The sequence below is a fragment of the Quercus robur genome, chromosome 4 (assembly GCF_932294415.1).
Source record: "Quercus robur chromosome 4, dhQueRobu3.1, whole genome shotgun sequence".
NCBI lineage: Eukaryota > Viridiplantae > Streptophyta > Magnoliopsida > Fagales > Fagaceae > Quercus > Quercus robur.
In genome coordinates this window covers 58017669-58082758 of record NC_065537.1, presented here as the reverse complement: position 1 = coordinate 58082758, position 65090 = coordinate 58017669, and the positions used below count along the sequence as shown (strand labels likewise).

At 34.3% G+C, this 65090-nt stretch overlaps 1 protein-coding gene and 2 pseudogenes across 4 annotated transcripts; 2 read left to right on the top strand and 1 right to left on the bottom strand.

Annotated features, from left to right (window-relative positions):
* The first annotated feature begins 34625 nt into the window (after nt 1–34625).
* On the top strand, nt 34626–38849 carry LOC126722248 (putative F-box protein At1g65770; annotated as a pseudogene).
* Nucleotides 38850–59521: 20672 nt separating this feature from the next.
* LOC126723123 (uncharacterized) lies at nt 59522–62351 on the bottom strand. Of its 4 annotated transcripts, XM_050426408.1 has the most exons (5): nt 61345–61711; nt 61195–61226; nt 60848–60959; nt 60511–60645; nt 59522–60312 (listed from the first exon to the last, which is right to left on the bottom strand). In XM_050426408.1, exons 4-5 carry the CDS (start codon nt 60560–60562, stop codon nt 59543–59545), a joined length of 822 nt encoding a protein of 273 aa, XP_050282365.1. In that variant the 5' UTR covers nt 60563–60645; nt 60848–60959; nt 61195–61226; nt 61345–61711; the 3' UTR covers nt 59522–59542. The 4 variants fall into 4 exon arrangements, 3 of the variants coding, with proteins under 3 accessions (XP_050282365.1, XP_050282366.1, XP_050282364.1); XR_007654171.1 differs by having other exon boundaries at nt 61195–62351; XM_050426409.1 differs by lacking the exon at nt 61195–61226.
* A 436-nt stretch (nt 62352–62787) lies between these two features.
* On the top strand, nt 62788–64191 carry LOC126722247 (hydroquinone glucosyltransferase-like; annotated as a pseudogene).
* Nucleotides 64192–65090: the final 899 nt, after the last annotated feature.

The window sequence follows — 65090 nt, the reverse complement described above, 5'->3', positions numbered from 1 at the left end:
CTTCATCAGCATCATCTCTTGGAATTTGAGGGACACCAATAGTTAGTTCAGGGATATGAGCTTTGCTTCGGATGATGGTTTGCTCACTAATAAGATCTTCCCTTTGCATTACTTGAAGTCCACTTGGAATCTTCACCCTTGCCCTTAAAATAAGTGACATGACAAGTTTTGGTAATGGTAGAGTTAGCTTGATTTCCTTTTTGTGATACTTTTGATGAAGAGATGATAAATGTGACCACAGATGTCGATCTCCTTGTGAGTGAAGAGATCAAATAGGAATATGGTCCTCGGTCCTGACAAGTTTTTCATCGGGTAGAGGTTGAAGATCATGATGTAGGCCAAAGCTCACATTTTTGGGGTGAACGTAATGGTGTCCAAGGCCTTCTTCTTAAGTTTTCCATCAAGGATTTCCATGAGGGGTTCTAGTTTCTCCCTTCTCTCATCATAATGTAGAGATGTGTCTGGAGTCGTCGGTTGAATCTCCAAAACATCTTACATTGATTCCCTTGTGACTGAGAACTCTCTCCCCTTTAGCCAATAGTTGATGTGATCACCTTCCACAATGGCATTTGCAAAGAATTCTTGAATGATATCTTCAAAAACATCGCCCATCGGATTAAGCAACTTCGTCCATGTCCTTTCTTTGAACACATCAGGAATGAAGGTACCCTTTAGGGAATCTAAGTCCACAGTCCTTTCTGGAATGATTGGGGCCTGTTTGTAGTAATCATTAAAGGTCATATGAGCATCATCATTTCGGAACGTATCCGAGGAGGTGCGGGGACACTTTGAAGGCTTCTTTGTGGTCTTTTTCTTAATAGGAGACATTTGCAAAACAGACACGAACACAAAGAAACAAAGACATACAAACAAGAAAACAAACTTGATTAGATAAAATTTAGTCCACAAAAAAAAAAAACAAAAGTCCTAAAAAGAACATAAAAGCAAGCAAACAAAGTCACAAGATCATGTTTTAAGTGCTAAAAGTCTAATAGGGCTTACCTAGCATGAGTAAATTGCAAAACATGTCAAGTGATCAAGTGTGTGTATCAAGTGTGCATGTGGTGTGCATGTGAGATACATAAGCAATGCATGACAAGGCACTCATGGGGAAAAATGTGTGAAACACACAACTAATGTTTAAAGCATGTTAAGAATGTAAAAACATGGAAATCCCCAAAATTTGGTACTCATTAGAGTCCAAAACAACGAGAAAATGTCATTTGGGCATTTGATCAAACACTTAGAATGCATACTATAGGATTGAATTTGATCAACCATTTTGTTGGCTTTATACCGTGCCAATTTGCTTGTAATTCAGTATTTAAAAACCCTGTATTTAGGTGGGAATCATGTAAGGGCAGTGTGTGAGAGAGTGTGAAGAAAAACTCAAAAATGTGCACTCAGCAAGGCTTCATGGTTGGTTCGTGACTGGCAAGTCGCCAAAGGAGGCACACGTGTGAAGCATGCAGAGGAGCTGAAGAGTCACACCAGCTAGAGCACTACAGGACAAAACTTCCAGTCTGGCCAGGCAATTAGCTTGCGACTCAGACTCGCGACTCAGTCAAGTCAAGAGGTCAAGTTGCCAAACCACTCTGTTTGGGAAAAAATGACCTTTCACATTCCAAACACACACCAATATAAATACCCCTTATACCCACGTATTGTAGAGAGCTTCCAGAGAGAATTTTGAGTGAGAAACCTAGATAAAAACAAAATTGACTCATCCACAATCTTCATCATTTGATTCTCCAAATTCCTCGACTCTCACCCTCTCCATTGTCACATCCTTGAGAGGTACATTTAGCCAAACCCTTTTCTCACCATACCCATATCTGCGAGAAGGTTATTTGGTGCTTGGGAAGCAGTTAGGAAGGGTTGGAGCAAGAAGCTTGGAGGGCTTAGGTACACTAGGTATATTAGGCTTGGAGGGTCTTTTGCTGTTCATGTATCCCAACTTCATTCTCTAGTAGATTATTGACCACTTTGAGGGCGGTGGAGAGGTTTTACGCCGAGGACTTCGGTTTCCTTTTCGATAATACATCGCTGTGTTGTCTTTGCATTTGCATCTCTTCCCTTAATCTTTGCCATTTAATTTCTACTGTGGTAGTGATTTTATTTGGTTTGGATTGTTTTATCAATTCTGTTTTAGCTTATTTTCATATTCCGCACATACATTGTTTGATAATAAGCTTGAATTGGTAATTGGTAATTTGGGGGCCTAAACGTTCAAGGTGTTTTACACAGTATTTGAACATTCAATTGGTATCAGAGCGGGTGCACTTGCTATGGTTTAATTACCTTTGTGCGATCCTTAAACCCGTTTAAGATGGACTGGTCTCAATCTTTAAATGATCCACCATATTTTGATGGAAGCAATTACGCCTTTTGGAAAGTCCGGATAAGGGCATTCTTGTGTTCAATTGATGAAAGTGTATGGCATGCGGTTGATGTTGGATGGACTAGGCCGGAGGCTGCCAAATCCATATGGGATAAGGCAGCTCTCGTGGCGGCTAATGCAAATAGCAAAGCACTAAATGCTATTTTTTTGTGGTGTATCTCCAAATGAGTTCCACTGGATATCTCACGTCGCAATTTCCAAAGAGGCATGGCAAATATTGGAGACCATGTATGAAGGAACAAAGAAGGTGAAAGACACTAAGTTGTAGATACTGACCACTCGGTTTGAAGAGCTGAAAATGAGTGAAGACGAGTCATTCGACTCATTCTATGGCAGGCTGAATGAAGTGGTTATTGGCAAGTTCAACTTGGGTGAGAAAATGGAGGACTCAAAGCTAGTGAGGAAAATCCTTCAATCATTGCCGAAGAGCTTCCGTGCAAAGGTCACAACAATTGAAGAGAGCAAGGATCTTGATGATATCAAAGTTCAAGAACTAATTGGCTCACTTCAAACTTATGAGCAGTCTTTGCCGTCACAAAGGAAGAGCAAATCCCTTGCTCTTAAGACAATCAATGAGAGGATAAATGCTCACGACTCATCAGATGAGGATGTTGTCAATAAAGATGTGGCAAATCTTGTGAAGAATTTCCAAAAGTTCTTAAAGTTCAAGAAAAATGGAAAGTTTGCTAAGAAGGGAAAATTCCCAAATTTCGGAAAGGAGAAAAAGGATTTTAAGAGGAAAGATGGGAAGGACTCTCAATCCTCTCAAGGAGTCACTTGCTTTGAGTGCAACAGACAAGGACATCACAAGAAAGTGTGTCCCAATTATTTGAGAGTGAAGTGCAAAGTGTATGCCACCACTCTTAGTGACAGTGATTCCTCTAATTCAGATTCAGATGAAAGCAATGATGGAGAGGGAAACTTCTCTGCATTCATGACCATTGCTCCTATGGAATCTTCAGATGATTTGGGTGCGCTAGTGAAAGAGCTTGGTGAGCACACTGAATTGGAGTCAATTGGGATAGTTGAGGAATCTGATGATGAGGAAGATGAAGGAACAACAGGATTGTAAGAGACCTACAATTCCCTCCTGGGGAAGACCGGTGAATATGCAAAAATGGCTAAGGCAGCCATTAAAAAGATGAAGAGGGCAGAGGAGGATTATAGAAGTCTTCTCGTGTGATATAAGGAGGCCAAATATGAAATAGAGATGTTGAATGGAGAGCTAACCAAAGCCTACTAAAAGATAAAATTCCTTGAGCTTGAGGTGGTTCAAGCCAATGCTAAAGTAGAGCGAGTTTCCTCCAAGAAGCTTGATGAAGTACTTTCTCATTAAAAACCTTTCTCCGATAGAATCAGATTGGGATATATTAAAGAAAGTAGTTCGGCTGCCAATATATCCAAGGAAATAAAGTTAGTGAAAGCCAAATAACTGATGGTAGCTGCATGAATGCTGAGAAAGTGAAGCCGAAGAGGAAGAGAAATGTGACTGACCAACGGTTTATGACTAAGCCTCCTAACCAATCAGTGGTCAAACCTAAGGGTAAAGGGAAATCATTCCCAAAGTCACAAAGAGGTCCAAGAACCCAACACTTCTACCATTACTGTGGAATTCAAGATCACACTAGACCAAATTGTCACAAGCTTAAAGCATTGAAGAATTCAAGTGCTCAAAGGTCGAGAGGACCAAAACATGGCAAAGGGAATTGGACTGCTGAATAATCAAAAGGTCAAGAGGTGATCCCAAAGTGAGGGATGTGATGAAGATGATTGATGCATTCACCATCTATTTGGCAAGCTTCAGCAGAAGGTTTGAAAGCCACAACACTCGTACCCAATCCTAGAGGGATATCACCCCAAACGCACGTGACGTGTGGGTGAAGAAGGGTACTCATGCATAAGCATTACAACATGTCCATGCATTAATACTTCCTATGTTTTGTGACTTTGCTTGGTTGTGTGCTTTTTGTTGTGATGCTAGCTTGATTTGAAAATTTATGTTTGTTTGTTTGCATTTGTTATAAATGTTTTCACATTGTTGCTTTTGATCAATCTTTTCTTACCTTTGTGTCAAAAATCCAAAAACACATAAAAAGTAGAAAATCCAAAAAGTTTGATCGACATTATTGTGTATTGTCACAATCATATTTTGCCTTGTACCTTTGTACTAATGGCTTTATGCATTTATGAGCGTAGCTTGTTTTTCATGCACTCATATCATTGTGGGAAAAATCTTGACATCTATGTGACTGTTGTAAATCGATCTTCAAACTTGTCATGAATGATTAGTCAATGGTTTTGTTGATCTTGAAACTTGCATAGACTTGTGCCTATATATCTTCCCACTTTTTTTTTTTTTTTTTTTTTTTTGCTTAAAGAGCTCAACAAATGTAAATCTCAAAATGAAAAGAGATAATGAGCGGCAAAAGCCATCACACATACTAGTATTTGATTAGGAAAAAGGGAAAGCAACTTTTATGGAAATGTATGATACCCAAAAAGCCAAAGGCTTGCTCATCAAATTAAAATATTAAAAATTTCTGGCATCAATCTCAAAATGAGATGTATTGATTCAAAAAAAATCATATGTTATGATGTGAATGGAGCCAAATGAAAAGCTTCAATATTATGTAATTAAGTTTATGTGGGAGGTCATATATGCATATTTCTATAATTGAGATTGATCACTTTTCCTCGTGCTAATTATGTATGATTTGGTTGAATTGATCATTGAAGCTTCACATTAGACTAAGGACTATCTCATCTTTGGTACCCACACGCATCACACATGTCTATGTTCAATGAATGCCATATTCATTTGTGTAATTGCACTTGATTAAATGTGTTTCACATACTTAATTTTTGTTGATCAAACAAAAAAAGATTTTTAAGTGTTTTAATTTTTTTTTGGAAAGTTTTTTTTTTTTTTTGGAAAAATATCAAAAATATCAAAAAACTGTGTTGCCCTATTCTGGCGACTTGATTGTGAGTCAATCTAGTCGCATGCCCCTAGTTGCGAGCTTACACAGAAGGTTTCGCGACTCACTAGCGGGTCAATGTCCCAGTCGCAAAATAGACTTAGAAAATTTTCCAAAAATCTAAGTTTTTAGAGTTCTCGTGACTCGATTTGGCGACTTGCTCACGAGTGAAAGCTTCAATCGCAAAGGTTACTAAGAAAGTTTGGCGACTCCCGTCACGACTTACTCGCGGGTGAAACTTCCAGTCATGAAAAACACTTAGAAAATTTTTCAAAATTTTGTCTCTAAGGTGTTTGGTGACTTGTCCTGGCGACTTGTTCATGACTCGGTTCAGTTGCAAAAAACGCGTGTTTTGCGCTTTAAAGACAGTTTTTAAAACTTTTTAGTTTTCCCTTGAACATTTTTTACTGTTCATTGTCTTGTTCGTTCAACTCTCTCACACACTCACTGTGTTTCACTCAAAAATCCAACATTTTTCATCATCTTCTCAACTTCAATATTCAAGAAAAGGTATGGGCTATCTTATTTTGTCTAAGTAGTTCATGATTATAGCCTTGATTTCCTGGATTTTTGAGTTGTTATTGAGTTTTGCGATATGTGTGTTCAAACATGGGTTGGGTTATTTTTGTTGAGTTTGCTTGAATGGGTTTTGTTGGTTTTGATAAAATGACGCTTGATATGCTTGTTCTCATGTTTGATTTTCATTCTTGAGTATGATTATTGTTTTGACTTTTGTTGTGCATATCATACCCATTGTAAAATGTTCTGTAGACATTTGCTTGAGTTTTTAGGATTTTTGTGAGATGGATTGATTGTGGATTGTCTTTGATATACACTAATTGCCTATTGCGTATCTGCTTATGTCGTTTACATTTTGCCATAGGTTGTCCATTAATGTTTTGAACTCACACCCACAGAGTGTTTTGTTTAAAAATTTTATGTTTACACCCTATTGTGTTATGTGTTTTCTCTTGTCCAGTTGATTTTGAAATGAGTTGTAGACTGAATCTTTGGTTTAACTCTTTGCTCTTTTAAGTGCTACTAACTTGATACTAATTTGTAGTGTTATCATATGTGTGCTCTGTTTTTGTGGTCTTTGCTGCTATGGTTTTACAGATGTCTCCTACAAAGAAGATGACCACTGCAAAGAAGGATGACAAGAGGATGCAAATGGACAATACAAAGTTCAAGTCTACCAACCATTTTGAGAGATACACTCAGTTCTACTTGAAGGCTCCCATCATCCAAGAAAGATTTGTGGATTTGGTTGATTTGAAGGACACTTTCATTCCCTATTTTTTTCAAGACAGAGGATGGGATAAGCTACTGAGTGATTTGTCTGGGGTATGTGAACCTCTGATCAGAGAATTCTATACTAATTTTGTTTTAAGAGAGGATGAGATCAACTGTTGGATACAAGGACATGAATTCAACATAAATCTGGATGATATTGATGAGGTGTTGGGTTTTGAGGAGTTGGACCATGACTTCACACATTACAAGGACAGAATGCTCTCCATAGAAACTGTCCAATCTCATATTGGTGGAGTAAGAGAGGGGAGATGCCTCAACATTATTGCTTTTCCAGCTAACATGAGATGTCTTATAGTGATCATGATGTTCAACTTGTACCCGGTGAAGAAGATGACCAGCATTAACAATGTTAAAGGCATTCTCCTCATGGAGCTTAAGGAGAACACTTACATTGATATAAATGCTCATATCTTCTCCATTATTGCTGATGAGACAAGAACTACTTCAAGGGCAAAGCTGATTTTCCCTAGTCTACTTATGAGCCTTTTTAGAGCAAAGGGTGTGGAAATCCCTCAAGACATCAGTCTCATGCCTACTCCCTCAACCATTAATACTCTAACCATTACACAGATAAGAGTTCATCTTCCGGGTGATGAAGAGGAGGGTGATCAAGAAGAAGGAGAACCAATGGAGACTGAGATAGAAGCTGAAGGACAACCATCAAGTTCAAGAGGTTGTGGCAAAAGGAGTAGAGCTTCATCATCCTCTACAGTACCTCCAGATGCACTCCAGATCATCCTTGAAAGGATTGATGGACTCCGAGATGTCCAGAATGAGCAATCTGATAGGCTGGGTGCTATCCAAGAGCAAATGAACTTGCTTTTAGCAAAGTTTGACAGTTTTACCACCCAGCAGTAGCCCTTTGGCCATTCTGGTCAAAAATGGGGAGAATTTTGGAGAAGAAGAAGGGGTAGCTCTTGAGGGGGAGCAAGCCAAAAACTTCTTTTAAGCATTTTACTTCATGTTATCTATGGTTTTTGGGTGTTATGTTTTGGATAATTTTTATTATGGGTTTACTAAATACTATGTTATATACCTTGGTTAAATACTTGGTTTAAACTCATGAATATGGTTTTAATACTTTGGTTAAAGCTTTTGAGGTATTTTGGTTCATATATATATAAGATGATATTCAGTATTATGTTTTGTACCCATGCTTTGTAGCCTAGTACTTGTTGTTAAAGGTTATGCATTTTCTTAAAGTACATCACTTTTGTGCCCTTGTTGGATTTTATATCCTTGATGCAATTACTTTGGTTTTTGTATCGGTTGAGTATTGGACATGCAAATGATACTTTGCATTGAGCTTATTAGCTTGCATGTCCGGATGTTCATTCCTTGTGTGAATGAGCATTGTGGTCACTCTTTATAGTGATTGTTCATTTTTGGTCAAGTCATACTTTATTGCTTCATTCATTTTTGCTCGATCGCATTATGCTTGCTCCATATGCATTACAAGTTTTCTGCATACAATGATCATATTGTGTTGTTGTTTATTAGAAGATACTTGTTCTTATGGTTCAAGAGCTTCACAGATTCTAGAGTTAGGTGTGAGTGAGTTTTGTTCAACTATTTCCAACTCATATGTTAAGTCTAGAGTTTATTGCAGGGTTTCATCACGAAATAGCCAAAGGGGGAGATTGTAAGGTTGAATTTAATCAACCATTTTGTTGGCTTTATTCCGTGCCAATTTGCTTGCAATTCAGCATTTAGAAACCCTGTATTTAGGTGGGAACCATGTAAGGGTAGTGTGTGAGAGAGTATGAAGAAAAGCTCAAGAGTGTGCACTCAACAGGGCCTCGCGACTGGATCTCGTAAATGGCTCGCGGCTAGCAAGTCGCCAAAGGAGGCACACGTGTGAAGCATGCAAAGGAGCTGAAGAGTCACGCTAGTTGGAGAACTACAGGACAAAACTTCCAGTCTGGTCAGGCAATTAGCTCGCAACTCAAATTCGCTACTCAGTCAAGTCGCCAGACCACTCTGTTTGGGAAAAACTAACATTTCGCATTCCAAACACAAACCAGTATAAATACCCCATATACCCATGCATTGTAGAGAGCTTCTAGAGAGAATTTTAAGAGAGAAACCCTAGAGAAAAACAAGATTGACTCATCCACAATCTTCATCCTTTGATTCTCCAAATTTCTTTACTCTCACCCTTTCCATTGTTACATCCTTGAAAGGTACATTTTGCCAAACCCTTTTCTCACCATACTCATATTTGTGATAAGATATTTGGTGCTTGGGAAGCAATTAGGAAGGGACCAACTGATATTGGTTGATGTTATGGGTTATAGCGGAATCCGGTAAGCTAGAGAAGACAAAGGTTCAGCGTAACCTCGTTGGAGCAAGAAGCTTGGAGGGCTTAGGTACACTAGATAGATTAGGCTTGGAGGGTCTTCTGCTGTTTATGTATCCCAACTTCATTCTCTAGTGGATTATTTACTGCTTTGAGGGTGGTGGAGAGGTTTTACGCTGAAGACTTTGGTTTCCTCTTTGATAACACATCGTTGTATTGTCTTTGTGTTTGCATCTCTCTTCTCTTAATCTTTACCATTTAATTTCTGTTGTGGTTGTGATTTTATTTGGTTTAGATTGTTTTATCAATTCTGTTTTTAGCTTATTTTCATATTCCGCACATACTTTGTTTGAAAATAAGCATGAATTGGTAATTGGTAATTTGGGGGTCTAAATGTTCAAGGTGTTTTACACACTATTTGAACACTCACATACAAACAACTAACATGTAAAACAATGCATGAACATGTTGAGATCTTGCCTAAATACATGCTAAAAATGCCATTTGGGGCCAACACAAACACATTGGGACACAGCACAATCAAAAAAATTAAAAAATTTTGCAAGAAAATAAGTTTTTCCCAACCCCTTTTAAAAGTAACCCAACCCTAGAAATCCTAGAATCTAAGACTTAATCTCAGGAATCAAGAGTGAAAAAGTGTTAAAACATACCTTAGATGAGTTTTAGGAATGGTTGTTCTTGAGTTTTGGGTGAGATTTGAGTGAAAGAGTGTTTTGGGTTGAGAGAGGTGTGGATGAGGCAAAAGAGAGTGATTTGAAAAACTGTCATTGTTTGGCTTTTAAAAACTGAAAAACCTCTCATTTTGCGGGTAAGCTTCTTGTGAAGTTACTTGCGAAATGGCCTTTGAAGCACGTTGATAGTTTTCGCGGGAAGGTTTTTTCTCGCAAAACAATCGTAAAACTCTCTGTGTAAATTACTGGAAATACTGAAATTGGCTTCCACATTTTCGCGAGTAGGTTCTTACTCGCGACTTACTAGCGAAAATGCCTCTAAAAGAGTTTTTTAACAAAAATAAATAAATAAATAAATGGACTGTTCAGAAAAACTCTAAACACATAAAAAACATAAAAACTTTCAAAAACATATAAAATACTCAAAAATCTTTTTGGGTTTGATCATCAAGCAATTGAGTATACACATTACATTTGAACATGTACAGTCACACAAATGGAATAGGCATTCATTGAACATTAGACTTGTGTGTAGTGTGTGTGGATCAAGTATGAACTAGTCCATTGTCTAGTATGAAGCTTCCATGATCAATTCAATCAAGTCATACACAACTAGTACAAAGTCAAGTGACCTATCTCACTTGTAGAAATGAACATATATGACCCATCACCAATGTGTTTACATTTGATTGAAAGTTTTTCATTTGGCTATCATCTTTCATACTTTTGATCAAATACAACTCAAATTCTTGAGAAACAATGCCATGAACTTTTTGATATATCTTTGATGAATAAGCCTTTTGTTTTGGCATCATACATTTTAATAAAAATTTGCTCTACCTTTTCCTAGTCAAACTAGTTTTCGAAGCAAGGCTTTTTCATCTTTTTCACTTTTCAGAGATAGACATATAAAAAGCTCTTTTGAAAAAGAAAAAAAAAATGTGAGGAGATATATAGGCACAAGTCTATGCATGTATCAAGATTAAGTAAGACCATTGACCAATCATTCATGATAAGCTTGAAGATCTATTTACAACAATCAAACATAGATTTCTAGATATCATATACACTTAAAGAATGCGCATACATAACAAGCTAAGCTCGTAAATGCACTACGCCATTAGTACGAAAGTACTAGGCGAAACTCACATGTGATATACACAACACAAGCAATCAAACTTTTTGATATTTTTCGCTTTTTATGGGTTTTTGAATTTTTCAAAACACTAAAAAACAAATCAAATAAAGTAAGATCAACAAAAACAAGGAAAATAAACAAAGACTTGTAAAAGAAAAATGATAACATGTGAGACCTTTTTAACATGAATGCACTAATAATCAAGTGTAGGTCACACAAGAGATGTGAATTAAGGGATGATATCGACACCAATGGTCTTACGTAGAGATTCACACTGTGGACCACCAAGTGGTTTAGTGAAAATATCAGCCTTTTGATTGTCAGCGTTGATAAACTCCAGCCATACATTTTTCTCCTCCACCAAGTCTCGAATGAAATGATATTGAATTTCGATATGTTTTGACTTTGAGTGTTGAATAGGGTCTTGGATAGATTAATGGCACTAGTGTTGTCACAAAAGACGCACATGGTGTCTTGAGAGATCCCATAATCATGAAGAAGCTTTTCATCAATAAAAGTTGAGAACAACTGCCCGTTGTAATGTACTCTACTTCAGCAGTTAATAAAGACATTGAATTTTGTTTCTTGCTCATCCATGACACCAAATTGTTTCTAAGGTAGAAGCAACCTCCTGAGGTGCTTTTTCTATCATCAACACACCCGGTTCAATCAGCATCCAAGTATTTGGCTAGGCAGTCATTTGAGTCTCTTGAGTACCAAATCCCATAGTCAGATGTTCCATTGACATAGTGGATGATTCTTTTGACCGCTGTTATATGGGACTCTTTGGGTGCTGCCTGAAAACGAGCACATACCCCGCCACTAAAGGCTATGTTCGACCTACTTGTAGTGAGACATAGAAGACTACCGATCATGCTCCTATAAAGGGTTGGATCTACTTCCACATCGGCTAGATCGAAGCTCAGTTTTACTAAGGAACTCTTTGGAGTGGATGCATGTTTCTTGGAGTCTAAATTGAATCTCTTTACGAGAATTTTTGGCATACTTCTCTTCAGGTATGAATATCCCATCTTTTCATAGTTTTACTTGAAGACCTAGGAAGTAGTTTAGCTCCCCCACCATGCTCATTTTGAATTCCTTCTTCATTTCTTCCAAAAATTCTTAAGCAAGGTCATCAATTGTTTAACCGAACACAATGTCATCCACATATACTTGAGCTACAAGGAGAGATTTCTCATCTTGTTTGACAAAAAGTGTCCGATTAGCTTGACCTCTCTTGAAGCCACGATCTAAAAGGTATGATATGAGACGATCATACCATGCTCTTGGTGCTTGCTTCAGCCCATATAAAGCCTTCTTCAATCTTAGAACATGGTCCAGAAAATGTGGATCTTGGAACCCCTTTGGTTGCTTAACAAACACTTTTTCGTGTAGAAGTCCACTAAAAAATGCACCCTTCACATCTATTTGATATAGCTTGAAATTCATAATACATGCTATGGAGTGAAGAATTCGGATTGACTCTAGACTTGCTACCAAAGCGAATGACTCATCAAAGTCTACACCTTTAACTTGAGTATATCCTTGAGCCACCAATCTAGATTTGTTTCGAACAACTTCACGATCCTCATCAGTTTTGTTCTTGAAGATCCACTTGTGCCAATCACGTGCATGTCTTTGGGCCTTGGAACCAACTCTCATACATCATTTCTAACAAATTGATTTAACTCTTGGTGCATGGATTCTACCCAATTTTCATCTTTCAAAGCTTCTTCCACTTTCTTTGGTTCAAATTGAGCAAGGTAGCAATGATATGTCACATGATTCGCACTATAGCTCGATCCTCTTCTCAAATGAAGTCTTTCATCCAAATCACCAATTATGTTGCTTTTGGGATGATTGAGAATCACTCTTGACGAAGGTTTCTTGGAAGTGGAGGGTTCTTCATCACAGGGAGATTAGAGGCTGAACTTCCTAAGAAGTGAGTGGACTTAATGACCCTTGAGTTGATCTAGTCCCCCTTCTTGATGCGGTAGGAGTAGTTTCCTTTTCTGGTGATTGTCTCGCACCATCATCACTTTGTGACATGTTACCATTGCCATCATTCTTCTTAAGGCTTGGAGCTTCTCCATCCTCACTAACACTCTTTTCCGGAATGGTGTCATTTATAACACTGTCTTTGTACGCTTGTTGTACATTCTATAAGCCCAACTATTTATGGAGTATCCTTGGAAAATCCCTTCATCGCTCTTGGCATCAAACTTCCTAAGATTTTCCCTATCATTGAGAATGAATCATTTACAAGTATCTCACCTTAGGCTTCTTTTCCTTCCAAATCTCATATGATGTTTTCTTTGTTCCTACTCAGAAGAAAATTCTATTCCCATTGTGGCATGACATGTTCACCACTTCAGCCCAAAACTTTTGTTGAATGTCTTTGTTGAGAATCATAACTCTCGCCATCTCTTGGATCACCCAGTTCTTCCTTTCAACAACCCCATTTTATTGTGGAGTCTTTGAGGCTGAGAATTCCTTCTTGATACCATGCTCATTGCAACATGTTTCAAATTTAGAATTCTCAAACTCCTTCCCATGGTCACTTTTGATTTTGACGATGGGAACTCTCTTTTCATTTTGAAGCTTCTTGCATAGTTTTTCCATCTTTTCGCATGCCTCTAACTTTTCTCTAAGGAATTCCACCCAAGAGTACCTTTAGAAATCATCAACCACAACCATGCTGTATCTTTTTCCACCCATGATTTTCGTTCTCATTAGACCCATTAGATCAACATGAAGCAAGACCAATGGACGAGATGTAGCAACAACATTTACTTTGGAATGGGTTGATTTAGTTTGTTTTCCCAATTGACATGGGCCACAAACATTTTACTCAATCTTTCCAAATTTCAGCAAACCAATCATGGCTTCAAGCTTTGAGACTTTTGCCACTTGCTTGTAATTGGCATGTCCAAAAACATTGGTGCCATAACTCTAGCAGATTAACTCGGGCACTCCGGCATGATACATTTGGCTTGGGAACCACACCATAGCAATTATCGGTGGTCCTAAGTCTCTTCAAGACTGGTACACCTTCTTCATTGAGAATTAGACACCCTTTCTTGGAAAATTGAACCAGAAAGTCTTCATCACATATTTGGGTGATACTCATCAAGTTTGCTTTCAGCCCTTTGATGTAAAGAACATCGGTCAACAAAGGAAGTCTCGGAATATCAATAGTTCCTTTTCCTAGTACTTGTGAGTGGCTGCCATCTCCAAACGTCACATAACCATCCTCCTTCTCCTTAAGGCTTTTAAAGAGTGATTTGTCCCCGGTCATGTACCTTGAGCACCCACTGTCAAGATACCACAAACATGAATTAAACACTTTCAATGCGGTATGAACAAAGAGACAAGCATGAGATAAACATTCTTGATTTTCAAAGCATGACTCATCCCCCTTTACATTATTCATGAATGAGTGAAGCTTTCTTTTTAGACCATCAAGCTTATTACATAAATGTCTATTCCTTTTCTTATATTTAGCAATTAAGGAATTAGACTCACACAAGCAATTATGAAGCTCATGATTTCTATGCTCTAGACATTTCAACATGTGTATGAACATTCTAGCATGTTTCTTAGACTTGAATAACTCTAAGAGATCATTGCTAGGACAATCTCCAAAGATGCTCATAGAATCATTATCACAAACACACAAACCACAATTCATGTTGGCCTTTGCCACTGCCATATCCATAGCAAAACAAGGGGTCTAGGATCATACTAGGATAATGAAATCCGATAAGTGTACCCACACTAATACCAATTTAAAACTCGAATTTGTACTAAAACAAGAGTTTTTTCAAACCCCAAATTAAAAATTACGGCTAGATAGCTTTTACCCTAACTTATACTAAGTGCGGAACAAGAGTAAATAAGCACAAAGAACCGTAACACTACCCTAAGCCATATTCATCCATTATCAACAATAAAATGATAGCTTAAAGAATAGGGAAAAGAAATGCAAACACAAGATAACATCGAGATGTGTTATCGAAGAGGAAACCAAAGAACTCAGCGAAAAACCACTCTGTGACCCTCCAAGTTGAAATTGATCCACTATAGAATAAGGTTAGAGCACACGAATAACAAAAGACCCTCCAAGCCTAGTCTACCACATGTACTTGGGCCCTCCATTGCTCTTAATCGCATTGAGTGTTCGGATGATCATTTACTAGATAAATGTTTATTGTAGTCATTCCTTAATGACTGTTCATGTTTGATCAAGTTATGCTTCATAGCTTATATCATGCTTAATATCTTGATCACATTTTACTTGCTCCTATATGTACCTTGTGTTCAACTTATCATGAGCTTAATGAAAGTTTTGTTTATGTGCGAGTGTTTCAAGATACAGGTGTATACGGTGCAAGTGCTTCACAGCTTCTAGAATTAGGTTTGAGTGAGTTTTGCCTATGTTCCCAAACTCACGTTTAAATCTAGAGTCTGTTTAGGGGTTTTGTCATGGAATAACCAAAGATGGAGATTGTAAAGTTGTGATTTACAACTATTTTTTGTTGGCTTTAATTCCATGCCAAATTTAATTGTAATTTTATTCAATCATATTTCCTTGTATTTATGTGGGTTTTTAATTGTAAGGGATGAGTGTGAGAGAGTGTGAAGACTCAAGTTTAAATTAAAGAACAAGTGGATTTTGCGAGAAACTAACCCACAAAGTAGCCAGGCGTAGAGCACATGATTGGAATGCGAAGAGTCATGACAGCCTGGAGTTTTTGCAAGTGTCTCGTGGGCAAGACCTTCTCATGAAATACTCGTGAAACATTCTATTTGGCTAATTTGTCATGTTTGTTATACCTAGTTTTTACCCACACTATATATACCCTCATTACCCATATATTGTAAGGAGTGTTTTTCAAAGAGAAAACCCTAGAATACACACTTGAGAATTAGAGATTATTATACCCACAATCATCTACACATTTCCTTGTGGTTTTTCTCTACTCCTACCTCTCCATCTCTAAATCCTTGAGAGGTTGAAAGCCCAAACACTTACCGCACCCAATTTGAGTGTCAAGTGAGGTTTTGGTGTTGCTGGGAAGTATTGGAAGGAGCCAATCATTAGTGGATGAAATTGGGCATATTGTGGGATCCGGGAAAGCTAGAGAAGATAAGGTTCCAAGAAGCCAGTTGGTAGTAGGAGCTTAGAGAGATCAAGTACATTGGGTAGACTAGGCTTGGAGGGTTTTTTTTTTTTTTTATTCGTGTACTCAAAATTTATTCTCTAGTGGATCGATTACCACTTAGAGGGCGATGGAGAGGTATTTCACAGAGTTCTTCAGTTTCCTCTTTGATAACATGTTTCGGTGTTATCTTATGTTTGTCTCTCTTTTCCCTACTCTTAAGCTTTACTTTATATTGTTGATAATGGATGAATATGGCTTAGGGTAGTGTTATCGGTTGTTTGTGCTCATTTACTCTTATTCCACACTTAGTCTAAGTTAGAGTAAAAGCAATCTAGCCGTAATTTTAATTTGGGGGTCTAAACAAGCTCTTGTGTTTACCAACAAATTCGAGCATTCAATAAGTTTTGGAGGGTGGGAGTCACGGAGTGCAAAAAGACAAGTATTTTGAAAATTGAATTTTCGAGCCCTTTAAAAGCTGTCTTTTTCTGCATTTCGCGAGTCAGTGACTTCCAAACTAGTTACGAACCTACTCACGAAATGTTCAAATGCATAGGGTAGACTTTCGTGGGTTAAATCTGAGTTGAGAACCACTCGTGAGGGAGTCGTGAAACTCTCTATCTGAAATTTTTAAGAAATTGAAATTCCTTAAAAATCTTGCGACTTGGAACCACTCGCGAAAGCAGTCACAAAATGGCCAAACACAGTTTTTCAACACAAAGAATTTGACATTTTGAGAAAAACTTTCAAAAACAAAGTGACAAAAATCACTTTCAGAAACAAATAAAATACTCAAAAATCTTTTTGGGTTTGATCATCAAGTAATTGAGCACACACAAATCACATTTAAACACATACAATCACACAAATAAAATAGATATTCATTGAATATTAGACTTGTGTGTTGTGTGTGGGTATCAAGTATGAATTAGTACGTAGTCTAATATGAAACTTCAATGATCAATTCAATCGAGTCATATACAAATAGCACGAAGTCAAGTGACCTATCTCATTAGTATAATGAACATATATGACTCCTCACCAAAGTGTTTACAATGATTGAAAACTTTTCATTTGGCTTCTATTTTTCATACTTTTTGATCAATACAACTCAATTTTTGAGCAACGATGCTATGAAATTTTTTATATTTTTTTGAAGAATAAGCCTTTAGCTTTGGCATCATACATTTTGAATACATTTTTGCTCCACCTTTTCCTAGTATAACTAGTTTTCAAAGCAAGGCTTTTTCAGCTCTTTCTCCTTTTAGAGATTGACGTTTAAAGAGCTTTTTGTCATAAATAAATAAATAAATGTGAGGAGATAAATAGGATCAAGTCTACGCATGTGTCAAGATCAATTAAGACTATTGAGTAGACATTCATGACAAGCTTGAAGATCTATTTACAACAATCAAACATAGATTTCTAAATTTCATTCATATTCAATATGTGCATACATAACAAGTTAAGCTCGTAAATACACTATGCCATTAGTACGAAGGTACTAGGCCAAACTCACATGCGATATGACACAATACAAGCAATCAAACTTTTTGAGATTTTTTACTTTTTATGAGTTTTTGGATTTTTAACTCACACAAAACAAAAGCAACAAAGTAAGATCAATAATGAAAAAAATGCATATAAAGAGATGCATGATGCACAAATGCATGATAATGAAGCATCTAATGCATAAAGAGTCCTACAAGGATCAAATGAATTAGATCAAGGACTAAAAGAGCATAAGCTCAACCGTAGGAACCCTTCCTCATCCAAACAGAACAATTGTTTGGAATGAGTGTCTCATGAAAAATGAGACGGGGGTTAGATGATTGAGAACCAGAGATGCACATAGGCAAGGAGGTAAGAGCATTAACCACATGTTTCAACAACTTACCACTTTCAATCAAATTTGGTTTAGCTTGCAAAGAACAACTTCCAAGAAGCTTAAGTTTCTCTCTCTTTTTTTTTATTTTTTTATTTTTTTTTTATTTTTTAGAGCTTGAAACTTACAGTAATGAGATCTTAGATGACCAAAGGTACCACAAGGGTGACAAACAATGTGTCTGGGTCCACAAGGCTTTTTAGGGAGGGATCTAGCAACATAATTTTGTTTTCTTTTCAACATGGAACGTTGAGGTCTTATGTGACTAATCACACCACAATGGTGGCAAGTAGGAACAAACTTAGATCCATTCAAATCCCTAGGATGAGACCTAAATGAAGGCTTTGGCTTAAGAGTCTTTCTCTCCACTTTTTGATTTCTTTTGTGTGGAGGAACGTACACTGAGTTGTCTATAGAGGTAGAACTCACAAAAAGCACAAAATTAGGCAACACAACATGATTGCGACAAAGATTTTCTTCCTTTTTAGCAATAGATTCAAAAATTAAACACTTGGCATGCATCTTAAAAGATTCATTTTCACGTTTAAGATCATCAACAAGTTTGTTAGACAAAACAAGTTTAGCATCCAAGTCCACATTCAAACTCTTTCATCTTTTCAAAAGAATTTTCAACAATTTTCTTATATTTCTCAACCAATTTATTGAATTCATTAAGTTTAGCAATCAAATCATCCTTTTCACCAATGAACTTGCTCAAAACCTCATGAAATTTCTTTTACTTTTTCTTCAAGAGTTTGACATTTGGAATTTTAACAACACCCAAAGAGTCATGTAACATGTCATCACAAGCAAGAGGATAAACACTCATCGAGGCATTTTTACAAATATGTGGCATGTTACAATCAACATCATACAAAACATGCAAAGAAGCACACAAAGCACTATCCATGGCCATAAACACAAAGGGTTAAGGATCACACTTAGGTATTTAAACCAAAACAACTGTACCCGCTCTGATACCAATTGAAAGCTCAAATAGTGTAAAACACTATAGCTTGGTTAGACCCCCAATTTTAAAAACACAGTTTGATTGCTTTTACTCTAACTTATCTAAGTGCGGAACAAGAGTAAATTATACGCAATAACCGAAACTACTCTCTAAGGCATAACCACAAACAAGCAACAATAAATATAAAGCTTAAAGAGTAAGGGAAGAGAGATGCAAGCACAAGATAACACCAAGACATGTTATCGAAGAGGAAACCAAGGAACTCGACAAAAAACTTCTTCGCAACCCTCCAAGTCAAAGTCAATCCACTAGTGAATAAGTTGGAGTACAAGGATATTAAAAAGACCCTTCAAGCCTAATCTATCCAATGTACTTGAGCCCTCTAAGCTCCAGCTACCAACAGATTTCTTAGAGTCTTGTCTTCACTAGTTATCCGGATCCCACAATACTGTCCAATTGCATCCGCCAAGCCTCACCGGCTTTTTTTGTCAAATCACAAATGCTTCCCAAGCTCCAAAACACTCTCTACACTCTGAATCGATATGGACTGTGTTTGGGTACAAATCTCCTCTCAAGGTATAACAATGGGAGAAGGGAAGGAGAAGAGACTACAAGGATTTCTCAATTAAGTTTATGGTATGATCGAATAATCATACCCAGTACGTTGCTACACAATTATGGTTATTGTTCAAAGCTACTCTTATCACCAAGTTTAGTGCCAACGCTTCCGCAACCTCAATTGACGTTGCCTCAAAATTTGAGAGCCAAGATTATATATATGGGTTCGCCATGATGGTTTCTCTCAATAAAATAAACACAAGCTTTGCCATTCTTCCAATCTGTAGCAAAATTATATTGAACACAAAGCAATGGGAAGATTGCCATATATGACTCAGAACTTGTCTCCCTAACATTGGTTCCTCCTTCAGTTGCTATTGAAGAATCAAAAGAAACATAATATAAATTTATGGATCAATTTAGCGTGATATGAACAAAATTTGTTTTGGATCCGCTTATTTTGCTGAAAGTACTGTAGATAAAGGAAAAATTTATCTAAAATAGTACAGTAGGACCATGAATAGTACCAAAAAGTGCAATGGGACCCATGAATATTAGCAAAAATAAGCTGAATAGTAAAATAAGTTGGCAAAAATAATTTTTGCCAAACGGACACGAAATAACTTAACTAGCTCCAAATTGAGCTCACCCGAATTCTATCAAGATTAAGTTACCAAATAATGCAAAACTAAGCCATAAGAGCTATATTCCACAATGTTTGAATACATAGGTGTACTTCACTTTCAGTGTCCAAGCCACATAAGACACAAAAGCTTTCAGCCTGTTACCTATCTTGTTCCAATTAGTGGCAGAGCCAGGATTTCAATTTAAGGGGGGCAAGATTAAAAGAGAAAAGATTGAAAGTAAAATTATTCTAAAAAATAGCAATTCAATATTAATAAAAAATAAATAAGCAATTATATGCTAATGTAATTGTCATTTGTCACACACAATCTAATACAAATGTAAACTTTAATTTATTTTTTTATACTTAGTTTAATTTACTTAAATGCCCTCAATGTAAATAGTTAATTAATGATAATCAAATTGAGAAATTAACTTGAATGCATACAGTTTAATCATATAATTTGATGATTTCTTCAAAGAAATTGAAAAAATAAATCAATAAAAAAGTGTTAAGAATATGACAATATGCCTACAAAGTTGTATACGTGTCTCATTGTCAGGAATGCTTTTAAAAAACTAAGTAAAATTCAATTTTCTTCTTTAATTCTTCTAAGTAGTTAAAATTTTGGATTATAACAAAAATTTGAAATTTGAAATTGTGAAGAGAAGGAAGAGAAAGATTAGTAGATGCTCTAAGGTTTCCTTTAACAATTAGTCTAGAGTCACCATTTTTTTTTTCTTTTCACAATCATTGAGCTGACAATTTGTAAATGTAGACAATAAAATAATGTCAATGATAAACCAAAATGAAAATAAATAACATCTCAAAAGTTGTGGAATTTGTTGCAGAAAATATTTTGTTTAGCATTGCTCGCTTTTCAGTAGTGTACTTCTACTAACATGTATAAAGTCATGGGAGAGTTTTTTAATTTTTTAAAAATTTGTGGGACTGGCACCTGCTATTCAATCTTGATTCTAGAGTCCATGACTTACCGTGAGGAGAATACTAGTTTTTTGCTTTTGAGAAGCTTTCTGTCAGTGGATGGTGCAAACTACTTTCAACTATAATAAGAGTATATTATACATGATTTTTTTGGCGAGCTCAGGGGGGGCAACTGCCCCCTCTCGCCCCCCCCCCCTTTGCTCCGCCCCTGGTTCCAATCATAGGCAAAGCCTTTGTTACTATATATTCTCCAAAGGAACAACTTCAGACTTTCATGAATTTTGTTAGGAACTTACATGTCTCATTTGCTTGCTCAAATCCTTCTTTTTGGTCCACCTAAATGCCTCATTTATATAGTAGTAAATTTCCCTGACTTGTTGCACACACATATAATCTGGTCTCTAGTTTACCTATATGAAAGATGAATTTTTCTAATCTCTAACACAAATTTTTTGTCAAAGAATTCGTGATATCCCATTGACATGTTTCTTAGTTTTTAGGGAAAATTACAACTTAATTATTTGATCTTGTATTTTTACGTTTTTTGTGTTTTTGGAGGAGGGAGACAAAAGTGGAGCTAAATTACATATTTAATCATGTTTTTAACATAAGTTGTTAGGGACATATGTTATGTAAATTGGCTAATCCTTTGACAAAACACATTTTACTTGTAATTGGATAGATCTAGGATGGGTTTAGTACTTCAAGAAACATGTTGTTCAAGCTAAGTATTAAAGCCATGAAGAATGGACTAAGAAACAAGTGAAGAAAAACTGCTCATTAAAGCTTGACAGATACCTCAATAGAAAAAGTATCTATTGAGACTTAAGAAAGAAACTCGATAGAAGCCGAATCTGTTGAGATCTACGAAATTAGAATTCCCAGATCTGATTTTAGGCTCATGCTTACATGTATGTGTAGGGTTTCTTTTCTCACAACCTTAGACATATATAAGGTTTATTTTAAAGGCCGTTATACATAAAGAACACATACAGAAAGTGACCTAATGTCGTATTCTCTCTGTGAGAAGTTATTGCATCTTTCGCGCCTTAGGTTTTTGTAATCAAGTGCTTCTAGATCTTCATTATTGATGAAGTGAAGAATTTTGCAGCCAACAACATCTTTTTCAAGTTGCTGGGAGTCACATACTAGGAACCGTGCATCATTGGTTAGTCACATATTGGGATTCGTACAAAAGGGTGGCGTTCATATATTGAAGAGTTTAGAGGTTCTGAAGTGGTAGAAGGTTTCTGCTGTAAGTTCATCTATGGGGATTGTAGAGTCTAGAAACAAATGTTTTGTACTAGATCTGAAACTTCTCTTTACTATGGTGAATTACTTTTTGGGAAGGTTTCCCCTTAGGTTTTTTTTTTTTTACTGTGAAGCTAGTTTGTTTCATTAGTTTTCCTAGGTTATCATATCTTGTCTTATTTACTATTCCGTTGTGCATGATATTGATGTTTATTTGTTTTAACAAGGTTTATTCATAATAAATCTAATTAAAAACTTGGGTTTAAAACTTATTAATTCTATCAACTAGGGTCTAAATTTCCCAACAAGTGATATCAGAGCAGGTACACTCTAATTGGATTAATTTCTTGAGTGTGATCCTTGACCCCTGTTGTCATGGATCATGTACATTCTCTTTTGATTCCTCCTTTGTTTGATGGTAATAACTATGCATAATGGAAAGTTCATATGAAAGCTTTTTTGCAAGCTCTTGATGAAAAAAGTATGGCAAGCTGTTGAAATTGGCTGGGTTAAGCCAAAGGAAGCATCGGTGGACTAGGATGAAGTAAAGATCAAAGTGGAAAATTTCAACAGTAGGGCTTTGAATGCTCTGTTTAGTGGTGTGACCAATGAGGAATTCAAGAAAATATCATCCATGGAAATTGCTAAGGAAGCATGGACTATTCTTGAGACCACCTATGAAGGTACTAAGGCAGTGAAGACCGTTAAGCTTTAAAGACTTACCAACAGTTTTGAAGAAATAAGGATGAGGAGGATGAGACCTTTGATGAGTCCTATGCTAAACTCAAGGATATTGGGAATTCTGCCTTCAATCTTGGAGAATCTATTGCAAAACCCAAAATTGTTAGGAAAATCCTTAGGTCCCTACCTGAAAGATTCCATGCCAAGATCACTACTATTGAAGAAGTGAAGGACATTGATCAAATTCCTTTGACTAAGATTGTAGGGAACCTTCAAACCTATGAGATGAGATTAGGTAAAAAGGGAAAAGGTGGAAAGAGTAGGAACATGGCTCTTAAGGGTATAAAGGAAGAGAGTGATGACTCTGAAAATGAAGATGAAGATGAGGATAAGGATGAGGATGAGGACTTAACCTTCATAGCTAATGAGATTATCAAGCTTCTCCAATATAGGAAAAAGGATAAGAACAAAGCCCCTAGGAAATCTGAATCCTCTAGGAAGGGCAAGAATGAGAAACCCCTCATCTAGTGCCATGAGTGCAAAGGTTTTGGCCATATGAGGATAGAGTGCCCAAACTATCATATGAAGGAAAAGACCAAGAATTCAAAAGGTAAAGTGTTGGTTGCTACCTTGAGTGATTTTGAGAGTGATCTTTTTGATGATGAAGTACCCAAGAAGTTGACCCTTCAAGAAGCCTATGATAAGTTATGCACTGAATTTATAAAATCTAAAAAGACTTATCATCTTTGTAGAAAAGAGCTTAATGAGGTAAAAACTGAAAAACTGATATGTTAGTCAAACTAGATGAGACTACAAGGTTAGTTGAGACTCTTGTCGTGGAGAACCTCATTAGAAAAGAAGGTCAAGAATCTCAAGGTTGAGCTTAGTCAAGCTAGAACTCAAATAGATATGATGTCTAGTGCAAAGCTTGATAAGGTAAAGCCTAGTTCTGATAAGACTACCTTAGGATATGCTGTTTCCTCTAACGCCCCCTCTTCCACGGCTTTTGGATCAAAGACTGTCTTTGTGCCCCAATCTAAGAAAGGTGATAAAGGTAAGAAATCCAAAACTAATTTGGCTAATTCTAAATCATTTGTTAGATCTCACTCTAGGAAGTCTAGTAGTTCAAAACTACTCATGTTTGTTACCATTGTGGTGTTTTTGGACACATTCGTCCTAATTGCTTCAAGTTGTATCCTCATAAGCAAGTGTCCAAACGGTTACAAGTTCCCTCTCAAGGTTCAACACCTTTGTTTGGAGAGTTATTAAAGCTTTGAGCTTTTTAACTGAATTTTAGGAGAATTCTAATTCTTCTATGTCCTTTAGTAGACATACTATGACACATGCATTTTCATCTTCACGGCCAAAGACTCGTGATATGTGGGTGAGAAAGGAGCTTAAGACTTAATTATCTTTTTGTTTGTCCTTTGCTTTATTTCTTTCTATCTAAAGTAGGACTCTCTTGCTTAATTTCTTATTTGTTTTAGGAATCATGCTTTCATGCATCTGCATCTATCTTTATGCTTTCATGTTGTTTGTCTGTTTTTGTTTGGTTGTTTAGTTTTTTTTTTTTTTTGGTTTCTCAAAATATAAAAAATAAAAAAAATAAAAAATAAGAAAAATACAAAAGTAGTGTGTTTGTATATGTTGGTATTTGTGTACCTTGGATGGCCATTGAAACAAAGTTTTCTTATGTGCTTAGGCATAGCAAAATTGGGATATTTTGACTTACATAATTGGGTATTTCTTTTTTCTCTTATATGCCCATGCATGATATGTTCAAAAAGAAAATATGCAAAGAATATAAAAGCAAAAAGAATCAAAATGCTTTTAAAATGATTGTAAGTGTGTTTCTAGGAGATGTGGGAGTTATATGATGTACCTCAAAGGTGATAGTCCCCATCAAACAGTTATAATTGTGTGTGAGTATATTTGATTTTCTCATATCTCAAATCTTCATAATATGAGACACGTGTGCACTCTTGCTATGTTTCACACACAACGCGCAAATTTTTTGCTACTTTTGATACATGTGCAGGTACAATGTAATTTGGCCATCACAAGGAATACATGTGTTGATATACGCTTACTAAACTATCTTAACCTGTTTTTGAAATATAAAATTGGTTAGACTGTTTAGTGTGTGTGTGAGTTTTTGGATCTATGAATGATTTGCATCTATGTTGAGTTGAGTTTTGAGAGCTTAATATGTCGCTTGGATGTTTGGTTGATAGCTTGCTTGTTGCATTCATCTCTTTGTGTTTTTCCCTTCTTGTAAAACCTCTTTTCTTCAAGCTCGATAGCTTCTCAACACATCCTTGACAGAAATCCTTTCTATCGAGACTCCTTTTTGTGATCTCGACAGATCCTCGATAGCAACTTGACCCATCAAGAATTTATCGTGTGCTCTCTGTTTGCTCAACACATCCTTGACAGATTCTCGATACATTGAGGTTGGCTTCTTCTCGATAGATTCTCGACACATCCTCGATCAATTGAGATACCCTTGCATGCATTTCATTTTTCTTTGTTTTTCACATGTTTTGCATCTTTCTATTATCTTGTTATCCATAGCATCTTGTTTCATTACATTCTTACATTTATATGGATTCCTTGTGCCCCCTTGATCATCTTTGATCATCTTTTTGTTTCTCGGGTGAAGTTTTATAGCTCTTGTACCCTTTGTCAATTATGACAAAAAGGGGGGAAAATGTGGTTTCTTTTTTAAATTCTACATGTTAAGGGGAGAAATACATGCCTTTGTAAGGGGAGTTGTGTTTCATCTTGTTAAGGGGAGTGTTTACCTCCTCTGTTGTTATAGGAGCTTCTTTTAGCTTCTTGTACACCGGTCTTGTGACCATCTTATTACATACATTGTACTTTATATATATATATATATATATATGATAATGTATGTTTTCTTCACCTATCTTTACATGTGTTGTTTCTTCTCTATCTTTATACACATGTTTCCTTATGTACGCAATCTTTATTTCTATTTCACACATGATGCCTTAATGAATTTTTGTTTAAGTGTTTCAGAAAGATAGGTTGTGAAAGTCTATCTTACCATGAACTCTCTTCTTGCAAAGTTTTGAAGAGTTTGTAGTAGGGATAGATTTATTTTGTAATACAACAAGTGGTTATGACTAAATTGAGTGATTTAAGACTGCTCTCATGATTATTTGTTTTGTTGTGGTTTTGTCAAGGATTGTCAAATGGGGAGATTGTTAGGGACATATTTTATGTAATTGGCTAATCCTTTGACAAAATGCACTTTAATTGTAATTGGGTAGATCTAGGATGGGTTTAGTACTTCAAGAAACATGTTGTTCAAGCCAAGTATTAAAGCCATGAAGATTGGGCCAAGAAACAAGTGAAGAAAAGTTGTTCATTAAAGCTCGATAGATACCTCAACAGAAACAGTATCTATCGAAACTTAAGAATGAAGCTCAACAGAAGCTGAATCTGTTGAGATCTACCAAATCAGAATATCTAGAATTGATTTTTGGCTCATGCTGACATGTATGTGTAGGGTTTTTTTTTTTTTTTTTTTCTCACAACCCCAGACATATATAAATCTTATTTTAAAGGTCGTTATACATAGAAAACACATACAGAAAGTGACCTAGTGCCTTATTTTCTCTACAAGAAGTTACAGCGTCTTTTGTGACTTAGGGTTTTGTAACCAAGTGCTTCTTGATCTTCATTGTTGATGAAGTGAAGAACTTTGCAACCAACAACATCTTCTTCAAGTTGCTAGGAGTTAGTCACGTACTGGGATTTGTGCAAAAGGGTGGTGTTCATATATTGAAAAGTTCAGAGGTTCTAAAGCAGTAAAAGGTTTCTACTGTAAGTTCATCTATGGGGATTATAAAGTCTAGGGACAAATTTTTTGTACTAGATCTAAAACTTCTCTTTACCATAGTGAATTGTTTTTTAGGAAGGTTTCCCCCCAGGTTTTCTTATTGTGAAACTAGTTTGTTTCATTAGTTCTCCTAGGTCATCATATCTTGTCTTATTTACTATTCTGATGTGTATGATATTGATATGACATTGATGTTTGTTTGTTTTAACAATGTTTATTCATAATAAGTCTAATTAACAACTTGGGTTTAAAACTTATTAATTCTATTGATAGGCCAAGAATATATTGACCCCTTGTGATGAATTAACCAATTAATTAGCCAAGTTAATTAATTAATTCAATTAGCATGCAATAAGTATGGTAGTACAAACATATCACCAACTAAGTTAAAATGTAGCGGAAAATAAATTGACACGGTGATTTGTTTACGAATGGGGAAAGCCTACACGGTAAAAACCCTACTGGTGATTTTAAGGTCACCACTCCTGAGAATTCACTATTATCACAACAAGCGGTTACAAGTAAAGGAATCCCAGTACCTTATACTAACCTACACTTGAATCCTTACCCCAATATCCAATTGGACTTGTTCTATAGTGACAATCTCTCCTTTCAATGCATGGCTCCCAGTACGTGACTAACCAATTTGATGCGCGGATCCCAATACGCGGTTTACTCACCAACTTGAGAAAGATGTTAGCTGCAAAGTTCTTCAGTTCATCAATACGATGAAGATCACGAAGTTCCTTAGTTACAAAATCCTATAGTGTACAAACACAGTAACTTCTTGAATAGAAAGATGAACTAGGGCATATGTCTCCAGTTTACAATATGCTTGTGAAAAACTTTTGCATTGAGTTGCATCAAGTTGCATCAAGTTGCATCAATTGTGATGACCCTTAAAACAATCCTTATATATGTTTAGGGTTGTGAAAAAAGAAAGCTCAAACATCTATTCACGGATTGGAGTGAAATCAAATTTGAAAAACTAATTTTTATAAACCTCGATAAATACCCTATATGTTGAGAAGTTGATGAGCATTGAGCAAAACAGCCTTTTAAACCTCGATAGATACTAGCTATTGAGCTTTAAAATCCAACACTTCCTCACTTGATTTTTGGACAGACTTGCATGGTTTTAACACTTGAACTTGAAACCTTATTCCTTGAAGTATTAAACACATCTTAGATCTACCAAATTACAAGTAAAGTGTGTTTTGTCAAAGGATTAGCCAATTCTATATTGACATATGTTTCTAACATGATTCACATATGTCCTAACATCTATCAACCAGGGTATGAATTTCCCAACATAAGTGAGTTATGGAACTCTAACTAAGCTAACCTCAAGTGGATAAAGTGTCAAATTTCAAACCACAGGTAAGTCACTTAAACTTCGTTCAAACCACGGGTGAGTAAGTTGTAATTTGCCCTAGTCTAATCTAATCTATATATCTATATATAACCGAAGCTTTTGAAGCTTCTACAATTTTCCACATCAATACAATATTAAAATAATAATAATAATAATAACAATAATAAAATTTTTCTAAACCCTAATACCGGTACTCTACTTCTCTATATTAAAACTTTTCTAAACCCTAAACCCAATGCTCTACTTCTCTATATTAAATAAAAAACTACTAGAGCTAGATATAAAGAATAGAGAGCTTTTGTGATCGTGAAACATAGAGAAATAGATGCGGAGAGTGTTGGAGAGAGAAACCTGAGGGAGGCCTCTTCACTACTGTTAGACCGATTTCCCTCCATCTTCCGGTTCCACATAGTTGTCGGTAAGTTTCAGTTTCATGTTCTGTTCTATTCTATTTTGTTTTTTATTTTTGTTTATTTGGCTTGATATCTGGGTTATTAGACAAGAGGGTAGTGGAGCAAATTTCAAATCCACAATGTTTCTACTCTCTCTCTCTCTGAATCTTTCTATTATTTACCTTCTGTTTTTTCATTTTTGATCTTAGTTTCATATTCTAGGGTTTGTTTTTAGGTTTATTGTGTTTATGCGATCAAAATTTGGGCAGTCCTGATTGATTTATAATCTGGGTTTGCTTTCATTAGATTAAAAAATGGGAAATTTCGTTGTTTTTGTTGGGCAATTTGGGTTTTAATCTATGACTTATTATCTGATTTTTGTTTTCCTCTTTCCTGTTTTGATTTTTTTAGTCAAAGATATATTTACTAATTTCAATTTTCGCTTAATTTCCGATTGTTACTATGGGGTTTTGTGTTTTTTTTTTTAGGCTAACTTTATAATCTACTTGATAATTTAATGTGCTTTTGATTTTAATCCTATTAGGGGGTTTCTCTACTTGAAAAAAGTGTCAAAATTAATGAAGTCCTTGCTTTTTATGAATATAGGTATATGACCTTTGTTTTGATGCTGAGAAGAAATGCAAGCATTTTGTTGTTAATTTTCTGTTCCAATTTTATTTCACGCCCTTTTGTTTTGTTAGAGTTTTCAGCGATTTAATTTTGATTTCGTTTTTTTTTTTTTTTTTTGGTATGAATATGTATTGTGCAGAAAGAGTTGGAGAGAGAGAGATCTACCGGAGGCCCTTCACTACTGTCAGACCGATGCCTTCTAATTGCTGATCCGACATAACCAGATGAAGCATGGAGTTGAATATTATGTATATGAGATTGTTCTGGTATTGGAAAAATTCTTTTTCTTCTCTTTTAGTTTTATACTCTTGCATAGATTGTTTGTTCTTCTCTTTTCCATTATTATTTTTTTTTTTTTATCTGAATGCAACCAAATGACCAATCTTTGGAACTCTGGCATATTTTTTTTTATATATGTTTTATTTAATTATTAGGTGTCTATGTGTTAGGAGGAACTGGAGCATGACTATAAGAAGAAGAATGAAAAGCCACTTCAATCTGCATATTTTATAATTTTAATGAGAACCAAAGCAGTCAAAATGAATCTAAGAGGAGATATGAAAAACTTGAAACCTTTGACTTTCAATTCTTTTATTTGTTTGTATATTATATGACTAAACATGTACCAAACATTGACTTTGCTATCATGCGATTGTTCATAATTGTTGGCTCATTCTAAGAAATCACAATGTGTATCACTATTGCACTCTTTTCTCTGTAAAAAAAAGGGGGTATTTGGTATCGGATGTTGACTGAACTCTTTTCTCTGTTAAAAAAAAGGGGGGGGGGTATTTGGTATCAGATGCTGACTGGTAAAAATAAGTTGAGTGGATGTGTTTTGTTTGATTAAATGATGGAGATTACTAAAAAATTGTTTCTTATGATTTAGTATTTATCTGTGTCTTACACATTACAATTAGGTGTTGGATTTTGAAAATTTTCTTGGTTTTAATAATTGAAGGATGGGAGAGAGGAAGGTGCTAGACAAATACTACTCACCTGTATTCAACCCAGAGGCTTTTGAGGGGTCAAGCACGCATGATGCTCCCCATAAGTAGATGTTATTGGTGACAATTATTTAGGTATTCAAAGGTTCTTATTCTACTTCAAATGTACAGATGCTTTGCTGAGCTTACCATCAAGACTGACCCACAAAATTTCAACTATATTGTTGAGTTTGGTGCTACCAAAAATTTTGAACCTGTGTGAAGAGGATGAGGTAAAATAAAATAAATAAAAATAAAAGTCTTGCAATCTTTTGTACATATAACATGGTTTTTGACTAAATATTTTGATTATTCTTTTAATTCATTAGGCAGCAGAGACAATAACCATTAAAGAGAAGTTGGAGAGATGGAAGATGCAATGAAATCTTTAGAGAACAAAAGCCTTGGATTTGAAAAGAAAAATGGACATCATTACTACATTGGATGGGATGAAATCTATGAAGGTATTATTTGCTTTACCAATTCTATTTTTATTTATTAGGGTAGGCTATCATCTCATAGTGCCACAAATGGAATCTTTAAGTCTCAAATAGCCTATGTAAAAGATTATATGATGATAGATCAAAGTAGAAGGCCATGAAGGTTGTCTCTAGCCTTTCAGGTATAGGTTTTTATTTTTTGGGATGCTCTTCAAAGCATATACTTGGTTATGTGATGGCAATGTTTCTTTTAAATTTTCCTTCAAAGTCACTCACTTTCTTAAAGTAATTTTTATTTTCTTTAGTTTATAATATCTGGGTCTTTATTTTTCGTTCAACTTTTATGGGTTCGGTTCTTTTTCTTTTATTTCATGGACTTAATCGGCAAACAAGGTACCCCCACATGGTACTGCTCTTTCTTATCAATTTTCAGCTTCAATCTTCTTGGGTTTAATCCTTATTCAAATATGTTAAAACTTTTAAGGTTTTTGTTTTAATTGGTGGTAGTTGAGACTTGAGTGAGGATCTTGCAAAATATGCAAAAGTGTTAGTAGTAGGGGCTGATGGATTGGGCTATGAGCTACTAAAAGACTTGGCTCAATCAGGTTTCCAAAATCTCAAGGTTATAGACATAGATAGGGTTGAGGTAATCAATCTTAGGAAAAAAAAAATATCAAGTTCATGTTTTTTTTCTTTTTTCTTTTTTAAATCATCACACCCATGTCATAGGTAATTTAGAAGATGTTACCATATAATAATAATAGAAAATTTTTTAAAAAAAAAGAAAAAAAAAGAAGGTTATTTGGAAGATGTTGAAGCACTTGGGCAAAGTAGGTAAATGAAATCTATCAAGTATTTATCTTCCTATTTAATGATTAATTGTAAGCATATAAAACAGGCAGTCGTGAAGGTTTTAGTTGCAATAGTGAAACTTGGGATAGTATTTAACATTTTATGGCTTTTACAGAAATTATGAACTTGAAGCAGATGAATGAATTTTGTTGCCAAGTTGTGATGGGTGTGAACCCTCATCCCTCAATTTTTAGCAAAGACAACATTCCTGGTGGCTGTGATGTCAAAGTTTACTTCATGCTTTTTCATTTCATTTTTTACAATTTTGTGGAAAGAGTAATGGAATTGAAGTTGAATAAGACGAAAGAGAGAATCTTTTTTATGGTATGGCAATGGTATCTTCTGCATCGTCACAATTTGGCATTCCAACTTCTATGATTGGTGAGCCTTCACTGTGTTGGCGTGCTTGACACAACAATATGTGATGGAAATGTATGGTGCTAAGGACATAGATATAGTTGTTTCTTCAAGTAATTTCTATTTGAAACCGAGGTAAACTACATATTGTTTCGATAATGTTTTATAGAAAGAGAATGATTGAAACTTTACTTTTAGTTTTAATATAGAGCTACATTCCATTTGCAATGAGATGTTAACTCCAATTCCATTGATGATTTACGAAAGTCCCCTCTCTATATACCTGTTATCAATAAGTTATTTATGAAATGTTTTCCACATTGTCATTTGACCCTTTGACAATAGATTAATAGTTTTGTACATGAGCTATAATGCTACTTAGATTGATTACTTGATGAACAAATTAGTCTCTTATTGGTTCTTTTAATTTTTTTTTTTTACCATGTGGTTGATTAATTATCTTTTTATTTAACTAGCCCGTGCATTGCATGGGTTAGCGACTAGTACTATATATAATAGTAGAAGCCTTTAAAGAGGTGTTGCCACGTTAGGAAAAAAGGCCACTTAAAATCCTACCACGTATAAGTTAAAAAGCGATCAATTATATTGCTCGGTAACGCTACAATGTTTAAAAGCCTCTCATTATAAATATAAAAATTAACCACATAAATTTTTTTTTTTTTTTGAAAAAAAAGCCTTGCTTGCTGTACGGATAAAAAGGAAGAGAACATAGTGGTAAAAATGCAGACGAAGGGCTTGAGAAAGATACAGTCACAAAGAGAGACAGAGTTCGTACGACGCCAGGAGAGAAATACGATGTACATGGAGATAGAAATAGAGAGAGGCGATGAGGCCTGAGACACGGAGAAAGAAACAAAGAAAGAGGCAGAATCAGACCACCGGGAAAAATCTATGGCCCATCAACACTGGGTATGAAATGTTCCTTTCAATTGAGTTTTCCTGTTGGCTAGGTTTAGGTTTGATTTGTTTTTTGTTTCGGGCTTTTAAAACTCAGAATGATTGAGAGGGATACAGAGATAGTGTTCGTGAATGTCGCTGCCACCAGCGTCAGTCCGGCTTCCTACCACCGCCAGTTCCGATAGACTTTTCTTCTATGGCAAGGCTACTGACGGTGGTAGGAACTGGCGCCAACACATTCTTTCACCTTTTAATTGAGTTTTTTTTGTTGGATAGGTTTAGATTTGATTCGTTTTTGTTTTGGGTTTTAGGGTTTTCTACCAAAATGTTTGTAGATATTTGCTTCTGTTTTGTTTTATTTTTTATTTATTTATTTATTTTTTTTCTGTCAATTCAAAATTTTGGATTCATAACCCTTTTCCTTTGTATTTGTTAAAATCAGGGAAACCCCTCACGTTTTTAAAACAAAAATACCGTTAAATTGAAAGAGACCGAGAGAGAATCCGATAAACAGAGAGAGAACAAGTCGATTAGGCGCAAAGAGTTGGGAGAGAGAAAAATCTGAGAAATCAGACAAAACTACATATGCCCCATAGTTTCCGATCAAGAAAAAAGAGAACCGTTTCCAAGTTCACTTCAAAAACTCTTCCTTCTTCTTTTGACTTTTTGATTAACAATGCCTCCAACGGGTCCCTATTCTTTCTCTGACTTTTTTCTTCCCACCAAATTTAAAGTTAAATTAGTTTTGCTATATGTTTTCCACTTATACAATCGCAGTTAGATTTAGGTTCTAGAAATTAGGGTTAAGGAAATTGGAATTGTGATATGTGACTATTTTTTATTAAATATTTTCGGTAATGGGTTTGTTTAAATTTTTCGCTTTTGGATTTAAATCATTCAATTTCTTTCTCTGCAGTAATGAAGTGGAATCTTTCTACAATCTAGAGTCTCTAATTTAATCAAAGCAAAGGTACCAATTTCTTTTCCTAATATTCTCTTCGATTATGATTGCTGTCAATTTAGGCATTTGGATTCATATCCCTTTTCCTGTCTATTTGTTAAAATCAGGGAAAACCATACATGAGTTTAATGGCCTCTTACCTATTTTGGTTTTTTTTTTTTTTGGTAAGAGGGTGTGAAATTGTGGGATTTTGAAATCTGATAGTATAACTTTCTTTATACTAAGTTTATTACTTTGTAGATTTTAGTTGATATTTTTAAAAAGACGTTTAAGACTTTATTTTGTTGTTTTTGATGTTGGTTTTAATGGGTTTAGGTTGTGAAATCTGAAGGTATAATAGTAAAAGGAATTGCAGCCGGTTATAAAGTTATATTTTTTTTGTTTGTTTGTTTCAAATTTCAATTACGTTTGTTAGTATACTTTGCTAATTGTGGATTACTTTTGATATTTAAATATCATGAAATTTCAATAAGTTGAGGAGAGAAGTAGAGAATCTGTCATGTAGCCGAAACTGGTATAGGTAAAGGTTTTTTTTTTTTTTTTTTTTCGTTTTTAAATACGCCATAACTATATATTTATGTATTTGAGTTAGATTTGGATTTGGCTACAGTAATTGGATTTAAGTCAAATCATCTTTGAAATGTAAGTGAGAGGGAGTGTATATGGTACTTTGCTGTAACTTTATTCAGCGTTATTTACTAATGCTGAGGTTATTAAGATCTCTTTTTTGATAAGTAAATTAATGTATAAAATATAAAAATCCGTTCAAATTGAGGGGATAAAAATCCGTTCAAATTGAGGTTATTAAGATCTTACATCCACATCACACCCTTTCTCCCTTCTATTCCTAAATTTGCAACCCCTCTGTTCCTTACATTCCTTATGATTCTTGAAGATTACAAACGTCTCCAATACTGTAACTATTTAGTCAAAAGCCTCTCTAATCTATGACTCAATTACAGAGACAATGTCATGAACACTCAGCTTATCTATGTAAGGAGGTAAGTTTTTTTTTTGATTTTTTGGGTTTTTTCTAATTATTTTTGAGAGATTGTTCTACATATGATTGTGTGGATTGGATTTCTATGTGGGTTATGTACTGTGTAAGTCTTTCTTTCTTGGGAAATTTCAGTTCCTTTTTTTTTTTTTTTCTTTAAAACTTCTTTCTGCGATTTATTAGTTTTGAAAGATTAAGTTTTGAATACAAGCAATGAGTTTTCCATTTTAAAATAATATTTAATTTTGACCAAAACTTTGAACCAAACAGAATTTGTACTGCTTTATTTAGTCTGAGAAAATAGTGCTATAACTTATAATTTAATATATTGGAAACAAAATTTAGAGTTATGTGTGTTTTATGAGGAAAAATGCTATATTGTAGAAGACTTAAATTTATAGCTCTCTTTTTCCCTCCCTCTTGCTAATTACCCATATCAAGTCAATGAAGCACTTTGCATAGACTGTTATGTTCTAGGTGTTCACTACTCTTATATTAGAAGCTTTAATGCTGCCTATATTGATTCTCAGGATAAAACTTCAAATGGAAGTTTAAGACCTAGGGTAAAAGTGTTTGTGAACATGTGCAGAAACAGTAAAATATCAAGCAAGATTAGTTTCATAATATCACCAGTTTCTCCTAGATGATAAAACTTTACACTTTTTGGTTGGCATGCTTTACTGATAGTGGTGGATTTTTTCATTCAGTATTGAAACAGAATCTGTTTAAAAAAAATTAAAGGAGCAGAATTTTCAAGGTAAGAAATTGAATTATTATTAAAAAATGAAGTTAAACTATGCGTATTCTAAAAGTTCAAGCTATTATAAAATGAAGAAGTTGTTCATATAATTATTATTTTAACACTTTTCTTTAATAAGCATTAATTTTGAAATGATGCATTTCTTTTCAGCGTATACGTAACATATTGGTTCATTCACTATGGTACAGTTAAGTTTTTTGATAAAAGTTTTGATGATTACTCTCCGGAGGAAGATCAAGGCCTAGACTACAAAATTGTATGGTCTAAACAGTGCTGAAATTTTTAGTAGACACAATTTGCTGGCTTAAGAGAGTTCGGTTAGAGCTGTAAGATAAGGAGAAATTGAATTATGTGTGACAATAACACTGCAACCTGTTAGTCATTTCAATATGACTTCAGAGACTAATATGTTACTGTCACAATTTGTTGATTTAAGAGGGTTTGGTAGGACCTGTTGGTCATATCCAATATGACCACACTGTCTAATATTTACTTTTTTTGGTGGCTTTTGGGGATCATTATAATTTTTCTGAAAAATCCAGCATGAAACCATGTAGCTCTATGGTTTGGCCATAGGAAAGTAATGATAACTTTGTAGAATACATAGTAGAGCATGTTAACTTTGTGGCATGTGTATATAGAGTTTAGAGCATCTCTTTTGTCAAATTTATTACAATACAGTGATGCAGTGGTGTTGGTGGTGAATATTGATCATGCAAATATAGATATTAGCTTACTGGCGGAAATGCATGCATCTTAACATTCACTTGATTAGGACCCGCTACAAATTAGTATTGTTCTTTAATTTGTTCTCTTTAGCATGCAGTTAATTCCTTTATTTCTAGATTCCTTCACGTCATACTTTCTAGAATTAGCTAATGACATTTGATCCAGTACAAAATAAATGTTAAATTGTATGAATAACCACAGTAAGAAAGTCTATATTGCATGAGGTTAATGTTCTTTCTGATGACTACCTTATTAGCTGCAAATTACTACAGCTATTACATTGTTAAGTTGAACCAAATTTTCTTTGGCTGAAATTGTTAAATTACCTAAAGATTATATTATATGCTAGTTATAAATGGCCATTATAGTTTGTTGCTGCATTCATTAATTTTGTTAATACTTAGAAAATTTGTAGACATTTGCTTAGAAGTTGTGCAAACACGATTTTTTTGCAAAACTATAATATGGAAATTGGTTCAATTTGGTTTCTATTTAGAGGCTATGCAGATTTATTTAATATTTTTTAGTACTAGGTTGTTGCCTGCTATAATAATTTGATGTTAAGCAAGACTTTGTTGATGGTGGTTATGTAAGAAGGATTTGGTTCTAGGAAGACTGAAGCCAAAAATATGTAAAAGTATGGTAGGGGTGACATCTTATAGTATAATCAATGGTGTGGATTGTGGAGTAATTGCAAATTTATTTGGTGTACTGTTAAGTTACTGTGACTGCCATTTATATTTGCTGCTTTGCCTCATCTCTTCTCTGCAACATTATTAATTAAAGATCAGCATACTCTTTTTTTACTTCAAATAGTTTTTTCCTCTGAAACTTCTCACCACTACATTTCCTTTACGAATTATCATATTAAATCTCCAATATACACATGCTTTTGTTTTAAACTGTTTAAAATCTGAAAGTTTGGTAATTTTAACAAACCTTCTTATCCTGTCATTTTGTTAAAATTCAGATTTGCTTCAATTTTCTGTCAAGATTCTATCCATTATGTATTTGTTGTTTGAATTACCTCTGTTTAGACAGATTGATAACATTCACCAGGTGTTCTCAAGAAACATTGCTGGATAAAGCTGACAGGTTAGGACAGCCTAACTATCAATTCCATATTAATCTGATAAGATTTTTTAATGTTACAAATCATAAACTCAGATTGAATGTAGGTCTGCCAATAATGTAGTTATGTTTCCCAATTCGCCTTAGACTAATGTAAATGACTCTGCTGTTTTTGTTATTTTTGTTGCTGGAAGATTAGGCTTTGCAAAATCCGGAGCTAGGAGTTTAGCCTTTGTAGATGATAACAGTTTTGAGTATGATGATATTATTGTATATAAGGGCCAATTATATGTGATTGATACATTGGGAAATGTTTCGTGGATCGATCATTCGTCATTGAAGTTGGTTCCATTTTTGCCTCTGCTATGTGGGTTGGGTAGCTAGAAGCACTTGGTGGAGTCATGTGGAGCTCTCTATGTTGTTAATAGATACTTTAATAAAGAAAGGAGGAGGGTAGAACATACCAACCAGTATGTTAGAGACTGTGATGGTCCCAAAGTGTTTGATTTCAAAGTGTATAAGCTGGATGAAGAATGGGGTCGATGGGAGTTGGAAAAAAGCTTGGGTGATCGAGCTTTAGTTTTGGGTAATGATTGTTGTTTATCGATTTTGGCTGAAGAGTTTACTGGGTATAAAAGGAATTGCATTTTCTTCAATTATCAAAATGAAACTCACGTTTTCAACTTGGAAGATAGAAGCTTTGGAGATTTACAGAATATCCATCCATCCTGGCTTCTCTCAAATTTGCTTTAGGCCTATGTAAGATAGTACACTTCCAATAACTTTCTTTTTGGGGACCTGAATTTGAAGCAAAGAAATAGAAAGAGAATGTGTAATGCAATTGTTAGGGTGAAAAGGGTAAGAGATATACTATTTTCTACTGAAGATGGTTGCTAGAGATTAATAAGTGTTAGAGATATATTGTTTTCCTATATTTTCCTTGCAGATGGATCGAGTTTATCTTAGTTCTCCTAATGTGATTGCAGTCCTTGATGTATTCATAAATCATAATCATGGGTTTATATCCATTGGTTCACGTGCACCAACATATAAATGGTCCTCATTATGATGTTGTTTGGTCTTACTGTGTTCTTTTCCTTATTACAGTGGTCTGGAATCCATGGGATAAGAAATCAAAATCAATGGTAGATTTTGGTGATGAGGAGTACAAACAGATGCTTTGTGTTGATGGAGCAGCAATTGAGAAACCTATCACTTTGAAGCCAGAGGAGGAATGGACAGGGCGATTGCAGCTCTCAGTTGTGCCTTCAAGTTTCTGCAGCGAGTACCTCAATCTTTAGGAGAGGTCCTTTGAGGAATGCTACAAAATTTCAAGAGCACAATGTGGTTCTTTTGTTCATTTTCTGTCCTTATAGGAACCTTAGTTAATCTTATGTAATAGCTCTCAACTCTTTTTTGATAAAATAATAGCTCTCAAGTTGTAGAAATTGTGCAATGATACTTAAGATGTACTTAGTACTTTGTAATACCTCAGACTATAGAGGATAGAGGATTGTGGGAGAGCCGCATTTTAAATTGAATGGCTGCCTCAGGAAAGTGGGTACCAAACCAATTATTCCTTCTATAATATCACTATCTTATTCCTTTCGCTTTTATACTTCCAATTGAAAACATAATGGTAATTTAAAATTCTTGGTTTAATTCTATACCAAATTGCCAAAAATTTTATTTATTTATTTATTTATTTTTAAAATCATCATCTTATTCCTTTTTCCCTTTTATAGTATTATATATATATATATATATATATATTGGGAAGCTACCTCTTTATCAGAGCTAGGTTTCAATCTTGGCGCCTATGGGTTATGGGCCCACCACGCTTCCACTGCGCCATTTTGATTGTTATTACAATTTTTGGAACTAATGTTATTTATTTTAATGAATGTTTCCTCCCTTTATATTTATTTATTTATTTTTTGGTCAGAGAGAAACTCTTTAAACTCTTCTTATATTAATTTTATTAGATATGAATTTTGAAAATTTAACTGTTGGATTGCATATTCTTATTATGTTCTTCATAAAATTTCAAGAAAATCAAAGATCAATAGCTATGTCATTAATCAAATCTTTACATTTCAAGGTTTTTTTTTTTTTTTTTTTTTTTTTTTTTTTTTTTTTTAATTTCTCCCTAAAATTATGTATAAAAAATAAGTTTATTGATAAAATAGTAAATAACATCTAATTTGAAAGAAATTTGACATGCATATTATGAACATAAAAAACATGCAATCTAAGAGTTAGATTTTCAAAATTCCTATCTAATATGCAAACTCCTTTGGTTTGTCATGCATATTTATATTCAAAGTTCAAACAACATAAATCTATGCAAGCAAACTATTCAAAATTGTGCCAAAAAATAATTCTAATAAAAAGACCTAATTCCTTTGTTATCAACCAAAAAGTGCTTGACTAATATGAAATTACATCATATTCCTTTGTATGTTTGTATTGTATTGTAGATTTGTTTCCGAGCATTGCGCGGGTTAAACACTAGTTTTTATTAAGTTTGCCCCTACAAGAAAATATTGTGTCATGTCCTCTATTCTTGGTTTAGGCTTGAAGCCCTCCGTTAATCTTTATATCTCTTCGCTTTCTACCCATTTCCAAACCTAGAAAGCATTTTTAACCTCTTTCTGTTTTATTGTCCATCTAGCCAATCTTTTACGTTCCCATATTTGGTCTTAAGCTTCTCTTGGTTGGAGGCACTATAAAGCATTGTTAATAGCCTAAATTAAATTTCCTAAACCCTAGCCCCCTCAAGTTTTTTATGAGGAAAAAAAAATTATTTCCACTTGTTTACATCCTTTATTTTACATACATATTCATAATTGGCATGGTATTAATCACATTTTAATACATAAAGATAGATGCGAAAAAAGATATGTATACAAGTGGAAGTGAGAAAATAAAAACCTTGTTTTTATATATTCTCACCTTTCGGATGACAGTCTCCTTAAAATTGCAACTAATTTCTAAGGATTGTATTGGCAGCTTAAAGGTGGACATACAAGCATATAGTTCTTGAGCTACTAATTTAACTAAAGTTGCCATACTAATCCAAGATAGACGTTTGTTCCTCTACCCATTTAATGTAGATTATATCTTCTTATTTAAAATGCTTACGTCTTTTGTTTTCTTGACTTTCACGTTTTTAAAGAAATAATTTAGTATTTTAAGAATATTTGGATTCTTCTTTCGTATGATAGTGTTCTTCAATAATTCAAAATCCAACCAATTAATTATAACTAGTCTCGTACAATATACTGGATAATTAGTAAATGTTAAATATCTTCACTTTGTTCAATGTTACCATGACTTAAAAAATAAATGAAAATCAAAAATTTTAGTTTCAAAGGACTCAATAGGATCAAAGTGGACCAAATAAGCCCGAATAGGACCAAAGTGAGCAGAATAGACCGAATAAGACCAAATAGACTGAAGTTGACAGAATGGACCGAATTGGACCGTATGAGAACAAAGTGGACTGAATAAGATCAATGTGGACCGAAAAGGACCAAATTCGACCGACTAGAACAAAATTGGACGGAGTGGACCGAATAGGACCAAAGTAGACCAAATAGGACTAATGTGGACCAAATATGACCAAAGTGGACTGAATAAGACCAAATGGACCGAATAAAACCAAAATGGACCGGAAAAACCGAATGGACCAAACAGGACTCAAGTGGACAGAAAGAACTAAAAAGGACCAAAGTTGACAGAATGGACTGAATAGCTAGGACTGAAGAGGATCAAGGTACACGAGAAATATAAGAGAAACTCATTTGTAGTGGTAAAATTTAGTTTAAAGATCAAATAAATAAAATAATGATGTTGTGAAGTTTTCAAAGTGTGGTAGCAAATATAGATATAGAATATATATGATATTAATTAATTCTTATTTAAACATGCAATTCATGCATCATAAGTAAATATAGGACATTCAGTGTTTGGCACCTTGTTGTCAATCTGAGTTTCAATATATTTGGCATCATAAAAAAGGGGTGCATGCAATTGTTATCGTAGTTGAATTTCTAGTTTGATTTCATGGGCTCTATGCAAATTTGGCATGTGAAGATTGGATGAATGGTGTGTGTTTTCTTCTATATGTCTCGTTGATCGATGTTCTGCAGTGGGTTCCTCACGGCTTGAAAGTTGAGACTACAACTATAATGTTGTTTAATTTTTCTAAGAGGGTTCTTGCTTCTTATATAGATGTATTTGTCAAGTTTAGCCTAGTTGTTTCAATCGTATATGATTTTTAGGAGTGTTAGTCAGCTACACACCCTTTACAGTGAAGGAATTTGTGTTGCATACAAACATGCTTTGAAGTAAGTCAAAGACTTGCATGCCACTCTAAGAAAAACAGTTCCTAATGGGAGTAAATACAAGCTACCTATTGGGTATTAAAAAGGAATGATTGACATTTGATTAGTTTTTGTCAAATAAAGGAATTTAAAAATAAAAATTGTGTCAAATAAATAAAGATTTATAAAAATAAAAATTATGTGAAAAATTCTGAGGCTGCCAAAGTTAATGTGGCGTAATATGAAAGAGTAAAAAAAAAAAAATTAAATGTCTTTGGCTATTATATATATATAGATAAATGCATTATACAACTAGATAAATTATACTATTTAGATTAAATTAAAAAAGACAACATTATCTGCGTAGAATTATTATGTGTCTGCATGTCTCCCGTAATTAGAATTAAAAGACCAATCGGATTAATCTCTCAATAAAATTTTACTTAATCTTTTATGGGGCCAACTAAAATTGATTTAAGATATTCTTATGCATGCATACCTATGATAGTTAGTCTATGATTTTTGATGTATTCAACCTCTGAAAATTCTCAAACAAAATTTTGAAAAATCACCACCGATAAAATTTGTTAATGAACATAAACTTACATTAAGCATGCGCCCCCACCCCCTCCCTAGAGCTCCGTCCTTGAACCTCTTTAGTTTCACTCCAGTAAGTGTCTAGCGATGGTCGTGCAATGTGGTTTCACTCGAGTTAGTATCTAACAATGGTCGTGCAAATTAACGATGATAGTACAATTATGCCAATTTCAAATAGTCATGTCGCATTGACCCCCACCCTCAGTAGAAAGTTTAAAAAATAGAACTCAAACCTAAAAAAGAAACCTCAGACGAGGAAACATAACTTTAGGTCCCTGAGCCAAACAAACGATAAATATATACGGTTATTAAGAGAACTTTACTTTACAGTAGACATAACCATAATCTTTGTCCCGAGCCAAACAAACTATAAATATGTAGAACTTTTCATCAAAGTATAAATAAATATGTAGAACTACTTTACAGTAGACATAACCATAATTTCTGCTTCTACAATCAACGTATCTTCAACAAGAAACCCCTTAGATGCATCCTCAAGATCCTTTCGTGACAAAAGTTGCGAAAAACCCCAGTTGTTACATGAGGCAGAGAACCAGTGTTTAGCTGTGAGGGGAAAAAAAAAAAAGAAAGCTTATAATTAAGGAAAGTAAATAAAAGATAACAAAAAGTACATACTTCTCTCAAGAAAAAAAGAAGAAAATGACAAATATAATTCATTAACCTCTTTCTTCTGCATGTTCATTGTTAATTTGGTCCCTTATCCGCAGCTTAAAATCCACAAAAATTTTGTAATCAGGTGCGACACAATCTACTGAGTCGAGGAAGACGGAAATTGCTTTGGGTGCTTCATTATAAAATCCATTGGGATAAATCAGTATTTTCCTGGATTCAATAAAAAGAGAAAAAATAATAGTTAATAAGTTTAGCATTTCGCAGTGGTAGCTTTCCCTTTTATAACAATAAAAGTTTTAACTTCTAATAATAAAAATACCATTTTAATTCTCCAACAACATATACTTGAGAAGCATATAATACTATATCCTTTTTTGAAAAATTTTCAATCTTCCAAGTCATAATTCGGTTGGGGGTTCTTTTATCATGGTAAGACACTCTCATTTTGCACTACGTTCATGAACAAAAATCTCCGCACCAAATACACAACAATCATTGACAAGGTATCCATTTAAAATAACATTGAAAGAATCAAGAGGGAGAAATTTGTCAAAACCCCATTCAGTCTTTATGTCATGGAATCTTCTAATTGCCCCTTCAACATCTACAAATTAAATATACGGCAAACAATTAGTCTTGTACCAAAACAAATTTTTTAATATTTTTTTATACAACCGTGATAGTTCATGTAAAAGTGATATTATACTAAATTAATCTATCACCCTTAATGAAAAAATTAACAAATATTATTGATTTGGTAGAATTTTTCGCATAGCAAATACACATGCATGTTTATGCATATGTATAAATTATTATAGAGCAAACCTTGGATGGTCAAGAACTTGTCCCGCATCTGATCATACACAAACAATTTGAAGCTGGCATTAACCTCCCATCTGAGAGGAGATTTTTCTGTATCAACAATTGACAAATAAATGGAGATGTGACCAGTCCCATTTATTTTCAAATTTCCTTTTGGATAGAGAGACAACCTCCTACAAAAGAAGACATGGTAGATAATGAGGCTCAAATTCATATTTTAAAGAACAAAGAATATTGAGGCATTAGAATCCACCATTTGTGGCCGCCAACTTCAAAAACACCAGAGTCATACTTTTCAACCCGTCTCACACAGTAAAGAATATGACTGTATTTTTAGTAAGTAATGAGCTGGCCGAAAATGTCTTGCCATTCTTGTGAATGCTGCAATACATTAGGAATATTTAGACACAAATTCTAGTAAATATTGGGCAGCCAAAGTATGATTTTTTTTTTCTAATAATTTAAGAATGAGAATTACAGAAAAATTCAAGAATAAATTAATACATGAAAAATAAAATTGGTGGTTTATTCAGTGTTAACAATAAATTATAATAAAATAATTAATACATTTTTTGTTTCTTAACACATTTCAACTCAATCATCAATCAAAACGTAGCTTGATATCGCATTAGGTCCTAACATTCATTTATGATTGAATCTGTATTAAATTTTGCAGCGATGTCACTCAACTGTAAATTCAATTACTACCCTAAATTATCCAATTTGAATAAAATTATGATGTTATATCCTATATAACACCTAATTCCAAACCCCCAAAATCAAAGAGAGAAAACCTTAAGAATAAAAAATTAAATAAAAATTAAATTGTTAAATGACATTGAGAGAAAGATATAATTTTAAGAAAATACAAAACCAAACAATTTGACAGGAAAAATTTCTCTTTTAATTCAACTTTACCGAAACTTTTTAAGATTTTGTTTTACTCACCATATTTACAGAATGAAAAAAATAAAATGATTTTAAGAGAATGTTTTGTTTCTCATTTTTCTAAGCCATATTTGCACCCAAACATACAGACATCTTATAAGTGAAATTAGTAAAATAACTAGTGAAATCAGGAAAATAAAATAAAATTAACTCCTCTGAAAGTTTAAATATCTTTCTAATCAAGAAAATAAAATTATTAAAAAGATTGTTCAAAAAATTTTATTTTGTCCGAAATGAATTCAAAAGAGAGAACATGAATGGATGGGAGCATCTCAAGGTACTGCTGGTTCGTGGATGAGTTGACAACTCTTCTTAAGGTGGTTAACATTTTCGTTATAATAGCAAGACTTGATTTTAGGTAATTATTAATTAAATTTTTTTTTTTTTTTTTTTTTTTTTTTTTTTTTTTTTTTTTTTTTGTTTTGGAGGGGAGCCAATGTTGTGGGTTAGTTATTTATTTCCATTTTTTTTATATCTTCAGATTAAATAATTCTTGAGAGGGACTTAGGAGTAATTTTTGGAAACTAAACTTTAATTTTAACTACCTATACTATTGAAAAAATTATGCATACAATATGAAAAATAAATAAATAAATAAAATAGAGGTTGGGTGCCATGGCCCTTCTTGGTCTAACTGGGGTTCTGTCCATCCAATACTGCGATAAAACTTAAAATTTCGAAGTACCATATTTGTGAGCTACACAATTCCAAAATCATTTATTAAATCCAAAGTTGAACCATTTTCCATTAATAAACGGATCTTAGCTTTACTCTTAGATCTACTTAAAAAAACTTATACTTTTAGAGATAACAACGACAACAACAATAATAATAATAATAATAATAGTAACAATGCCGATAGTATTAGAGTAATAATAAAAATAACTTATAGGATTTAAGATTGTTGCAAATGAAATCTTATAGTTTCTCTGGTTTCAATTATTTTTTGATGGACTCTAGTCTCAAATTAAATATCGAACTTTAAAATTATATCATTTTAAAATCTAAACTTTTTAGGTTTGATCATATTTTTGATTTAGGGTATAAATTCATACAGTTTTAAAAGTATATAATTCACTTTAAAATTAATTAAACTTAGGGTTTAATATATCTTCTTCTTTTTTTGAGAGAGAGTTTCAACCTATGGCGTCCGCTCCTGATCTAAAACACCAATCAGTTTTTGGTGTAGGCAAGGATTGAACCCCAGATCTCTTATTCAACCATCAAAGACTTTACCAGTTGAGCTAACTAAAACCCACAGGGTTTAATATATCTTTATATATATATATATATATATAATTTAATTCCTCAATTGGAATTTTGGCACATCATACTTTCTTTAAGTGGTAGATTATATAGTTTCATTTACAAACAAGATCATAATAAATGGTTACAAATATTTACCATAATTATCTAAATTTCATATTAGACAAAATAAATAAATAAAAAGAAAAAAAAATTATATTAAGTTAAACTCTTCCATTTATTGCATGGCTGGTTACTGACTACTGTTAATGTATAATTACACTACGATACTATGAAAAAAAAAAAAAAAAGTGTGAAGAAAAGCAACGTGGATGAAGCCCATGTGCAATTGCACATGGGCATTTTCAACCAAAAATTATGTCTAATTTCTTTGAGAAAAAGGTAAGAGGAGCTTTATTATATAGAGAAAAACACATGATAAAATTACACCACTAAATCACCCTGGAATACAGCATCCGGGTCCTCGGGTAGTTCTTCCACCCACACGTCTAAATCTGCAGATAAAACTACTCTACGGGCAAGGGAATGTGCTAACTTATTTCCTTCCCTCTTTACATGATGAAAACTACACAACTCCAAACAAGAGCCCAGTCGGCGAGTCTCCTCTACCACATGACCAAACATAGTTAGGCAACTGCCATGGCCAAACATATAGGCCCCACCATTTATTTTCTTTCCCATCCAACCAAATACACTCAAAAAAAAAAAATCCTCCCAATTTTCTCTCCACAATTTTCTATCCACTTTATTTCACATCCAAACAAATACACCCTATATGATTATATCCTTTCATTAGTGATGCCCACACAGCAAAAAAAAGATTGAAGAAAAATTATAGTTCTTCTAATTGCTTATTCTTTAAGAGGAGAAGTTAGGATTTAAAAATAATAAAAATAAAAATAAAAAGATCATGAACTATACAATCGTTTCGTGGATTTGGGGTGGGGTTTTTGAAGGTTTCTTTTCTTCCATTCAGACCCTATGGCATCAAAGAGTTCCAACGTAAAGTAAGCAAGAAAATATGACAATATATATGTGTACCTTTATATTGAAATAAAATACAAAAAATAATTGTGTCAAATAAAAATTCAAGAACGAAAAAGAACATACCGAATTTGCCGGACTTGTTTTCCATGAATTTGGGTTTTGGTTTGTCAAAATCCTCTTTATTTAAAGCTATTGATAATATGCACTATTTATAGCAAGGAAGTTAATTTCGTACCGTACCGGCCGGTATCACCGGAATTTTCCGTACCGGTGCTTAGGCCGGTACAGAAATGCTCTTATTTCGTTTCGGTTTAAATACCGGCTGTACCGGAGTCGTTTCGGACACATCGGGATAAATACCGGGTTTCGGCCGGAAAATAGATACCAAAAAAAAAAAAAAAAAAAAAAACCTCAGAAAACTCCCCAAATTTCAAGATCCACCTCCTCACTCTTACCTTGGTTTTTCCTCCTCTTCTCCGTATTTGTCTCTGCTACGCATTTCTTCTTCTTTTCCTTTGTTTCGCCGGCCTTTGTTTCTACAGCCTCTTCATCTTCTTCATTTTCTTCTCAACGTGTGTCTGTCTCTGTTTTTAGTTTTGGTACACTCACTTGAAAGACTAACTACAAGACTTCAAAGCAAATGACAAGACTTCAAAGCAAATGACAAGACTTCAAAGCAAAACGTGTGGAGTTGAAAAAAAGAATGAAAAAGAAAATAAACAAATAAACTTAAAATGAAAGACTAATGGGCTACAAATGTAAGCAAGATGTGTCGAGGTGAAAAAAGGAATGAAAAAAAAAAAATTAATAATCCTAATGTGTTAGGACTTCCAGTAGTTGACTGGCTAGGTGTAGGACTTGGAAAGTTGGAAACTCTAAGCATTTAAAAAAAAAAAAAAAATTTATTGGTTAACGTAAATCATTTCAATTTTTTTAAAGGTTCAATTTTTTTTTTTTTTTTTTTGTCCGAAAAGTATTTCAATCTATCAATTCTATCGGTTAGTCTTTAAATATTTATGAGCTTTTAATATATCAATTATTAAAGGAGAGAGGGTAGTGAGAAAAAAAATATTAATATTTGTTTTAGCAACTTATTATAATTTTTAAAATAAAATTTTTAAAAATTTTAGCTATGACTCCACTATTGTAACATGCATTTTTATATTTTGGTGAAGCTAAAATAGCTATATAGCTATTTAGCTTCACTCCTGCTAATGCTCTAACTCCACCAAAAAAATATAAAAAGTTGTCAAAGTGATATATTGAGTTATTAGAAATATAACTTTGTATACTGTATAAAGTAGTAAAAAATAGCGGTTAACCCGAAATAGTATACCGGTATTGATCGGTATCCGAAATATATCGTACCGCTAGCCAAACCGATACAGTCTCTGGTACGGTATTGACTTCCTTGATTTAAAAAGGGATGTCAAAAGGCTTGTGTGCTCCACAACAATACCATACCACTTTACACACGGAACAGTACTTGTGATTGGTTGGAAGGAAAGAATAGAGAAGGGTCGAGATGCAAGAAAAAGAAGGATGTATGCTTAATTTGATTGGAGAGAGGAGAAGAATTGGAGGATTGGGTTTTCTTTTAGGATGCATAAAGAAACTATTTTTTTTTAACAACGGTGCATAAAGAAACTATGATAGTACGATGTCTGATCATAGTTGATTCTAGTGGGTTTTGCAACCTCTTTTTTTAGTCAAGATACCTTTTTTTTTAGTCAAGTTACTTGTTTAAATCCACTTTTTGAGTGCAAGTTGAAAATAACATAGATCAAATTGAAAATTATTAAATTATATAGACCAAATTGATATTGACCCCAAAATTGATATTTTAACTACAAAAAAAAAAAAAAAAAAAAGTGTCAATTTCTAGCTTATATGTGTAAAAAACTCTTAGGATTTGAGTTTGTTGTGTTGGCAAACCATGACAAATTGTAAGTCTTTTCCGATTGGTGTTTGAAAGCTCAAATAGTGTAAAATACTATAACTTGTTTAGACCCCCAATTTTAAAAACACAGCTTGATTGCTTTTACTCTAACTTATTTACGTGCAGAATAAGAGTAAATTATACGCAATAACCGGAACTACTCTCTAAACCATAACCACATGCAAGCAACAATAATTATAAAGCTTAAAGAGTAAGGAAAGAGAGATGCAAATACAAGATAACATCAAGACGTGTTATCAAATAGGAAATTGAAGAACTCAACGAAAAACCTCTCCGTAGCCCTCCAAGTCAAAATCGATCCACTATTGAATAAGTTGGAGTACAAGGATATCAAAAAGACCCCGTAAGCCTAATCTACCCAATGTACTTGAGACCTCCAAGTTCCAGTAACCAACGGACTTCTCGAAATCTTTTCTTCACTAGTTATCTGAATCTCGCAATATTGCTCGATTGCATCCGCCAAGCCTCACTGGCTTCTTTTGGCAAATCCCAAATGCTTTCCAAGCTCTAAAACACTCTCTATATTCTAAATAGGTGTGGGTTGTGTTTGGGTACGAATCTTCTCTCAAGGTATAACAATGGGAGAAGGGAATGAGAAGAGATTACAAGGATTTCCCTATTGAGAATGAGTAGCTCTCTCTAATAAGGGTGGGTGTGCTGTAGAAACATCTCTACGGTTTTTTTCTGAATAGTCTCCTTACAATTTTATGGGTAATGAGGGTAAATGTAATAGGATAAAGAAGAGGAAATGTCTTACTTAAAATTCTCTAGGTAGAGAGTTTCGCAAGTCACTCACGACTTGGCTTGAGTCGCGAAGTGACTCACGAAATACAACTTGGCACTTGACTCTTTAGCTTCCAACATGTGCGTAGGTTGCACCACTCGCAAGCCAAGCCGCTAGATCAACTTCTTGGGAGAATCTAGCCTTTTGCCCTTGTTTGGCAAAATATTTGGCAATATGCCCCTATTTGCAAACTATATAGGGGCGTGCCCTGTTTCGATACTCGATGACACTAAAATCGAGTTACTTAAAGAAATTGATTACATTAAAATCGAGTTATGCCCGATCAAACTTAAAAAAAAAATTAAAAAAAAAAAATTGCATAGAACTCGATTTGTAGGGCTCCCTCAACCTGCCATGGGACAATCACACTTAGGAAAAAAAATTTGCAGGAAAACGCCGCTATAGGGCTTTAAAACTAGGGATGACAATTTTTGCCCGACCCGCGGATACCCGGCCCGGCCCGACCCTAATGGGCCGGATTTTATCTAGTCTGATTAGGAATAGGGTCGGGTATGGGTTTTAAAAAAAAATCCGAAGTGGGTTCAGGTCGGGTCAGGGTTTTATCAAAAAAATCCGAAACTCGGCCCGGATATAACCCGGTTACAGCAAAATTACAAAAAGCCCCCCTATATATATATAGCTATTACTAACCCTAACTAAGTCCCTCATTTAGTCATTTTTTTTCAGCAGCAGCAGCTCACGCCTCCTCAGTCCCTCCCTTACCCTCTCACACTTACCCTTTGTCACTCTCACACTCGCTCTCATCCTTGCATCACTACTGCCAACCACAGCCCCATTCGTTCCCACGCCTCACTGCCTCAGCCCAGCCGCCTCGCTCCCTCCGCGTGTCTCCATAAAACCACCTCGTTCTCTCTCTTATCTTTTTCTTTTTCTTTTTTTGGGGGGTTCATTTCGTCTCAATCATGTGAGTTGTTTTCTCTGATTTTTGGAGGCTTGATTCGGTGGTGGAGGAATGGGTCTCGGTTAGGGTTGGTGGTAATTTGCAACGCTGCTGTTCTGTGATTCAAATGTGGGTGATGTCTTTCGGTATTGATGATGAGAGCAAGGTATTACAATTGTTTTGATTATGGTATTACGGTGATACTAAGATTTTTCTATGGGTTTTTTAGTGGGTACAATAAGAACACAACGCAAGGAAGAATTTTTTTTTTTTTTTGAATATGGGTTTTCTTGTGGGGACTGGGGATGGGTTACTGATTTCGTTACTCATTTCCTAATTTTGATTGTAAAAGTTCACAAAATGAGTTGAATTTATATACAAGTTTCTAGCTGTGATTATTACACCAGTTTCGGTTTTTGAAAGTATTATATTTGCATTCATGTAATATAAAAAAAATGATCTTTTTATTGATTCCTTTGAAGAGCTCAGGTAGTTTGAAACAATGATGAATTTGTTAAAAACTCTTTGAATTTCTGTGTTGTGTTACTTTGCATACCAAATTCATTGGCAATGGGTCGGCACAGAGGTGATTTTGCAGAGGGAAGAGAGAGGGGGCAAAGAATAAAAGTCCTTTATTCTTCAATTCTTTTTTTGGGCTTCAATTCTTTTTTTTTTTGGTTGGGCCACGATTTGGGTCGCAGATCGGAACTAAATCTGGTAGGGCTTAACAGGGCCCGGTTGGGGCGGGTTTGGGCCCCGAAAAAAAATCCATTTAGTAAACCGGCCGGGTCCGGGCCGTGGGTCTTGGCCCACGGGTTAGGTCAAGGTATGGAAAAACCCGGCCCCAACCCGACCCGTTGCCATTCCTATTTAAAACGTCACTATAGAGCTAAAAAAATGCCACCATAGGGCTCCCTCAACTTGCCATGGGACAATCACACTTAGAAAAAAAAAATTGCAGGAAAACGCCGTTATAGAGTTTTAAAACGTGACTATAGGGCCTAAAAACGCCACTATAGGGCTCCCTGAACTTGGTATGGGGTAATCACACTTATTAAAAAAAATTGCAGAAAAACACCGCTATAGGGCTTAAAAACGCCACTATAGGACTTAAAAACGCCACTATAGGGCTGTATGGGACGATTACACTAAAAATTTTTTTGCATGGAACTCGATTTCCAAGAACTCGAGTTCCATGCTTTTTTTTTTTTTTTTAAGTTTTATCGGGCATAACTTGATTTTCTACAAATTGAGTATTTAATTGAAACTCGATTTTAAGGTAATCGAGTATCGAAACAGGGGCACTCCCCTATATCGTTTGGAAACAAGGGCATATTGCTAAATTTTTTTAAAAAAAGGGGTAAAATGCCAAAATCTCCCAACTTCTTGAGCAATCTTTACCAACTTAATATTAAACCCATTACAAATAAATCCCACAAAATATAAGAAAATAAATTAATGCAATTACAACATTTTTTTGTGATGGAATAAGCCAACATAAATGTGAGTTACAACACTTTTCGTCATGAACAATCATAACTTAACAATCTCTCCCTTTGGCTATTCTGTGACAAAAACATCCTATAACAGACTTTAAACTTAAATGTGAGTTTGGGAACAATGGCAAGACTCACTCACACCTAAATCTATAACCTATAACGATCTTGGAACAAAATAACTGTATCCTAAAACACTTGCACAAAACACATTAGACTATCAGGGTAAAGCAAATAATAAAGGACAAGTAAAATGAAACAAGTAAATTGCAATCAAGTAAACATGATATGAAACATATAAGAGCAACTTGATCAAACACCAAATAGTCGTATGGAAATGACTACAATGATCACATAGCAAAGCAAATGATCTTCCGAACATGCAGTCAATAAAGCACGATAGTATAAGGATATATGCATATTCAACATATAAACACGATGCGATAAGAACAACAAAGCATAGAAACTAAAAGTAACTCAAAGCACCAAAAAGAAAAAAAAAAAGGTTTTCTCATAAAAAAAAATGTCATTTTCCCCTTGGTATATGCATCTCTCCTATAAAATTTCTCCCCCCTAAGAATGTGTATGAGATAGAAATTCTCCCCTTGAGAATGTGCACAAGAGTCATATAGAAATGACGAAAATCTTTGGTATACTCTCTGGTATACTCTTTAGTATACTCTTTTGTATACTCTCCCCCTTTTTGACACGAACAAACAAAGGGGTCAAGAAGAATTAGGGAAAGATATGAACAAGAATAAAGATGCATGAGGGGTATAAGATGAATGAGAAATAAAGCTCAAACAAAAGAAAAAAAAATGCTACAAAGTATAAAGTAAACATGACGTGTTAAGGATGAGGAAACAAGATGTAGACAAAGGCATGACATGGATAGCAAAGGTGTATGCAAAAGGTGGCTATGTTCAATGCATGAACAAAACATGAGAAATACACAAGTGGGGCAAGGTCTGTAAAATACACAACCAATAAACCAAACATGTTTCTAGTGAGGAAACATGAAAAATCTCAAAGTTTGGTACTCATCAGAGTCCAAATGAGTGAGAAAATGACTAAAGGGCATTTTATCAAACACTTAGCATGCATACAATAACCTTATATGAAAAACAATGCATGAAAATATGAAAAATATGCCTTAAATACATGTTCAAAATGCCTCATGAGGCCAACACAATCATCAACAAACAAAATAGGACTAAGCCCAATCAACAAAATTGAAATTTTTTTCAAGAAAGTAAGTTTTCCCAACCCAACACTGAAATAAACCCCAGCCCTAGGTTTTAAGTAATCTAAGACAAAATCAAGGAATTGAAAGATTACAAGTGATGAAAAATACCTTGGAGAAGTCTTAGAGTAGAAATTCAAAAGGGTTTTGATGAGTTTTGGAAGAAATTTTGAGTTTTGGGGGGTGGGAGTCGCGGAGTGCAAAAAGACAAGTATTTTGAAAACTGAATTTTCGAGCCCTTTAAAAATTGTTTTTTCTGCATTTCACGAGTCAGTGACTCATGAACTAGTTGTGAACCCACTCACAAAATGTGCAGATGAACAGGGCAGAATTTCACTAGTCAAGTCTGAGTCGCGAACCTTTCACGAAGGAGTCATGAAACTCTCTGCCTGAAATGGCCAAACACAGTTTTTCAACACAAAGAATTTGACATTTTGAGAAAAACTTTCAAAAACAAAGTGATAAAAATCACTTTCAGAAACAAATAAAATATTCAAAAATCTTTTTCGGTTTTATCATCAAGCAATTGCACATACACACATCACATTTAAATATGTATAATCACACAAATGAAATAAATATACATTGAACATTAGACTTGTGTGTTGTATGTGGGTATCAAGTATAAATTAGTCCATAGTCTAGTCTGAAGCTTCAATGATTAATTCAATCAAATCATACACAAATAGTACGAAGTCAAGTGACCTATCTCACTAGTAGAAATGAACATATATGACTCCTCACCAAAGTGTTTACAATGATTGAAAGCTTTTCATTTGACTTCCATTTTTTATACTTTTTTTTTCAATACAACTCAATTTTTGGGCAACAATGCCATGAAATATTTTAAATTTCTTTGTAGAATAAGCCTTTAGCTTTGGCATGATACATTTTGAATGCATTTTTGCTCCACCTTTTCCTAGTCTAACTAGTTTTCGAAGCAAAACATTTTCAGTTCTTTCTCCTTTTAGAGATTGAAGTTTAAAGCCTTTTGACATAAAAAAATAAAAAATAAATAAATGTGAGGAGATATATAGGGTCAAGTCTACGCATGTATCAAGAACAATCTAGACTATTGGCTAGACATTCATGACAAGCTTGAAGATCTATTTACAACAATCAAATATAGATTTCTAGATTTTACTCATATTCAATATGTGCATATATAACAAGCTAAGCTCCTAAATACACTACGCCATTAGTACGAAGGTACTAGGTCAAACTCATATGCGATATGACAAAACACAAGCGATCAAACTTTTTGAGATTTTTTACTTTTTATGAGTTTTTGGATTTTTAACTCCCAAAAAAAAAAAAAAAAAAAGCAATAAAGTAAGATTAACAATGAAAACAATTCTTATAAAAAGATGCAAGATGCGCAAATGCATGATAATGAAGCATCTAATGCATGAAGAGTCCTACAAAGATTGAAAGAATTAAATCAATGACTAAAGGAGCAAAAGCTCAACCATTGGAACCCTACCTCTTCCAAACGGAACGATTGTTTGGAATGAGTATCTCATGAGAAGTGAGACGAGAGTTAGAAGAATGAAAACTAGAGATGCACATAGACAATGAGGTAAGAGCATTAACCACATGCTTTAACAATTTACCACTTTCAATCAAATCCAATTTAGCTTTTGAAACACAACTTCCAAGAAGCTTAAATTTCTCATTTTTTTTTTTAAGAGCTTGAAACTTAGAGGAATGGGGTCTTAAATAACCAAATGCACCACAATGGTGACAAACAATGTGTTTAGATCCACTAGGATTTTTAGGGACACAACTTCCAAGAAGCTTAAGTTTCTCTTTTTTTTTCTTTTTTCTTTTTTTTAATTCATTTAAGAGCTTAAAATTTAGAGCAAATGACCAAAGGCATCACAATGGTGACAAATAATGTGTTTAGGTCCACTAAGCTTTTTAGGAAGGGATCTAACAATATAGTTTTGTTCTTTCTTCAACATAGAATATTGAGGTCTTATGTGACTGATCACACCGCAATGGTGGCAAGTAGGAACAAACTTAGATCCATTGAAATCTCTAGGATGAGACCTAAACAAAGGCTTTGGCTTAAAAGTCTTTCTCTTCACTTTTTGATTTCTTTTGTGTGAAGGAATGTACACCGATTTGTCTATAGAGGTAGAACTCATAAAAAGTACAAAATCAAGCAACACAACATGATTGCAACAAAGATTTTTTTCCTTTTTAGCAATAGGTTCAACAATCAAACATTTGGCATGCATCTTAAGAGATTCATTTTCACATTTAAGATCATCGACAAGTTTGTTAGACAAAACAAGTTTAGCATCCAAGTCCACATTCAAACATTCAAACTCTTTCATCTTTTCAAAAATATTTTTAGCAAGTTTCTTATATTTCTCAACTAATTTATTGTATTCATTAAGCTTAGGAATCAAATCATCCTTTTCACCAATGAACTTGGTCAAAACCTCATGAAATTTTTTTGACTTTTTCTTCAAGAGTTTGACATTTGGAATTTTAACAACAACCAAAGAGTCATGTAACGTGTCATCACAACCAAGAGGATAAACACTCACATTTTTACAAACATATGGCATGTTACAATCAACATCATCCAAAACATGCAAAGAAGCACACAAAACACTATCCATGGCCATAAACACAAAGGGTCAATGATCACACTTAGGTATTTAAACCAAAACAAGTGTACCAAGAGGATAAATCCCACGAAATACAAAGAAATAAATTAATGCAATTACAACACTTTTTGTCATGGAATAAGCCAACATAAATGTTATGTGAAAAACCATAACTTAATAGTGTTCAACTTGTCAAAACTATTCAATTGGTGTTTGACCTATTGAAAATCATAGGATCAGTAAAAATCAACAAACATGAAAAGACATTATAACTTGTCCATTTCGACCCAAATTCGTGATTTGTTTGTTGCGGTATTTAAAGGACATAAGAACCTAACCCTAGAGAGCTTTTAGAGGAGAGAAAAAGTGTCTCATGTGCCTCATATTCTATATCTGGGGTTTTTGTACCCAAAACAATCTCAGATCTTCTATCGGTGATATTCTTTGAAGAAACTTATGATCCGATGTTATAGAAGTTGCTATCTCATACCAGCCATAAATAGTGCTGGATCTAAACATTCAAGTGTGATCTTGAAGTCATAGAGTGGAGGCCTATGTTGGCGAAAGCCTTCAAGGGTGGTCTTGGAGTCGTGAATTGGAGGTTCATGGCACAACAAATTATTATCGAAGACATCTTTGGGATTCTGAGCTTAGTTTGGTATTTGTACTTAGATTTACAATGAATAGGGTTATTCTAATTGTATATCTCTATCTAGTAGTGAATCTATTCACCTCGGGGTTGATAAGGTCAAGTCCTCCAAGGTTTTTCCTGTGATACAATTTGTTTTATTGGTTTTTTGGGTCATCATATCATCTCTTATTTAAATTTCCACACTTCATGATATTTATGATTATATGTTTAACCTAGGCTTCCATAATTAACCTAGTTATCAAGTTGGCCTTAAAATTGGTTAAATAAAGAGTTTTGACAGGGTCTAAACCCAACAAAAACCATTCATTGTACATCACTAAATAAAAATAGAGCTCATTTCACTCATTCAAGAAAAAATTGAAAATTGAAAGTTGCATATCTTTATAGATTATTTGAACATGGTGTGAGTCTATTATGACTTCGATCAAACCATGTTTTGTCATAAATTTTCTATTCGTAAATTTTTCTTACTTTACACTTTAAAAGTTTAATATGCAACTCAAAAGAAGACACTGTTCAAGAGTAATCTTTAATTTTAACATTCATTAGATCGATTGAAAGATGATTTTCGATAGATATTCAACAATAGCTTCCTTAATCGAAAATTGTGAAACCAAAATCTGACGCGTTTTGATTGATTAAGTTAGTTGCTGCCTTGTCTTTTCCTATCCTATATACAAATTATAAAACGCTTATTACCACAACTTCATTAAGGAGTTTAGAGACCGTTACCATGCATCAAGGACAGAGAAAATCTAAACCTAGTTTTGATCAACCTGTGATTCAAAAGTCTATATTCAACAACAATGTTGCTGTATTGATGATCAAGAGCCTAGCTAGCTAGTACTGTTCAGAAGAAAAACATATAGAATTGTTCAGAAGGTTTGGAGCTGGTGTAGGATTACGTGTGTGTTTGGCTCAATTTAAAAAGCCAACTTATTTTACTATTTAGCCTACTTTTACTACAATTTATGGGTCTTACTGCACTTTTTGATACTATTTATGAATCTTACTGTACTATTTAAGCTAACTTTTACCTTTATCTATAACATTTTCAACAAAAAAAAAAAATCAATTTCAACAAGATAATTAAGTGGATCTCAAACAGACCCTACGTCAATAAGCTAGATTGTATCATTTCTATTCATATAGTGGATTTCTTTATCAGAGATTATAACCTCATAGTGTTTTTCCTTTGGAGTCTTCTCCACTAGTTGTTCACTTCATCGCCAAATCTGGTATTATAATAGTCTACCTGTTTAGAAGACTTTGGTCCACATGTATCTCCCTGTAAATTATTTAAACAATTTACGTTAGTAGTTACGTCACACTAAGACATGTAAGTACGTTTTATGCCATTATTTAAACAAAGTTGAAAGTTTTACGTATGTAGTTACATCACACTAACAAATGCCAAAATTTAAAAGATCATCTTACGTTTGAAGTTATGTCACACTAAATCAAACCTTCCTAGCTTACTGGGGAAGAAAGGAAAGTGGGGCTTCCTTTCATAATCGGAGAAGGTCAAACTCGGGGTGAGCTACTGGGTTTTGCCTACGCTATATATAGTTTGATAAGATTTAACCCTTTTAAAGCTCAAGAGAATGGTTTTCATTCCCGGGATAATATGTTAAAATTAAAACAAAAGGAAATTACAAGTCTCATATTTTAATTAACTCTTTGAAGTTATATTTGTAATTGCACGTCAATTTACTACAAAAAATCCAATTGAAAATAAATTTTATGCTACCATATATACCAAGAAATTTTAAACATGTATTTTTTTTTTTGTTTATTTCATTTTATTTTATTTTAAATGTATTTTTATTCTCTAAATACAATTTTTTTTATTGATTTACTTTAAGGAATTAAATTAAATCTCTAAACTTTATGTATTTATTTAGATTAATCTCTAACTTCGATTGTTAATAACTATGAATTAGTTATTTTTATTATTTACTTTAATGATATAAAATATATAGTTGTCATTTATTGAAACTATGGAGAATTATGAGTGTGATAATGAGTCCAGATCGAGTTTTAAACAAACTTGTATTGAAAAATGAAGAAATCATTCAACAGTTTCAAAATAAAAAATACCAAAAAAAAAAAAAAATTTGGAAGAAAAAAAAAAGTCAAGTGTTTTCAAGTAAATTAAACTAGGTTTGAAATATTAAATTTTAGTTTACATTTATATTATATTTTGTATGACATTACCATTATTTACAATTTTTTAATTATTTTATTATAGATATTGACTAATATTTTTTAGGTTGATTTTTTAAAAAAATTTCCTTTTAATTTTGCCTCTCTTAAATTGAAATTTTGACTTTGTTACTACCTAGGATGATATGTTAAAAAAAAAAATTAAATAAAATAGAATTACGAGGCTCATATATATATATCAATTAACTCTTTGAAGTTATATTTGTAATTCTATGTCAATTTACTACACCGAGAACAAAAATCCAAATGGAAATGAATGTTATGCTACTATACCAAAAACTTTTAAACATATACCCTTTTTTGTTTGTTTATTTATTTATACTAGTCGCTAACCCGTGCGATGCACGGGAAAGTTGTTGATAATAACATGTCAATCAATTGACACAACTTCCCTAACATTAAAAAAAAAAAAAAAAAAAAAAAAAAAAAAAAAAAAAAAAAAAAAAACCAATATCAAGGTATAAATTATATACCAAAGCAATAAAATCTATCACATACAATGAGATATCGTGGTAACCAAATACTTGAGATCATAATTTAGAAAATATATAACTTGTATAAGTACACTCCAATACAATTAATTACAGATAAATTAAATTCCAAACAACACCAGCACTTAGGATATCAGCACAAAACAGCAAATTGTACAAAGCAAATATTCAATATATGGTGTATCATTAACAATAGTAATAAGAATCAAACATAGCTTACCTTGATTAGATCAACAATAGAGCATCACATTTCTTACCTATCTTCCTCCTTACGACTCTCCATGTATTATGGCTTCTAGAACTCATAAGAAATTTCATCAAACACCATGTGTACATGTAAAAGAAACAACACTTAATGAAAGTGAACATTACTAAAAATGTCCATACTCAACTTTAAAATAGTAGCATAATAGTCATAAATCAATCCAAAACTATAAATCAATCCAAGTACAAAGAACTTGGCCATTTCATTGTACTTGGATTCCAAGGCCAAGTTACAACCCACAGCTTGGTATTTGTTAATTAAGGGCAGGTAAAGAGGAGTATTATCCTCCTTATTTTTCTCCCTCAATGGTCCAGTAGAGTGATCTTGCAGCTGCTGGTAAGTCCATATGACCAAAAGTTTCACTATATGTAGATGGCCAGCATTTACTGCTTCATGAAGAGGAAGGTTGCCGCTGGAGTTCTTTTCTGTGACAAATTTTTGGCACAGTTGGATCCTGAGGATTGCTTGTACAAACTCTTCATCGTCTGAGCTTGCAGCAGCAAGATGAAGGATTGTATTCAATTCAGGGGTTTTGTCATAGAGAGGAGAAAGTTCCATATCATGCCTTCTTTTTTGGATTAAATCAATGTCCCTATTTGTTATAGCCTTGTACAAATCAGGATCCATGCTTGTTGCTATCATCAAAGTTCTGCCAGCTTTGTCTTCTGACTTGCTGAGAAATCCATCTCTCTCCACCTTAACTGTGCCTGAGTTCCCACGAATTCTCTGCATCTTAGAATTAGTAAATGCTGTATCCATCTGTGCTTGAATAACTCTGCCTGAGATCCTGGGAGCTCTCTGCATCGCAGCATTAATATATCCTGCTGTTGCATGAGCGGTCCGCAGTGCCTGCAATACTGTAATCAAGAGATGTTACCATTAATTTACAAAATAAGATAACCTAATCACGAAGTTTGCCCAGTATATGTATTGAGGCACAGTGAAAATGAAAAATTCACCATCAGTGGCAGTGTGAAAAGTTTATTGCCTGTCAATTAGAGAATTGTCATGGAGGAGGATAATGTTGCTTTTTTGGAGCAAAGCAATATTCTCACCTTTTTCATGCTCGCACAAGCTGGAGCTACTCACACCATTTTCAGCTATCATTGAAGGGCTGTCATCAACTTTGACTGGCTTGTGGATACCTCGATTTCTCTGCAACGTGTAGCTGCTCACACTGTGTTCTTGAGCTATGTCCAATACACGATTAATGTTTGGAGCCATACATAATAAAGGAAAGGTAAATACTTGACTGTCCATAGAAAAATGCAAGAACCCACAACAAAGTGAAATAAAATAGAATACCATAGAAAAATCTTAGTAGAAATAACATAAAGTAATTCACAATTGGCAAATCAACAAAGCAAATTAACAAAGGTATCTAAAAGGAACCTTCACAATTGATTGTGCTTCCATTGTTTTTTTCCTCCACACCCAAACAGATGCTCAATTTGGTTAAGTTTGTCTGATCGTGAAAATACTTTGGAAGCTTTATATCAATCAGCTACAAAATCAGAGAAAGAAATCAATTTAAAAAATAATAATAATAATTTAACAAATCCTTAGGTGTAAATTAATTGAAATCAACAATAATCAAACTGAAAGCAATTCAAACATTAACGAATTAGTAAAAATAAATAAAAGTTAAAACGTTTCACAGATATCTGATGCAATTCGTACTAACGGATTTAATCATTTTTTTTTTTTTTGGTTTCCCACAGTGTTTCCTCAAGAATTACCTTCTTTGGAAGAGTCGGCAGTTTTAATCAAACTGAAAAGCAATTCAAACATTAACGAATTAGTAAAAATAAATAAAAGTTAAAACGTTTCACAGATATCTAATGCGATTTGTGCTAACGGATTTAATCGTAAAGAGAGAAAAGAATTACCTTCTTTGGAAGAGTCGGCAGTTTGGGCTAATACCTTAGAGGGAATTAATCTGGAAAAGAACATATTCGATACAAACAGATGCCTAGTAAACTAAAATTAAAACAAAATCAAAAAAGACAGCAACTATTTTATTTTGCTCGTGCTATACAGAATATTCAGGAATAATCGAGATACATAGAGCACAATTCGATTCAATCAATTTTTATATTTTAAATCAATAATTACTAATTAAGAATTATCACTCAGAGATGTTAATTCAATACTAATCATAACGCACAACACATACTTTAGTCTCGAATTTCTCTGATCAATTCAAAACCCTAATTAAGAGCGAATTGAATTGGGATTTGAATTCATACCTCACTCGCTCACTCACGAAGAGGAGTGTTTACCTTCACAATCGGGGCTCTCGTTGAAGTTCTTGGAGGGGTAATTGGCGCTGACCATGCCGACCTCGAACACCAAGTCTTCGCCGGTGGATCGGATCCCGGTGATGGACCACCACCTGAACAACGCACGGACCCGAATCCCGTCGAGCTTAGCGATCTTACCCGAAACGATCTTTCCCCTGACTGTCCTGGAATAGGTGGCGAGGTAGTTGTCCGGCGGGAGAGTGATCTTGCAGTCGCCGTCGAGCTCGACGGAGAAGTCGCCGGAGGTCTTGTTTATGGAGTAGCCATGGACTGAGGAGGGTAAGAGTCCGACTGGGAAGCCATAGTTGGTGAGCTCAGTGTGGGCCGCAGAAAGGGATTGGGTCGGTTTCGGGTTCGGGTCGGAGATTTGGGCAGAGATGGGTATGAGGAGGATGAGAAGAGCGAGGGTGGTGGAGAAGAAGAAGAGGGATTTTGGGGTCATGGTGTTGAGTTTTGAGTTTGACTGACTGATGAGAAGAAGAACGCGGTGTTGTGTTTGCGTGTGGGGGAACGGCAAAGCGTGGTCTGGGTTTTGGAGGAAGGAGAAGGTAGAGCGTGTTAAAGGCTTAGGGTTCCTCTGATTTTGCGTTTAAGTATTTTTTTGGGTTTTAGAAAAGTTTTTATTTTTTGGTTTATGATTTTTTTTTTTAAATGATGTGCTGATGTGGAAAAAAGTTTTTTATTTTTTGGTTTATGATTTTTTTTTAAATGATGTGCTGACGTGGAAAATTGTGGGAGTTTCAAAAGTTTCGGTTTTTTATATATATATAGATATAGATTATTATTATTACTATTATTTTATTTTATTTTATTTTATTTTGTTTTGGTTTTTGTGGGTTAGTTAACATATACTCCAATACCTTTTTCGGCTGGTTAAGATCAAGTGTAGTATGTTCTTATCACTTTGAAAATATGTACTCCTAAATCTTTATATATACAAAAAACCATGCAACCTCTCAAACATAAAAATCATCGTCTCTCTTTCAAACGCCTTCTCTTCAAAACGAGTCATTAGCTTACATATTGACAATGGAACAAAAGCATCGCATAGCTATTCTACCAAGTCCAGGTATGGGGCACCTCATCCCTTTTGTCGAGCTTGCCAAGCTACTAGTTCTTCATCACGACTTCCACGTCACATGTATCATTCCCACATTTGGGACTCCGTCCAAAGCCATGAAAGAAGTCCTCGAAGCCTTGCCCACAAGCATAGACCATGTCTTTCTTCCGCCAGTGAGCTTGGATAACCTCGAAGGCGTAAAGCCTGGAAGCCGAATTATTCTCACCATGAAACGTTCACTCCCATCTCTTCGTGATCTGTTAAAGTCACTAGTTGCAACAGCTCGGTTGGCTGCTTTTGTGGTTGATCTTTTCGGACTGAGGCACTAGATGTTGCTAAGGAACTCAATATCTCACCTTACATTTTCTTCCCCGCAAATGCTATGGTTTTGTCTTTGCTTTTGCATTTGCCAAAGCTTGACGAGACAGTTTCATGCGAGTATAGAGACCTATCAGAGCCATTGAAACTTCTGGGGTGCATACCTATTCACGGTAGAGATCTTATAGAACCTGCTCAAGATCGAACAAGTGAGTATTACGAAGAGATTTTTTGCATCGGAAAACAACTCCGATTAACTGAGGGTATTATGGTTAATACCTTCATGGAATTGGAAGGAAGTGCTATAAAAGCTTTCGAAGAAGAAGTAGGAAAAATCTCACTTTATCCAGTTGGAACCATCATGCAAATTGGTTCAAGTAATCAGGTTGACGGGTCTGATTGTTTAAGATGGTTGGACAATCAGCCAAGGGAGTCATTCCTATTTGTTTGTTTTGGTAGTGGTGGAACTCTCTCTTATGACCAAATGACTGAGCTAGCCTTAGGATTGGAATTGAGTGGCCAAAAGTTCTTATCGGTGGTAAGAAGTCCAAATGAATCAGCAAATGCTGGGTACCTTAATGACTAAAGCCATGACAAGAGCCCTCTTGCTTTCTTACCAAAAGGGTTTGTAGAGAGGGCCAAAGGGCAGGGTCTGACGTTGCCTTCTTGGGCACCACAAGCCCAAGTGCTTAGCCACAGCACCACAAGCCCAAGTGCTTAGTCACTGTGGCTGGAATTTGACCCTGGAAAGTATCATGCAAGCAATACCATTTATTACATGGCCGTTTTTTGCAGAACAAAAAATGAATGCAGTATTATTAGCTGAGGATCTAAAAGTGGCATTGAGACCTAAAGCTAACGAGAAAGGTTTAGTGGACCGAGAGGAAATTGCAAAAGTCGTAAAGGATCTTATGGTCGGAGAAAGAGGCAAGGAAGTTCATAAGCATATAAAAGACTTAAAGATTGCTGCTGAGAAAGCACTAAGTGTAGATGGGTCTTCTACTAGGGCACTCTCTGCATTAGCATCCCAATGGAAAAATCAACCTTCCTTTTAGGACAATACTTTTCTTGCTCAATTTTCTAATTTGTTCCTCTTTGTTTTTCATTTTGTATGGTAATCAATTTTGTGAGGGCTGGCTCATGGTATGAGGCAAGTAGGCAACCGCCTAAGGCTCCTAATAAAAAAAAAGCTCTCAAATTTTAACCAATAGAAATATTTATGTACTAATGGGAGTATCAATTAAGCCCCAAATAGTAGCCAATAAATAAAAAGTAATTATTTTTAACAAAGAAAAACTAGAAAAAGAAAAATACTTTCATTAGATGTGGCAATGAGTGTTTGCTTTTGTCAGTTTTAGAGTATAGAACTCATTACTATCCCACACACAAATACTGAAAAATTACTCTCTCTTGATCTCTCTCTTAAAAATGGAAAAAAAAAAAAAAAAAAAAAAAATTTAAATCGCCAACCTCAATTTTACACAAATTGCTGGGAAGTGATTTTTTTTTTCTTAAGTTTCTTAGTTGCACTTCATACTATCTTCTCCATTGAGCATTGCAATGAGTCTAGTCCGTCACTTCAGGTTTGACAGTTTTCTAAAAGCTTAGAGCCTGTTTGGCCAACCATTTTTCATCACTCAATTTCCATCACTCATCACTCATCACTCATAACTCATAACTCATCACTCATCACTCAATTTTTCACACCCGTTTGGCATCATCACCCAATTTTCATCACTCAATATTTTTCATACTATTTGTGGGCCCACACCTGTCAACCGGTGTAGGTTTTTTTTTTTTTTGTTTTCAGTACCCAAACTCACCGAAGCTAAAAAATAAAAAATAAAAAATAAAAAATAAAAAATTGAAGACCGAACAAGTGAAAAAAAAAAAAAGTCAAAAAGTGGTTAAAAGTTGCGGATGTGGGTCCCTCCATGTGTTTTATTTATGAAAA

Excerpts from the sequence above, each read along its gene's own strand:
- LOC126723123 (XM_050426407.1), bottom strand. The coding sequence starts at position 60,679 with ATGGCTCCAAACATTAATCGTGTATTGGACATAGCTCAAGAACACAGT. Across the intron at positions 60,313-60,510 it reads CTTGTGCGAGCATGAAAAAG|TATTGCAGGCACTGCGGACC; the intron begins GTGAGAATATTG and ends TCTTGATTACAG.